The 71,904-nt window shown below is 32.4% G+C and overlaps 6 protein-coding genes, 1 long non-coding RNA gene and 1 other non-coding gene across 9 annotated transcripts; 5 read left to right on the top strand and 3 right to left on the bottom strand.

Annotated features, from left to right (window-relative positions):
- Window positions 1-32,692: 32,692 nt before the first annotated feature.
- Window positions 32,693-36,035, top strand: LOC107428897 (probable leucine-rich repeat receptor-like protein kinase At1g35710). Its single transcript, XM_016039496.4, has 11 exons — window positions 32,693-33,010; window positions 33,109-33,256; window positions 33,736-33,807; window positions 34,041-34,112; window positions 34,276-34,347; window positions 34,458-34,601; window positions 34,690-34,770; window positions 34,860-34,931; window positions 35,055-35,126; window positions 35,596-35,667; window positions 35,758-36,035. Exons 1-11 carry the CDS (start codon window positions 32,923-32,925, stop codon window positions 35,846-35,848), a joined length of 984 nt encoding a protein of 327 aa, XP_015894982.3. The 5' UTR covers window positions 32,693-32,922; the 3' UTR covers window positions 35,849-36,035.
- A 99-nt stretch (window positions 36,036-36,134) lies between these two features.
- On the bottom strand, window positions 36,135-37,968 carry LOC107428896 (pentatricopeptide repeat-containing protein At2g20540). The gene has a single exon (XM_016039495.4). The coding sequence runs from the start codon at window positions 37,935-37,937 to the stop codon at window positions 36,360-36,362; it is 1,578 nt and encodes a 525-aa protein (XP_015894981.3). The 5' UTR covers window positions 37,938-37,968; the 3' UTR covers window positions 36,135-36,359.
- Window positions 37,969-38,072: 104 nt separating this feature from the next.
- Window positions 38,073-38,146, top strand: TRNAT-AGU (transfer RNA threonine (anticodon AGU)). The gene has a single exon. It is a non-coding gene; the product is annotated as a tRNA-Thr (tRNA).
- A 623-nt stretch (window positions 38,147-38,769) lies between these two features.
- LOC125418725 (heparanase-like protein 1) lies at window positions 38,770-41,358 on the top strand. Its single transcript, XM_048463007.2, has 9 exons — window positions 38,770-39,041; window positions 39,149-39,185; window positions 39,308-39,500; window positions 39,594-39,748; window positions 39,834-40,067; window positions 40,173-40,362; window positions 40,444-40,569; window positions 40,653-40,752; window positions 40,880-41,358. The coding sequence occupies exons 1-9, from the start codon at window positions 38,841-38,843 to the stop codon at window positions 41,210-41,212; spliced, it is 1,569 nt and encodes a 522-aa protein (XP_048318964.2). The 5' UTR covers window positions 38,770-38,840; the 3' UTR covers window positions 41,213-41,358.
- Window positions 41,359-43,394: 2,036 nt separating this feature from the next.
- On the bottom strand, window positions 43,395-45,221 carry LOC125418662 (uncharacterized). Its single transcript, XR_007237612.2, has 2 exons — window positions 44,862-45,221; window positions 43,395-43,666 (listed from the first exon to the last, which is right to left on the bottom strand). It is a non-coding gene; the product is annotated as an uncharacterized LOC125418662 (long non-coding RNA).
- Window positions 45,222-52,593: 7,372 nt separating this feature from the next.
- Window positions 52,594-55,153, top strand: LOC107428875 (heparanase-like protein 1). The gene is made up of 9 exons (XM_048463031.2): window positions 52,594-52,822; window positions 52,923-52,959; window positions 53,148-53,337; window positions 53,436-53,590; window positions 53,679-53,912; window positions 54,002-54,191; window positions 54,282-54,407; window positions 54,506-54,605; window positions 54,691-55,153. The coding sequence occupies exons 1-9, from the start codon at window positions 52,622-52,624 to the stop codon at window positions 55,021-55,023; spliced, it is 1,566 nt and encodes a 521-aa protein (XP_048318988.1). The 5' UTR covers window positions 52,594-52,621; the 3' UTR covers window positions 55,024-55,153.
- Window positions 55,154-57,819: 2,666 nt separating this feature from the next.
- LOC107428889 (heparanase-like protein 1) lies at window positions 57,820-60,336 on the top strand. The gene is made up of 9 exons (XM_016039488.4): window positions 57,820-58,053; window positions 58,143-58,179; window positions 58,298-58,484; window positions 58,579-58,733; window positions 58,833-59,066; window positions 59,155-59,344; window positions 59,420-59,545; window positions 59,629-59,728; window positions 59,826-60,336. The coding sequence occupies exons 1-9, from the start codon at window positions 57,853-57,855 to the stop codon at window positions 60,156-60,158; spliced, it is 1,563 nt and encodes a 520-aa protein (XP_015894974.2). The 5' UTR covers window positions 57,820-57,852; the 3' UTR covers window positions 60,159-60,336.
- A 1,436-nt stretch (window positions 60,337-61,772) lies between these two features.
- LOC107428884 (uncharacterized) lies at window positions 61,773-64,332 on the bottom strand. 2 transcript variants are annotated; one of them, XM_016039479.4, is made up of 2 exons: window positions 64,178-64,332; window positions 61,773-63,188 (listed from the first exon to the last, which is right to left on the bottom strand). In XM_016039479.4, the coding sequence occupies exon 2, from the start codon at window positions 63,035-63,037 to the stop codon at window positions 62,249-62,251; it is 789 nt and encodes a 262-aa protein (XP_015894965.3). In that variant the 5' UTR covers window positions 63,038-63,188; window positions 64,178-64,332; the 3' UTR covers window positions 61,773-62,248. The 2 variants fall into 2 exon arrangements, with proteins under 2 accessions (XP_015894965.3, XP_015894966.3); XM_016039480.4 differs by having other exon boundaries at window positions 61,773-63,100; window positions 64,178-64,331.
- Between the last annotated feature and the right edge of the window lie 7,572 nt (window positions 64,333-71,904).

Genomic DNA, 71,904 nt, shown 5'->3' with positions numbered 1-71,904 from the left:
TGTAGGTGAACTCTGCCAAAGGTAGATACTCATTCCAATTTCTTTTGAATTGTAGCACTCATGACCTCAACATGTCCTCCAAGGTCTGAATAGTCCTCTCAAATTGTCTACCGGTCTGAGGGTGAAAAATGGTACTCAAATTTAACTTGACACCAAGTTCATTCATTAATCTCCGCCAAAAACTCAAAGTGAACCGTGTATCTCTGTAAGATATAATCGATATTAGCATTCCATGTAAGCTCACTATATGATTCAAAAAGAGTTCTGCTAACTTCTGAGGAGAAAACCTCTCACAAATAGGTAAGGAATGTGCAGACTTGGTGAGTCGATCCACTATCACCTAAATACCATCATGTCTCTAAACTGTAGGGGGAAGTTTGAATACAAAATCCATCGTGATGCGCTCCCATTTCCATTTTGGGATGGGTAAGGGCTATAGAAGTCCAGAAGGCTTTTGCCTCTTTGCCTTCACTTACTGGCAAATGAAACGCTTGGATATATATTCAGCAACTTCTCTCTTCATCCCTGCCCACCAATAATACTCTTTCAGGGTACGGTACATCTTAGTACTATCAGGGTGCATGACATAAGTAGAACTATGTGCTTCTTTCAAAGTTTGCCTTTTCAGCTTTTCATTAGCTGGAACACAAAGCCCAAAACCAATCACCAAGGCTCAATTGCCTCTATTAGCAAAATCTGACTTTCTCCCTTATTTAACTTTTCTTCTCGTGCTCATCAAGTAAGGGTTTTCAAATTGGGCTTTAAGAACACAATCCATAAGTATTGGTCATAGTTAAAAGCTAGCAAAAAGTGCTCCTGACGTATGCATCCACAAATTAACATCCAACTATCATAACTCAACCATCAAAGGAATAGTGCAATCCATATCCTTGAGCAACCTCATCCATCTCCTTTGCCGTAAGTTTAACTCATTCTGAGTAAACAAATACTTAAGGCTCTTATGATTAGTAAAGGTCCGACAAGCAACTCCATACAAGTAGTGTCTTCAAGCCTTCAATATAAAAATCATTGTAGCAAGCCCTAAATCATGAGTTTGATAATTCAACTCGTGCTTTTTCAACTGCCTAGAAGCATAAGTAACAACTCATAACTTTCTAAAAGAAATCCATCCATCAATTCAAAAAGAAAGTTTAGAACTTAAATCTAATTTCTTCTAACCAATACCAGTGCCATAAAGTTAAAACTGAGATTGTTGTTTTTGCCTTGGATTACGCTCCCAGTACTTGCAATTATAAAATCTATATTCCTCATTGATTATCCAGTTTTCTTAACCTCGATAAACATCTTTCTTTTAACCAACTTCTTCAAAGTCATAAACCAAAAATGTTCATTCTTGTTCTAATGAAGAGCCTTATATTGCTTATAAAGCCTAAAAGAAATCCTCAAGGATGTCAACACCAAAGAATATGAAACCAAAATATCAAGTCCAAGTCCTCCTATCACCTCAAATATTCATTCTTGAAGAAACCTCAAATTCTTCCAATTTTGAACAAACTCCAAGAGTGCATACCTCGAGCAATAAAGAAATTTAAATCTTAATTCTAATATCACAACCAAGTACTAAGAAATAGTTACTAGATCCTCAACCATGAGGAAATATTCATCTCTTTTTTATTTTCTACCTACGCTCCCAAAAATCATATTCCTTAGGAGATTAAGTTATCATCAAGAATATCAACCATCTTATATCCATAAAATATCGTCAATACAAAACCCCCCATCCCCAAGAAAACAAAATATCAAAACTAAGATCTAAAATCATCACCCAAAAGCAGATGCCACAAAGCCAACTTATGAAATTTACAGCTTAGCTCTCAACAAGTTGTCCCACATTAGATCACTGAAATACATTAGCCAAACTTTATCTATATCAGATTCTAATATTAAGGTCTTAATTTCCATGAAACGAAAATAATTACCCTCGAACATATGATTAGGTCAAATAAATCCTCCTGTGGATGTGGAAATTTCCAAGTGACATCCCAAAGGAAGTCTAGTCATCCCAACTTGATAAGAAGCTAAGACAACCTGTGCCTAAACCCATATCATATTAGCCCAGATCTAATTATGCTCAAGTTTTAATGGTCACCTTGACCCCTAACAAACCTATGATTAGAAACCTTAGTATATAATGAAGACGCCACAATAGATTATGGAAGGCCTATTGATAAGTCAAACTAAAACACTCATTCACTAATGGTGTTTTAGGTGTTCAAAAGAATAAAGAGAATTTAATCTCATAAATAATTTTCTGTATAAAATTCAAGCTTAATTTCTCATTGAAAATAAGCCTTTAAATAGGCTTTAAATGAACAAAATAAAACCCTAAAAGAATTAGGGAATTTTGACCAACATAGAATCCAATTAGGAAATTGCCTAATTTCACACCCTTTCCTAATCTAATTTGGATTAATTAATTTCCTTATTTTGAATTAGGAATTAATCATTTTACAATGATAATAATAAAATAATAACTTTCATAAACTTATTTGTCCAGCAAATAAATAAATAAAAACCAAAAGTAAAGGTAATTTCCTAAAACAAAAAGTAGAAATTAAATTAGGAAACTAGAATACTAGCTTTTTGACTAAGTTGACTTTAACCAATCTTTGACCAATTGAGCTCCAAATCAGGTTCTATATGTTTTTTAGGATGCCAAATAAGATTATTATGGAGTCCCACATGTTGCCCTTGCTTGGAGGAAAGAGAAAAAGCCAACTCAGTAAAATATAGTAAAGACAGCAAATAATACAGCAAAACCCAACCATTTTCTCTCTCATGCTTACACCTCTTAAATGACCAGAAAATTTTCGGTCTTGACCAGATCCCATGACTTTTTAGTGATATCAACTGAATTCAAGAAGATTTGAACCCATTTTCTGCTGCATGAAATCCATAAATGCACCAAAACCGCTATCTGGGTCAGTATCGACTTTCACCAATTGTATGCTCAAAACAGGCCTTGGATCTTCGGGTATGGACAATCCCTTTTGAAAATGAACCACCCCCTAGATAAAGGCAGCAAGGTTGTCATTAAACCTTTTAACTTGAGCCCTAGTGATCAACCTGGTCTTCATCCATATCAGGTCAGCACCCTAGTGGGTTGTCGATTGTGCCGGCTCGGGCGGATTCGTATCACAACTTGTGTAGCATATTCATGTAAAACAAAAGAGCGTATGGTCCTTGAGCCAAAAAAAGATGTCCATTACTACCAAGCATAGATAATGTATATGTCATAACATTGGGGTGACCTATGCCTCCTATTTGATCATAGCATATACCTTGCCTTGGTCGTCCTTCTAACCTCCATCTCTAGCTGTGAATGCAAACTGCTGTCCAGTGTTGGTAGAACCTCCTAAAGTTTGGCCTGTCTATGTATCCTATACTTTCTATCCACTAGTTTGCTGAAATTGTGTGCTTAATCTTAAGTCTCTAGCCTGACTATGTCCTCGATAGAGGCAATCTTTTTTTTTTTTTAAGTGTTTCGACTGTTTGTAATTAAATTATGATCCATCCCACTGGCATTATCCATCATAAAAATTGCCACATAAGCTAGCTCAGACTACAATCTCTGAAAAATGGATGCTATCGTTGTTCACTGTCCACTGTCCTGAACCCTGAGTGGGTCACTTCTCTAGGATCTGCTGTCCCTAGGCTATGTCTGCCTCCTCTAAATCCTTCACTATCCAATAATCTTGAACTAAAGCTGTTCTTTTTAGACGATCGCTAGCTATGGGTCTCCAAAGACATGCCATTATTTGATCGGTACTTAGACCTGTGCATTGTGGTATGCCAATCTACCTCCAAGACAACATCTGTCATAGATTGATATTTAAGGTGAATAACACCTGAGATACTCAGCATCATAGGCTTGATCATTTCATTAAGAATCTTCTTTTTCTTATTAACCTCATCGACAATCCAATTAAGGTAGAACTCTGATAGCTCCCTAAATCTCCTATCATACTCAGAAACTGGCATGCTATCCTAAGTGAGCGTCTCAAACTCTAGTCTTTTAGTCTTAACAAAGACTGGAAAGCAGAACTAAGCATGAAAAATAGTCTTGAATTGTGCCCAAGTGTGATGTTTCTTGGTCCTCTCATACATCCACCACTTTCTTGCATTACCTTTCAGCATAAAGCTAGCAATCCTGACTCTATTCTCGTCCAAATATTGCATATGATTTGTGCAGCCATCACAACCTCTTACCCCAAGTTTACGAGCCTAATTTATAGAATACCTAGTAAACTCACTCTTCTCGAGTAATCAAGTCAGGCGCTAGACAAGATGCTCCAAATAAGTGGACGAATATATAGTTGCAGCTCTAGCATGTTGGCAACCATGTTTACCTCCTTGCGACATCAAGAAAAAGTTTTATATGATAGAATTGATCAAAATATAATTAACACTAACAAAAGAATAGGTATGGAAGGTGAGATACAGGATGGGTCGTACAACAATGCACAACCTCAAGGAATTTAGAACCTAAAGCTTTGATAGTAAGCTGACAGGACCCGTCCCGGGAACCCTCTGAGGATCTCCTGGGTGGTCCCGCCTAGTGAAGTTCCACCGAACAATCCCTAGAGAATATCCAATGTAACCTCACGTTAAAATGTGGACAATGCACAACATGAATTAGCAATAATACCTCAATATATATATATACATAATAAATCCACAATAGCACAAAGTCCTTAACCGGCCTATGGTACCACAGCCCATAACTACACCCAAGTAATATAGGCTCTAGTGAGTCCAATATTTAAATCAGAGCATTCTAAGAGTGTTAACAAGGTTTAGAAGTACAAATAAAAAATAAACAATGTCCGAAAAGATAAAGGTAAGATAAAAAAGAAGAAGATAATACTCCTGCTATCGTGGAAGGAAAAAAGTGACAAGCGATGCGTAAGGTAGACTGCTACCAACTGTCTGGACCAAAGGGAATGAATTTTAAACAAATAAAACGTGAGATAAAGAAATCTCAGTGAGTGGCATAGTAAAATAGAAAAATAATAATTTATTTCCATAAGATCTTTCTCTCAAGATCTCTCAATTCACTCATTTAAAAAGTTTCCCATTTAAAAATCATTTCACAAAACTCAAACTCGTACCTCAATTTAGTATCATGAAATGGATGCTCAAAATGTATAAAGTGAACAATCAATATAATATTATAAAATGCCTTAATCAAGGTGTAAAAATTGAGCATAAATATTATAAACGCAGTTCCACAAAATAATTATGAAAGTGCAGTAATAACCACAATATTTGAAATTCATCAATGTACTTAAAACATATACAATGTACCATTCGATGTACCAAATTGTAAACCGTGGAATATACTCATCTCATGATCCTTAACATACGAAGGGCATCGTGGAAAATAATAAACCGTTAGGACGTACCCAACCTGACGATCCGTGGCAATAAATAACCTGTGAGATGAACCCAACCTCATGGCACCGTGGCAATAATAAACCATCGGATAAACCCTACCTCACGGTCTGTGGCAATAATAAACTATTGGGTGAAACTAACCTCACGGTACCATGGCAAACCCAGCGCATTACAATATAATACTACTGAACCGAAACTCTGGTATTATATAGTACATCAATTAAAAATAACCAATAAAGTATCGTGAAAACAATCTTGTAAGATCGTATATACTTTTCCAGCAATATTGTATCATAAATAATACTTTAATATTCAAATTCACCGCTTATTTAAATATTTCTAAAAAATTTCAAATCATCATTTTCTACTAAAATTGAAAATACCACAGTGAAATATATTCACCATAACCCAATTTTAAGCATTTAAAATTTTGAAATTTTTGAACATGCTTAAAATCATAAAGTTTACAATCTGCTTTCTCAAATAAATTATTTTCCAAAATGGTTTAAAATCTCAATTTTAATACCAGAATATATAACTAACGTAATTCACAAGCTCACTATGAACTCATCAAAGTTAGAAACCATTAAAATAGTATTAAAATCCACATAAAATTATAACACATACAAGTAAAAGCAGATAATATATATGCATAAAGCAAACATTTTAATCAATTGTTATATACGTAAAATATCCAAACCACGTATATATATTATTCTATATACCAAAAACATTTAAAAAATTATAACCACTCACAGTATTGCAGATGCTCACTCCTGCTCCCCTACAAGATCGCCTCCAAGCTCAACTTGAGTGCTTGTAATATAATAACATAATTCTCAGACTCCAATAACTAAATCAGAGACACTTGTGTGACCCAAATGTCTTAAAATGACTTGTACCACTATAAAATTACATAAATTAAATACCGAATGATCCAATTATACTTCTTGTCCTTAGGACCCAGTATCCACAATTGGGGATTTTCACCCGAAGATTAACCTTTCGAAATTGGACCTCCTAGTGGGGCCTAATAATATCCAATTTCACTAATTCAACTCCAATTTTTAACCAATTTGACCAATTTTATCCAAACACAATCCCAATTTATCCGATAATTAACTAATTGACCCAAAGAAGAAAAAATTATCAAACGACCACCAAAATTTACAAACTTTATATCAACGAAAAGCCCAAGAGACAAGGAACCCATGAGTATGCTCACCTCGGTCCAAAGGTTCCTCCGGTGGTTTGAAAACTTGATTGAAGCTTCGACGGAACTCCCCGTTATTGTATCTCTCAAACGATGAGAAATCTGGGCAAAATAACCATGGAAATGAGTTCAAAGGGTCTAAAAATGGTAGGAAAAGTCTATGAGTTAGCCTGAAACGACCGAAAAACATGAAAATCCGGCGACCCACCTCGTCGACCGCCATTGTCTTCTCCGGCAAGATCTGGGCGCGTCCAGCAGCCGTTTACCGTGAAATTTGACAGTCGACCTCGCCTCGATATGGGCTTCCTCCTTGACTAGCGCATGTAATCGGGTTGTGGCCGGGATGGACAAAAACGGTGATGACATTGTTCATCGTTAAACGGATTGAAAGCATCTAGTTCGGACCCATGGGTTTTGGAAAGAATTTCTTAAGTTTTGGGGATGAAATGGGTACTTGGGAAATTGGTTCTTATTTGGCACACTTGTCGAGGCTTATATAGAGCCTTGGTGATATGAACCTAGGACGACGTATGCCTAAACCCGTATTATATAAGCCCGGATCTAATTATGTTCAAGTTCTAATGGTCACCTCAACCACTAACGAACCTGTGATTAGAAACCTTGGAATAATGAAGACGCCACAATAGGTGATGGGAATCCTAATGATAAGTCAAACTAAAACACTCATTTACTAATGTTGTTTTAGGTGTTCAAAGATAACAAAGAGAATTCAATCTCATAAATAATTTTCTGTGTGATTAATGTATTGAATATTATTGATAAAACAAGCCTTTAAATAGGCTTTGAAAGGAACAAAATAAACCCTAATTACACTAGGTAAAACTGGCCATGCAATGCAGATTCCTTTCCTAATCTAATTTGGATTAATTAATTCATTTATTTTGAATTATAAATTAACTAATTTACAATAAAACTAATAAAAAAATAACTTTCCTAGGTTGATTTGTCCAGCAAATAAATAAATAGAAACTAAATACAAGACTAATTTCCTAAAACAAAAAGTCAAAATCAAATTAGGAAACGAGTTGACTAGTTTGAATACTAAGGTATCTTTGACCAATTTCCAGCTTGTTTGGGCTCTAAATCAGCTTCCATATGCCATGTAGATGCCAAAAATGATTAATAATGAGTCTCAAATGTTGCCTCTTGATTGGAATAAGTCAAATAAGGAGAAAAGTCAAAGTCAATGGCTAAACAGCACATTTTCTGCCAAATTGAGATGCTATCCGTACAAGTCATTTTTAGATGCTTTTGATTCTGCCTTGGCTAGGTTCCATGTCCTCTTAACAATATTTATTGAGTTCATGAAGGGTTGGAACCATTCCTTACTATCTAGAGTCCAAATTTGCACGAAAATAGCTACCCGGGTCCATATTGACTTCCACCACTTGGATGCTTAAAATGGGTGTTGTATCTTCAGATATTGTCAAGCCCTTTTGAGAATTAATTACTCCCTGTATAAAGGCAGCCAAGTTATCCTTAAATCTCTTAGCTTGAGCCTTAGTGATCAGCCTGATCTTCATTCGTATCGAGTCAGCACCCCAGCGGGTTGTCGATTGAGCGGGTTCGGGCGGATTCTCATTACTTGTGTCACTAACAGACAAAAACTGAGGACTAATTTGGACACTGATATAAAACTTATGCTTAAAATGTCTCAGAATCATAACTTTTTATCCATAACTCGGAATTTGGCATACCACCAGTCTTTGAACCGTATCAACGAGATCTACACAGTGGTACCTCAGTCAAACCAAAAATGTTGCCCATTGAAAAATCAACTTGGACCCACATATTGTTCACTTGGTCAAACTTTGTCAAACTTGTTAAAATATGTGTATTGGTGTTACACATTTGGTACTAGATGCCACATTCTAGGTTTGATTAGGAAATTTTCACTTGTTTTTTGCTGCTTAAGATCTATACATTGCCATTTGATGTTCTAGATTTTATTTACTCTCCATATTGGTTGGTCCACACCATTTTATGTTATATTATCATCTCAATTGACTTCTCAGCTACTTTTAGGAATCATGTTCATTGGATGAAGAATCACCATGCTCCATGCATAACATAGTGATTAACGTAATAACGAACTAAAACAATAGGATATTGCTTAAGAATTTAATCAAGACAGACCATGGCTAGACCTGATAAATGCATGTGTTAAGCTTCTGGCTTGTTGGGAATTATTATCGTTACTATATTCCTCTAAATCCTCTTTTTCTTTGGTATTATGAATCATAGCATACATACAAATATAAATGAATTCTTACTCTTTTAATTTTTCATTTGAAAAACCTAAATGGGACAAAATTCACAATTACAATTGGCTTTATATATACATTAATTCTATGTATGTGTGTATTTACATATTGTGAACTATTGGCAGGCTATGAGGGAGATATATGAGATTGTTCTGGCTCATGATTGGAAAAAAGAAAGAAAGTTGATGGGCAAGATAGAGTTCATAAGTTGAACTGCCCATGCTATGTTATTCTCAAATGAAGTTCTTTATCTCAGTTTATTTTTATTTTCCCTTTGAATTATTCATTTAGTTTCTATAAGTCAGAATCTAAAAGAAAATATCCGATACGAACCTAGGTCGACATGTGCCTAAACTCGTATTATATTAGCCCGGATCTCAATTAAGTTCAAATTTTAATGGAATGACCTCAACCCCTAACCAAACTGTGATTAGAAACCTTGGTATAATGAAGACACCATAATAGTTGATGGGTAACCTATTGATAAGTCAAAAATAAAACACTCACTCTCTAACGGTATTTTAGGTGTTCAAAGATAACAAAGAGAAATTCAATCTCAATTAATTTTCTCAAGAATATTCAAGCTATATTCTCATTGAAAAATAACCCTTAAATAGGGTCAAGACATGAAACAAAAAACCCTAAAAAGATAGGAAAAAATCGGCCACCAAAGAATAGGAAACCTAATGTTGGCCGATTCTTACTCCTTTCCTAATTCTAATTTGGATTAATTAATTCCTTTATTTTGAATTAGGAATTAATTAATTTACAATGAAAATGATAAAATAATAACTTTTCTAAGTTGATTTTTGCAGCAAATAAATAAATAGAAACCAAATAAAAAACTAAATTCCTAAAACGAAAAGTCAAAATCAAATTAGGAAACTAAATAACTATCTTTTTTACTAAGTTGTCGTTGACCAATTTTTAACCAATTTAAGCTCCAAATCAGCTTCCATATGCTTTTTAGGATTCCAAATAGGATTTTCATTGAGTCCCACAAGTTGGCATTGATTGGAACAAAGAGAAAATGCCAATTCAACAAAATATAGTTAAGTTAGCGACAAAATACAATAAAACCGGCCAAACTTCCTCCTATATGCACACCACCTGTTTGGATGCTTTAACTTCTCTCTTTCTTGATTCTATGACCTCTTAGAGATATTCATTGAATCCATGAAGTGTTGGAACCATTTTTTATTGCCCAGAGTCTATATTTGTACTAAAACAGCTTCCCGGGTCCGTATCGGCCTCCACCACTTGAATGCTTAAAATGGGTATTGTCAAACCCTTTCGAGAACTAATTACTCCCTATATAAAGATAGCTAGGTTGTCCTTAAATCTCTTAGCTTGAGCTCTAGTGATCGGCCCAGTCTTCATTCATATCGGATCAGCACCCCAACGGGTAGCTGGTTGTGCCGGCATGGGCGAATTCTCATCATTCCTCTCCTCTTGAAAAAAATTTACCCTCAAATCAAAACCATCACCTGCAGTAAAAGGAGACAAGTCAGCAACATTAAATGTATCACTAACATATACTCACCCAATAAATCAAGTTTGTAGACATTTTCATTTGATCTGCTCCAAAACTTGAAAAGGTCCATCTCCATGTGGCATAAGCTTGAACTTCCTTTGTTCGGGAAACCTCTCCTTCCTTTAGTGAAACCAAACCCAATCTCCAAGTTCAAAGACAACTTGTTTTAAACCTTAATTAGCACTCCTTGCATATTGCTCTATCCCCCTCTCAATATTTGCCTTCGTTTTCTCATGAATCTACTTTACAAAATCAGCTTTTTGTTTTCTTTCTAGATTAGCACATTCATTTAAAGGTAAAGATGTTAAATCTAATGAAGTCAAAGGATTAAAACCATAAACAATCTCAAATGGTGTATATTTAGTGGCTGAATGCAAGGACTATTATAAGCAAATTCGACATGTGGAAAACATTCTTCCCATGTTCTTAAGTTTCTACTAATTAAGGCCCGTAACAATGTAGACAAAGTCCTATTTACTACTTCAGTTTGTGGATGACAAGTAGTTGAAAAGAAAATTTTAGCTCCTAACTTAGCCCATAAAGTTTTCCAAAAATAACTTAAAAAGTTAGTATCCCTATCCGAAACAATTGTTCTAGGCGTACCACGCAACATAACAATTTCCTTAAAGAATAAGTTAGAAACATTAGATGCTTCATCAGTTTTATTACATGCAATACAATGGGCCATCTTAGAAAATCTATCCACAATAACAAATATTGAATCCTTACCTATCCTTCACTTTGGTAAACCAAGAATAAAATCCATAGATAAATCCACCCAAGGAAAGGAAGGAATCGGCAATGGAAGGTACAAAGCGTGCGGTTTCAACTTAGATTTGGCTTTTCAAAACTTCAAGCATCTTTCACATATTTTCTCTACATCTCCCCTCATGTTAGGCCAATAAAAGTGTTCTTGCAGCAAAGATAAAGTTTTTAAAACACCAAAATGTCCTATCAAACCACCACCATGACCTTCCCTCACTAGCAATTCCCTAATGCTACAATTAGGCACACAAAGTTGTTTTCCCTAAACAAAGACCACTCAAGTATGTAAAATTTATTAAAACCATGTTTTGAACAGGTCCTAAATATTTCTCCAAAGTCACTATCATGCTCATAAGGTTCTTTTAATTGTTCAAATTCAAGCAATCTAGCATCTAAGGTAGAAAAGAGTACATACTTTAGGGATAATGCATCGGCAACCATATTTTTCTTACCTTTTCTGTAGCGGATGGCATAAGGAAATGTTTCAATGAACTAAATCCACTTAGCATGCCTTTGGTTAAGCTTCCCCTGGCCTTTAATGTGCTTCAAAGATTCATGATTTTTATGAATCATAAATTCTTTTGGCATGAGGTAATGTTGCCACATTTTCAAAGCTTTCACCAAAGCATACATCTCTTTTCATAAGTCGGGTAGTTTAATGCAGCTCCATTTAATTTCTCACTAAAGTATGCTATGGGTCTTCCTTGTATTAAGACAATTCCAATACCTATACCCAAAGCATCACTTTCAATTTCAAAAATTTTGTCAAAGTTAGGCAAATCTAGTAAAGGTGTATCAGACAATTTTTCTTTCAACAAATTAAAAGATTTATCTTATGCTTCCCGCCATTTAAAGCCAACATTCTTCTTCATAAATTCCATCAAAGGCACTGCGATGGTGCCAAAATCCTTGACAAATCATTGATAGAAACTAGCTAAACCATGAAAGCTTCTCACTTGGGTAATGGAGGTGGGTTTCGGCCACTCTTGGATTGCTTGCACCTTAGATTGATCAACTTTTATACCTGCAGCACTTACTATAAGTCCTAAGAAAACCAACTCATCTTTACAAAAATCACACTTTTTCATATTAGCAAACAACATTTCCTTCCTAAGAATATTTAAAACTTGCCTAAGATGTTCTACATGCTCATCTAGATGTCTACTATATATAAGAATATCATCAAAATAAACAACAACAAATTTTCCAATGAATGGTCGCATAAAATGATTCATTAATCTTATGAAAGTACTAGGTGCGTTAGTTAAATCAAAAGGCATTACTAACCACTTATACAATCCATACTTAGTTTTAAATGCAGTTTTCCATTCATCACCCTCTTTCATTATAATTTGATGATACCCACTCCTAAGATCAATTTTAGTAAAAATGCATGCACCATGTAATTCATCTAACATATCATCGAACCTAGAAATTGATGCCTATATTTAATGGTAATATTATTTATAGCCCTAAAATCTACACACATATGCCATGAACCATCTTTCTTAGGTACTAACAAAATAGGGACAGCATATGGGCTCATACTCTCATGATGCAACCTTTGTCAAGCAACTCACTTACATGCCTTTGTAGCGCCTTTGTCTCCTCAGGATTACTTCTATATGCAGGCCTATTTGGAATTGTAGCTTTTGGCACAAAATCAATTTGATGTTCAATCCCTCGAATAGGTGATAAACCATTAGGAATTTCCTCCGTAAAGACATCATCAAATTCCTACAAAAAAGGAGAAATAGAACTTGGCAATTCAAGTTCTTCAGGATAAACTTGACCATTTAAAAATACACCTTTATAAAACATGACAGCAATGGTTTCTTAATCAAGATGGCTTTATTAATATCACCAAAGCTAAGATAAAATTTTTTTATTTTTCCTCTCTTTCCTTTCTTTTCCTTTCTCTCTCTCAGTCACCACATTTTGTCCTTCACGCTCGGGTTTCTCACCATACCTCTCAGCCTTCTCAATTTCTTTCTCACTCTCATATTGGCCTTGATTTTCCACTCAATTTAGGTTCTAGAAACCTTACCTGGTCAGTCTTGCATTTCTTGGACTCCTTGGATTGGTGTTGTTGCCGTGGGTGTCATGCTAGGTCTTTCCTTGAGCTTTTCGGCCTTCTTCCTTTGTTGTATTTGAAGTTGGTCTCTAAATATCTCTTTAGGAGTCAATAGTTCCAGCCTGATCTTTTTACCTTTAAATCTAAAAACAGTAGCATTCTCTCGACCATAATGTATAGTATTCTTATCAAATTGCCATGGTCTACCGAGTAAAATATGACCCGCATGCATAGGCACAACATCCATGCATTTATCAATGCTGAATTTTACTTTGACTTGTTTAGTTGCTTTCATCTCACCAATATCATTAAGCCATTGTAATCTATATGGTTTGGGATGTTTAATTATTGCTAAGCCTAATTTATCAACCACAATATCACTAATCACATTAGCACAACTTCCACTGTCAATTATTATACTACAAATCTTACCTTGGTATTCACATCGAGTATGGAAGATATTCTCTTTTTGAAGTTGCTCCTTATCTTTGTACACGGTCAAGACTTTCTTATTCACCAAGCTTAGTTCGACATGTGAAGCATTCAAGGTTTCGGTTCATCTTCAAATTCTCCTTTCTTGCTCAGTGTCACCTCCACTATCTTCACTTTCGGATTCTAGCTCACCATTACCTTTTAACATCATGATTCTTCTATTCGGGCATTGGCTAGTGATGTGACCTCCTCCATGGCACTTACAACACACAATATCATGAGTTCTAGAAGGTTTAGGATCAGATTTTCCTTCATTCTTTGGTGCTTGGATAGATTTGGCTCTGGACTCCCTTTTTGGCCGATTAGTGCTCTTTTCTTCAAGTTTCGGCTTTTGTCTTGCTTCAAAGGTGGGATTGCTTCTCCAAGTACTTGGATTTTTTCTTCCACTGCTTGAAACTCCTCCAATCCATGTACTTGTGCCCCTCCTCTTGAATTGATTTTCAAGTTTGATAGCCACATGCAACATCTCTTCAAATTCCATATATTGTTGCAAGTCCGATTGGTTAGCTATCTCATGATTCAATCCACTTAGAAATCATGCCATGGTTGCTTCTCTTTCTTCATTCATGATCAATCTCATTATCAGCATCTTCATCTCCTTGTAATAATCCTCCACGAACCTACTAGCTTGTGATAATGATTGTAACTTTTGATGCAGCAACCTATGGTAATGAGTCGGTACAAATCTCTTCCTCATGGCTTTTTTTATTTGTCGCCAAGTAGTAATCAATTCATCACTTACTCTCCTTCGGGTATTTTGTTCATTGGTCCACCATTGGAGGGCATAATTTTCAAATTCCATTACCACCACCTTAACTTTCTTAGCCTCCGAATAGTTGTGACAATAAAAGATCATCTCTATACGCTCGTCCCATTCCAAGTAAGCCTCCGAGTCACTTTTTCCCATGAAAGGTGGTATGTTGACCTTAATATTTCCAAGATCATCATCCTCATTCCTTGCTGGTCTCCCACAGATTGGCCTTCCTTGAGGTTCAAAAATTTCATTAAACCCCTCATCCAAGTCATCTCCAAAATTGTCTTCCCCGAATTCTTCTCTAAGTCGCCCTCGGCCTCCTCGATCTCGACCTCGGCATCCATAATCATCAAACCTTGTATTTGGCCCTCCTTGTGATGTTTTTAACTTGTCCATCATTTGATCTATGTGATCAAATCGAGCATTCATCCACTGTAATTGCTCCAAGACAACCCTCATGTCTGTGTGCTTATATCCACTCCCCGAAGCTCGGGAATCACCTTTGAATCCTACGGATTCTTCTTCATTAATTCTTAATGGTACATCTCCTTTTCTCACCTTTGAATCTTCCATGTTAGTATAAATAACACAAAAATAAAATAAAACCTCACTAAAATCACTCCCTTACGTGTTTCAATCAAACAAGGTCTCAACACTCGTGTTTGCACACAAGTCTCGGCTTTTAACCCTATTTGAAGCTCACACACTCTTGACTTTTTCCACTCAAAGTATTATCTCAAAGTTCTAATTAACACACCCAAAAAAATAGCAATTAGATCACAAGTATGTTTTAATTAAACTTATCAATAAATAGTAGCAAAAAGCAAGTAATACCAAGTGAATTAATGAAACCTAGTTCTCGACTTTTCTAAGTAAAAATAAGGCAAATTAACAAAGAAAATTTTGGAATCAATAAGAACTGGACCAAATGGTAAGAAATTAAGAATCCAAGAATAAAATTTAGGGAAAGAAATTCAAACACTAACAAGATCAAATTGAACAAAAAATAGAAAAGTTGTTGGTTGTTGTTCTTTGTAATTCAAGTTTTTGTATCAAATCCTTTAACTAATTTTTAATTGAATTAATTTAGCATCAAAAATTCAAATATCAGCAGCAAAAATAAATCTACAGCAACTCCAAATATTGAATAAATAGTCAACAACTCAGCAGTTCAAAGAAATTTCCAGCAAACAAATTTCAACATCAAATTCAACAAAATTGGCCCTTTTTTTTTTTTTAATATTCGGCTTCTCTTCTTTTCCTCTCTGTTTTTTTAACTCACAGAATATCATCTGAACTGCAGTAATAAGAATTAACAACCAACTTGCAATTCCAGCAACAAAAACTCACCAAACCCTTAGCCTCCAACAGCAGCAATACAAATTTGCAATTTTTTATAAATTTATATATGATGCCGTAATTCCTCTCTTTTTTTTTTTTTTTTTGAATAAATGAATGCAAATGTTTAAGATAAACAATGGAAAATAAAAATCAACAATAAACTAAATTACCAAGAACAATAATGAAAATCAACCAACAAACTAGGAAGCAAAAAAATACGATAAAACAAGGAAAACCTAATTTGACTAGGAATGAGATTTTTTTTTTTTAATATGCAAAATGTGTATGATGATAGAAGTAGCCTTAACCTAATGCTAAAATTGCAGATTAACACAACACAAAATAAAGTAAATAAGATAGATAGAACCTGAACAAAATTCGTCTCTGATACCAAATGATACGAATCTAGGTCAAGACGCCCCTAAACCTATATTATATTCACTCGAATCTCAATTAAGTTCATATTTGAATGGAATAACCTCAACCCCTAACCAACCTGTGATTAGAAACCTTGATATAATGAAAACACCACAATAGGTGATGGGTATCCCATTGAAAAATAACCCTTAAATAGGTTCAATACATGAAACAGAAAACCCTAAAAAGATAAGACAAAACCAACCACCAAAGAATAGGAAACCTAATGTTGGCCGATTCTCACTCCTTTCCTAATTCTAATTTGGATTAATTAATTTCTTTATTTTAAATTAGAAATTAATTAATTTACAATAAAAATAATAAAATAATAACTTCTCTAAGTTGATTTTTCCGGCAAATAAATAAATAGAAATCAAATAAAAGACTAATTTCCTAAAACAAAAAGTCAAAATCAAATTAGGAGACTAAATAACTATCTTTTTTACTAAGCTGTTGTTGACCAATCTTTAACCAATTTGAGCTCCAAATCAGCTTCCATATGCTTTTTAGGATGCCAAATAGGATTATCATTGAGTCCCACAAGTTTTCATTGATTGGAACAAAAAGAAAATGCCAACTCAGCAAAAACTTCCTCCTATGCGCACACCACCTGTTTGGATGCTTTAGCTTCTGCCTTGTCTTGATTCTATGACCTCTTCTAGGTATTCATTGAATCCATGAAGTGTTGGAGCCATTTCTTGCTGCCCGAAGTCCATATTTATACTAAAACAGCTACCTGGGTCTATATCGGCCTCTACCACTTGGATGCTTAAAATGGGTCTTATATCTTTAGGTATTGTCGAGCCCTTTTGAGAATTAATTACTCCCTATATAAAGGCATCCAAATTGTCCTTAAATCTCTTAGCTTGAGCTTGTATGATTGGCCCGGTCTTCATTTGTATCAGATAAGCACCCCAGCGGGTAGTCGGTTATGCGAGCATGAGCGGATTCTCATCAATATCCTTATAGATCCTTTAAGAGCTTGTGCAACTTGTAAAGTATTGCTGCTTGCAACTTATATTGTGGTTTTCTAAAAGATTGCGGACGACATGGTAGATTAAATACCTTGATTTCTTAAAAATTTGAGCATATCAATGACATTTGCTTGCTTAGGGTTCTCGTTTTGATATATTTTTTAGAGACTTAATGTGAACAAATTTGAAGATCAACTACTAGAATCTAAAATTTATTGCATTGGAACATTTTTTTGTTTCTTTTTTTTTTTTTTTGTGGGAACATTGTTGAACTATATATAGTATGATATAGATAGAGTGTAGGTTCATATGGAAAAACTGCGATAATATAGTTATAATTTTCTTTTGTTGAAAATGGAAAGTTCCAATATTTTTTAAGGCATCTTTTTGTTGAGTTATTGAAAATAGAGTGTAGTAAAGGAAGAAGAAAATTTAAGTGAGTAAAGCAAAGTATAGAGAGAGAGAGAGAGAGAGAGAGAGAGAGAAAGAACTAGCAATACCACAATTATTATTAACTAATTATATTAAGAAACATAATAAAAATATCAAATTAGGCAACATGCAAAGTGAATATTTAAGAACAAATTTGTTTTTCCTTAAATATAGTTTATGATATTTATGAGTAAATATTCTATCAATAATTCAGTAGATAAGCACATGTTTATCAGATCTTATAAGATTCTCTTTGTCAATCATCAAATCATGATCCATATCCATCCCCTAAAACTTGCATTATATTTACATAAAAACTTTCATAAGAGAAGTGATTGTAACAATCAGCATAAAAATGGGGTAACATCAGAAGATGTGATATAACTTATTATGTAAAGAGTATAATAGAATGCACACTTGCAATTAAAATCTCAATGTATGCACTATCTAAACCCACTTGAAATAGAGGTGGTTTAATTGTTCTATGAGGCAGTTTAATTCATTTGTTGTTATAAATCTTAGGTATGTTTCATTTACTACAACAAATTCATTCATGTGAGAAATATAAAGATGAGTATAAAGAACACTCTCCCCATAAAAACCTTACCTAGCAAGTTTGTGATTCAATTTTCCTTTAGATATCCTTCATATCTTTTGGAAACCTAATGACCATCGAACTTTATTTAAGCATTTTGGAATTTAAACAATATCAGTGTGAAAAATGGAAGATCAATGACATATAAACTTTTATAAACAAATGACACACTAGACAATACGAGAATGGAAAGCATTCCTTGAATCACCAAATTCATGGAATACTAAGGGCCTATATAGATGATAGTGAATCCTAAATAAATAATTGCATTGAATTTCTTTACTAAAGATAAAGAATAAATTTATAACAAAAAAAGGACAATCTGGTGTCAATGTTTCATGCTCCCCTCCTTCACAATAAATAGTAATCCTATACTATTTTCCAAGGAATTAGAGAACTTCACAACCAACTTGCACACCCAAGCTTAAAATACATTAGACGGAACAGTAGACAAAAGAAAAAACAATATAAAGTTGACATACTTGTTCAACTTATGCATATATAGTTGCAAAAAAAATCTATTTCTTTACCTAAATGCTTCATATGATCTAACCTTATGTCATCAACCTATACATTAAACCAAATTCCACCTCTTCAAAGTTATTCCAGAATGAAAAAATAAGAGCACACAATGGAAGAAAAGAGAATAACAAGTAAAAGAAAGATACCTTCTTATGAGATAAAATAGAAAGATAACTTCTTATAAGATAAAATAATTTTGATGTTGTTAACTACACTCACATTGCAAAATAAAAATTTTTATTTCTTGAAAAAGCAATGATTGATCATGTTTCCACAAATAGGCTAAAGGAACAACTGCTAACCTTGAACATACACTATTTACTTAAAATTTTTGACAGTCTAATGCAATAGCACTAGAAGATACTGTAGTGATGGAATGTGACTATCTTTTTACTTCATTTAACAAAATAAACATATTTTCAACTTCATCACCTTGAGTTGTGTTGTAGCTAAGTTTCTGACGAATAAATAATAAATAGAAACCATTAAAAGTGAAAATAATAATAAATAGAAACCACTAAAAGTGAAAATATCTAAGAAAGTATAGAGAATCATTTTCTTAAGAAGATAATCTTCAATCACAACATACGTTCAACCACTTATTCCTAGAACACTTATATAATAGAACCTTTAGAGCAAATATAACTGATATTTTTAACTTCTATCCCAGTGTGGAGTTGAAATTCACATGAACTAAGTAAATACCATTACTTGATGGTTCCAACAAAGTAAGGCTACAGAATTAGGACTAATGTTTATTCATAAACCATAGCATCTCTCTCCCTCTCTCCCTTCCCTCCTTTGCTCTCACTTTCTCTCACTTGCTCTTTCCCTCCCTCCCTCCCTCCCTCCCTCCCATCACTTATGTTTAGAACATTTATATAAAAGTACCTTTAGAGCAAATATAATATATATATATATATATATATTGTATGGACATACCATATTCATAACTCACTTACAGAGCTTATTTGTGTCATTAATAGGATTGACTTATTTACTAACTTATACAATAGAGCTTTTGGACACATATTCTTTATAATACTCTAGTTATCCCATTGGATTAAAAGATCAGCTCTCTTTACAGGTCCATTTAGCTTATCCATATTTTATTATTATTATTATATGTATTATTAAATTATTATTTTGGTGTGAGTTAAAAAAAATTATGGGTAAGACATATGATTTGTGCGTGACTTTAATCTTTAGAAGGTCGAGGATTTATTGATTGGGGTAAGTGAGTGAAATACATACGACATATTTTTTTTTCCCTAGGGTTTAGAGAGATCAATACTGATTCGTAAAAAAGAGAGGGTTAGTAAGCAGTGTGTTCATTTAGATACTGCTATCACGTGTTTTCTATTTTGCACATTACATATCAAGATTATCAATTATCAACGGCTTGTTTTAGAGGTTAGTGATTGATACTGATTTAGGTTGACTCGCTCTTAAACCCATAACAAATAAAATACAGATTGCTCTAAAATAAGTTTTAATGGAAACCTCAGCCCTTAATCAACCTATGACTAAGAACTTTGGTATAGTAATGATGCCACAATAAGGAATGGAAAACCTATTAATAAGTCTAGGATTTGAACGCTACAAGCAAAGCTTGATAAGTTCAATAGTTCTTAGGAGAACCAAAAGAATAACTTTCATAATTATGCTAAAAATTCTTAAACTATTTTATTTAACTAAAAGTTGTGCCTATTTATAGGCAAAGGCAAATTTAAATTAAGCTAGTTTCCTAAAACAAAAATTAACATTAAACCTAGCTTCCTAATCTCAATTTGACTAATCAACCTTCCTCTAATTGAAATTAGAAAAAGTGATTTAATTTAAACCTAGTTTTTTAATCTTAATTTGACTAATCAACCTTACTTTAATCGAAATTAGGAAAGGTGATTTAATTATATGAATAAGGCAAATTAGGAAACTAATTTGATACTTGTTCTAATATTAAATAAACATAAAAATAATTAAGATTTCTAATTACAGTTAGGAAACTAATTAATAATTAGGACACCAATAAAAGTCAAGTCTGCAAAAACGCCATATAGGACTCCATATAACACTGCCATATCATCATATGGTTGCCACATCACTATGCCACTTCAGCAATGTGCCACGTCATTGTGCCAAGTCAGCAAATGTTTCTCTTCATGAATTTGGCTATATAATCCTATATATTGAATCATCCTTGATTCACCTATAGTAGTGAATTCTCTTTGAGAGCTAAACACCTCTTAAATTAAACAATTTAGTATTTTTTTGAATCTTTTAACTCGAGCTCATGTTGTTGGTCTTGTTTTTAATTGTATAGGATCTTAGCTCCAGTTTATTGTGCTCCTAAGCATATCCTCATCAATGATTCTGCCATTAATTTATTTATTTTAGTGAAAATTATTGTGTACAATCTGTGGGATTTATAGTATTTGAATATTGTTTAAACTAACAATTCATATCAAAGCTATGCAAATATAATTTCATGACTGTTTATGTTTATGGTTATGGACTATATTATTATTATATAAAAGCTATATCTATCTTATATGTTCTTTATCATATGATCTGTGATATATATATTTATATATTGTTTTGATTTTTCTTCTCTAAGTTATATATATTTTGAGTTTTTGATTGTTTTTTATCTAATGTTTTGTTTTGGTTTTGTAAAAGCTGTTTCATAAACCCAATTTATGATTATAGTGACAAATTTGTTTTTCATTAAAACCATGACCTAGGTATTGTTAAATGGTGTTTTTGTGTAGAATGGAATGTATTTGAACCTTTAATCTTGATTTGAAACACATGAAACACCCAGTAAACTTTTGAAACCATTAAACTCCTAGGTATATCCAAGGTGATTGGGCATTGGTTTTGTATTAAAATTGGTCTAAGTCGGACTTGGTTTCCAATTGCCCATCTCAGACGATTTAATCGAAAAGCATTTTTTCCTTCGAGTCGAAACCAGGTTACGTGGCACATTTTGTAGTAAATGGTGAGTCAACCCACAAACTTGGCTGAGGCTAGAAGACATTCCAAACAATATTTCATTTAGACTATGCTGACATCATCATGTTGACATAAGCATGACATCAAATGACATGTCGTGAGTTCATGCTAACATCAACCTGCAAACATCAGTGCATTGCTAACACCAACATGACGATGTAAGCAGACTTTTTATTTTAAATTTTTTTGTTTGGGTGGTGATGTTAGCATGCGAACGTCAGCAATTTGTTTTTTTTTTTTTTTTAAGTTTTGGATTATTTATTTATTGTTATTTCTTTATTTATTTACTTCTTTACTTATTTGTAAAAATAAATAAATTAATAAATAATTTCATTCCCAATTTCTTTTTTTGGTTTTAAAATGCTCGTAGTTAAAATTGAATATATTTGGCTTTCCTTAAAAAGGCTTTATACCTAGTTGGTACAGTAATGTAGAATTTTAGGCCATGTTTGTTATGCCGGACTAGACAAGTCAGGATAAGGCACAGTCCCAGTCCGGTGTTTGGAAAGCAAATATGGAAGGGGGACAGATTTATCCCGTTGGTCATTTTATCTTAAATGAAGGGGATAGATTTAACCCATCTAGAGACTTGAGTCACTTTTGTCTGAGCGAGTTCTCTTCGAAGCATCTCTAGCCGTCCTATGATTGTTCCATCCCAGTTAACCCATCCCCCTCGAAGCATCTCCGATCAAAGCATCTCCAAGTTGACCATCCCCTATGAAGCATCTTTGGCCGGTGAGTTCTTCTTCTTCTTCTGCATTCTTCTTCTTCTTCTGCTTCATCGATCTTCCATCATCATCATATTCTTCTTTTTCATTTTTTTACATCATTTTTTTACCTGAAAAATTATGAAATTTTATTTGTTTCATGTCATTTTTTATCTGAAAAATTAGCTTTGATCTATAAAGTTAGGGCTTAATTTGATATTCAGGAGGAAAAATGCTTGATTTTCGAGCTTAAACTAAAGTTAAGGCATAGTGTTCTGTTTTTACTTATTGTTGATGAACTTTTTACTTTCTGGCACTCTAAAAGATCAAATTGAAGCCCATGTAGATGGCGTGGACACTGGTGGATTGGCGGTCATCGGGGTTGCCAGACCAATCGACATCTGAAAAACCAAGGAGATTGAAAGATGCGGAAGGTTTGATGTGTAGGCCAAGATTAATGGTGCCTTGTATGTAATAGAGTAGTCGTTTGCAAGCTTGATAATGTAGTAGGCGTGGTTGATGAAGAAACTAACTAAGGCGATTGACCAAATATGATATTTCTAGGTGAATGAGAGTTAGATACTACAATGCACCCACAGTGCTGCGGTAAAAAGCTGGGTTGTCAAGTAGAGTACCTTCATGGTTGGAGAGAACACCAGAGGTGCTAATTGGTGTGTTACAACTCTTGGATGTGGCCATTTTGGTTTTTCTAAGAAGATCAGTAGCATATTTTGATTGAGAGAGATATATGCCTGATGAGTCTCTATATACTTTGATACCCATAAAATAATTCAATTCTCCAAGTCAGCAAAGGTGGAGTGTAGATCATTTTGCAATTGTTGAAGAGCACGTACGGAGTTGCCAGTGAGTAATATGTCATCGACATATACCAGCACTAAAATATACAGGCCATTGGAATTATGGAGATAAAACAATGATTTATCTGCTCGTGAATTAGTGAAGCCCCATTTGAGGAGGAATTGTCATAACTTGTCGAACCAAGCTCTCAGTGCTTGTCGAAGGCCGTATAGAGCTTTATGTAACATACAAATGTGATCTGGCCATTGTGGATCAATGAACCTTTCTGGCTGTTACATAAAAATAAGCTGAGAAATTGTGTCGTTAAGAAATGCGTTATTCACATCTATTTGAAGGAATTGGCCAATTCTTGCACATAATAAGAGAGATCACAACTCGGATTGTAGAATTTTTAACTATGGGGCTAAAGATGTTGTCAAAATCCAATCCTGGTGTTTGATGAAAGCCTTCGCAACTAATGCGCTTTGTATCTTTCAATTGAGCCATTGGGTCTTTTCTTAACTTTGAAAATCCATTTATTTCCTATCACATTCATACCTGGAGAATATGGAACCAATTTCTAGGTATAGTTAAGTAACAAAGCTTTATACTCTGAATTCATAGCTTGTTTCCAAAGAGGATGGGCCAGAGCATCAGCAACAGTTTTCGGTTCATAATCAGATTTTTTGTGAACAACAGTGAAAGCTTTTGGTTTAAAGATTCCAAGTTTGGTCCGTGTAACCATGGGATGAATGGATACAGTTAGTGGTATAGGTGCATGGACTTCTAGATGAATGGGTGGAGAGGGTGGTTCAGTGATTTAAAGGACAGAGATGGGGCTATGGACGGACGTCGTTGGAGAATAATTTGTAGGAGTGGGAGATTGTATAGTAGGAGTCCTCTGCTTAGTAACTTGATCCTTGAACTTCAATCTCATTAAGTGATGAAATTTGTTTGGTGCATGGAATAACAGGCAGTGGCTATGTGAATAGAACCTGTGTTGTAGGGTGGGAAGGTGCTTTATTATCATGAGGAAACAAAGATGTGTAGGGAAATTCTTCCTTATTGAAAGTGACATGTCGTGTGATATAGATTTTGCCTAAAGCACTAAGACATTTGTACCCTTTATATATATCACTATAATCAATAAAAATGCATTTTTCAGTGTGGAAATTGAATTTAGTAGGACTATATGGTCTAGTGTGTGTAAAACATGCAAACCTAAAAACACAGAAAGATTTATAATCTAGTTTGATGTTGAATAATTTTTGAACTGGTGATTTTTAATTGAGCGTGGGAGTAGAGAGTCTATAAATAAGGAATACGGCTATATGAAATGCTTCCCACCAGAAGGATAAGGGTAGAGTGGCATGAGCTAATTACTAAACAGAGACCCATTTAAGTTATGTGCCTATGTTTACGTTCAGCTTTACTGTTTTGCTCATGAATGTGTGGGCAAGAGTGGCAAAATTGAATTCCAAATTGTTGGATAATTGAATTCCGATTGAAGTGTTTTGATTTTATATCCTATCAAGTTTTTAGAGAGAGTTTTAAATTGAAGGAAAAATTTTAGGACCTCAGATCGTAAACGAAAGGGAAAAATCCAGATATATCTACTAAATTTATCAATAAAATGCACGTAATATTTATAGCCTTTTTTTGATGGAATGGTCCCCATACATCGGTATAGACTAGCTTCAATGGACGTGACGCACAATTCAGTAAGGATTTGAAAGGAAGTTTTCTATTTTTGCCAAATTCAAAAGAGGTGCAGAATTGAACATGAGAATCTGAGGAAATTTTTATTTTATCTAATTGAATAACCTTTTGTAACACAAGAGTAGATGGATGACCCAATTTACTATGCAAGATGTTTACATTCAATTTTGAACCAAATTGACTACTAGTAGTGTTGGAAACTAAAGCTGTAGGTGGATGCCATCTGTGACTATACTTATTTAGATATGAAGATGAAGTGGATTTCAAGTTGCTAAGCTGATAAAGTCCTCTACAAAGTCTCCCTTCTAGTGGAGGATTCCCTAACTTGTCTTTCACAACATAAGAAGATGCATTAAAAGTTATGGTCACATCATTATCAGAGGTAAGCTTAGTTACACTAATTAGATTCCTTTTTATTTGAGGAACAACAAAAAAATTTCAAAGAGACAGAGGATTGTGAACAATATTAGATGGAATCAATTTTTCACTAATATGGATTATTTTCATATCATGGCCATTAGCAACTATCACCTTGCCATGTCCCTTGTAATTAATGAGGTTGGATGGATTTTCCAACTCAGATGTGATGTGATGGGTGGCTCCTGAGTCCACATACCATGAGGGATCGCAGACATCCGTTGGTGATGCCATGAAAGCATTGGGTTCTTGACCAGATGTTAGACATCTAGCTGGTCCAGATGTTGGACATTGGCCTTGTGGATTGGACTCAAAGCAGTAGAAACAGTTTACAGCAGTATGTCCAGGAGTGCTACAAATTTGACATATTGGTCTTTAATTGTATCTGCCAAAGCGACCACGTCCCCTACCTCGAGAAGGTGAGTTGGCACGATGGAACAGAAACCTGTCATTGGTTTTATTGTAAGACCTTTGTTGAGATATTCCTCCCATACTAAGGTTTACTGTAGCAGATGAGATATCATTGATGAGGCCATTATGCTATTGCTCAATTCTCTATTCTTGGTTCATGAGAAGAAACTAGATTTCTTCAAAGGATATTAGGTCCTGTCTTACAGTGATAGTGATAGTGACAGAATCATATTCAGGACCAAGGCCAGGTAGTATGTAAAGTATCATATCTTCTTCTGAGATAGGGTGACCAGTTGTGGATAGGGTATCAGCTATATTTTTCATCAATAGTAAATAATCAGCTATGGCAGTGTTACCTTTTCGAGTGGTTTGCAATCGTGACCTGAGCTGCATTACTCGAGCTCTAGATTGGGATGAGAATAGTTTTTCTAATGCTCTCCAAACATCATGTGAGGTTGTATGGCTCACAATATGACCAAGCACACTCTCAATCATTGAAGAGAGAAGCCAACTAAGTAAGAGTTAGTCCTGCTTTTCCCAAGCAACATACTCTGGGTTGATTATTTTTACTGTTGAGCCTTCATTAGTATCTTTGATAAACTCTAGTGGGCATTCTGTTATGTCAAGAATGAAATCTGCAAGTCCGTGACTGCGAATGGCAGGAATAACTTGCGACTTCCAAAGTGTATAGTTGGAGCGGTCAAGCTTCAAGGGAAGGCTGGAGTTAAATGCTCCAAGGAACATTGCAGTGCGATGAGTATTTGAACTCTGTGATGAAGAAGCCATGGATCTAATACCATAAAATGTTGAAAACAACTTTGAAAATATATTAAGATATTAAAAACAACCTTGAAAATAAAGAAAAGTATTTTGCGCCGCAATGAATGAAATGGATGTCTTTTTCACCACTATTCATTCCTTTAAAATACATATTTATATTACAGCTCCTAGCTCCTAAGGATTCTACCAGTAATTGATAAAATAATAAAATGCATAAAAAGAAGGAAACTTGAAGTAGATATGGATAAGAATTATACATAGAAAATTATGTGCACGTTCTTCTAGATAGTTCCTTATGTTGTTAGAGTATTGCGCTTTGCCTTTTTATTATTTGGGCTTTTGTTATCTTAGCTAACATGTTGCTTATGATGCGTTGGCTAGATTAATTATGTTTGTGATGTTGATTTGAGAATTAGAACTAATTTGGGTAATGTTTGTGTGCAAAGAATTAGAATTAGTTGATGGTGATAGTCGGGTAATAGTCGTGTGTTTGCTTCAGATTCTGGAGCAACCTATATAAAGCTGAATCCTACTGATCTTGTCAAAGAGGGCTTTGAGTTGGGATGTTGATAAGAAAGAGTCTTCCGTTTTTGAAGCAACAAATATTTATTAAAAAAAAAAAACTCATCAGAATCCATACACATAGATAAACAAAGTGGAAGATTAAAAAACATATAAGAAAGAAAGGTTGACCTTGTTCTTTCCTAGTTATGGAATTGAGAAATGATGAAACTTCTTCCTCTCTTTCCTTCAGCTTGTCCTCTTTAGCTTGGTAATCCTCTATATAAACAATGTATTTTGCAAATCAACAATTATAGAGGCTGCCAAATTAGTTGTACTCTCAAACTGTTTGCTCATGTCTCAAACTTTTTTGGTAGCAAGTAGCAACATTTTCACTTCTTTAAGATATTTGCTGCCACTAAAATGTATCCAATCAAAATTAGATTTTAGACAATAATAGCAATATTGTTTCAATCGTGAATTTTATTGATACATATTAGTGAATACACACACACATACTCTCTCTCTCTTTGTCTCTCTCTCTCTCTTTTTCTTTTTTCAATATTTTTAATAGTGAATATAATATCCACATGCACACATACACCGCAGCACACACACAACCTAAAAGCCCTTGACATGTTCATCCAAGAAGTAGAAATATCTTACCCAAATTGTTTTTACCTTCAAACTACAGTTCTTTAGTTTTCAGGTCATATTGTGCATAAAGCTCAACCTATCATATATGATGGGTTTATTTCCTTGTTTCTATTGGACTAAGCTAGCTAACATGAGATTGATTGTTCCTGGTTGAGTTGGTAAAAATTGGTGAAGGTGGTTGGAAATATTTTAATTTTTAAAATATTTGTTTGTTGTAACTATTAGAAATATTTTATTTTTTAAAATGCATAATTGAGTATGTGAGCATATTTTGTTTGTTTATATTTTAATTTCTTAACTTATTATTCTTTGCATGCAAAGTCAAATGAGAAGTTAATTAAGCACGACTAATGCTCTTTTGCTTTCTTTGTTAGGCTTGTGAATCCTTTTCTTCACTTTAGAAGAACTGTTATGTTGGTCAAATTAGTGCTAGATTGTCTTTTGGCAAACTCGGATGCAAGTAATCAAGTATGCAATGTCAAGAATGTGGGAAAACAGGATTTGCATATGGATTTGGACATGGTTACATGATTTTGCAAGAAGAAGCAAAGTTGACATTTTGATCTCTATTTAGTTTCCTGGAATGAATTGCTATATTTGGCTTGCTGAATTTTCTATTTCAATTGCCTGCTTTCCTGTTGGACAATCAATATTTTGTTTTGCATTATCTTTAAAGAAAGTGTTATCATATTCCATGCTTTTAAATATTTAATTCTTTACTTGTTTTCTATTCTTTCATACCCAATATATTTTTTTCAAACAATCAGGTAATTTTTAGAAATTCAATACCCAATATTGTCTTTCAAGACTGTCCTTTTTGCTGCAAATCTTGAAGATGAAATTGTAAAATATAAAGTACATGTTTTTTTGATTGTCAAGAATGGATGAAATTGCCAATTTATTATATATTCTTCTTCTTCTATAATTTTTATACCTAATCTTTAGCACGCAATAAAAACTATAATATTGTGGGTTTAAAAAAAATAAAATTTTGCACAAAAACACGCAATATAACTTTACAACTTTAATTAAATATAATATATTTTTTTAAAATATAAATATAATTTTTAAAATTTTCATTTAAAAAAAAATAAAACTATAATTACAAAATAATCTAATCCAGTCCAATCCTGCACCAAACATTTGACAACTAGTCCACCATTCAGTCTAGAACTATACTAAACACAATACTACACGATTCTATCTTGTCCGATCCGGACCTGTCCTATCTAATCCAATCCGATTCGAATTTATCCTGCATACTAAACGCCACCTTAGGTATTTAACTATTGTAGAACTTATATTTTTACATTATACATACCAATAAAATGTATCTTGATATGGTTAGTGAAATTTAGACTCTTATCTGTTGTATTGGTTTATGGGTGTCAAAATAATATTGGTATAGTAGATAGGATGCTTTGGTATTTACTTATTTTATGAAATTGTCAATATATTTATGTTCTCCCTTTTGTGAACTAGGATCTATATAGATTATTAGGTTATCCAGTCAGTAATTTTGGTTATTTTGTAGGACGCTTAAAATGGTAGTAGAAGTTGATTAAATATCATGAATCGCAGGTTTTAAGTTGCCATGTCGGTGTCTTAGTTCAATGCGTTAAATTGTGATTTGATTAACTATCCCTTATCCGTGTATGAGTACCTTTAATGCAACAAAAACCCTAGTGATATTTATGTTCCACGTTTTACATTGAGAGAGTGGAAAATAGTAATTGCATTGTTTTATATTTTAAATGCTTTATTAGGTTTGCTATTTTTACAGCTGTAGCATTTCAAATGTTCTGCCAACAACTGCCATGATAAAATTAGATGGGATGAATTACTAAAAATGGAATTGAACTCTGGTTATGAATATGATATTTATGAAGTTGGATATCATTTTGGAAATGGATCCACCGAAGTTGGATATGAAGTTGTTATGTTTCCATTCTACTGCACTTTGATGAATCTAAACCACCATATATTGGTACTATCTTGCAATTTGGAGTTGATTGTTTATGGGGCAAAATGAAATCATGGTTTTAGGCATTGGCCTCCAATTTTTTTTTTAACAATATTCAATTTCCATACTACCTAAACTAGATCATATAGATATATGTTGATGTCTCCAAGTCTATTAAGGACTTTCGACAGTGGATAGAGTGCATGGCTTAGGAAATCATGTGTAGTTTATAACAAAACTGTTTTACAAACTTTTGCTGATGATTTCTAGTTAGTATTCCTCCTACCTAATTTTTTTAACAAAATTTAAATGCAAATGAATTGATATAAAACATGGAGACTAACTTGAAGTAGGAATTAGGTATTTCAACCAACTTGGCATGACATCAATCTTCAACCATAAAGTTTTCTGCACATAAACTTTAACTGGAGGGAACTATGATATGCTTAAGAAAGAATTATTCATGCCTAACTTGGATTATTGTGGTTAAGAATCTCAAACTCTAAGTTTTCCTAAACCTAGTTAAAGTTATTGATTCGCCTTAAGATCCTACTTTTCCAATGAATGCACTTTTGTGGCATCACCTAATGGGGAAAAAAATGTTCTTTACCAATAGAATGGCTCTCCATAATTAGGGTTTTGTTCTCATTGTTCAAGGAAACATGTAAGTTCCATCCTTTATAACTTGAACTTGCGAAGTTTCATTGTAGTGTTTAAAATAGGAGATGAAATTCTCAAATTGAAAAACTTGTTAACCAATTTAAAACTCTATTTTCCAGTATGGGGTTACTTTAATTGTCATTAACTTGTCAAACTCTACTTATTTCAATGTCTAATTTCGATCTGTATACCGATCAAGTTTGGGGTTCAATATATAATTTTAGACAACAAAGAGGAGAGTACCACTTAAGTACAAAAGATGGTAATATTCAAAGTGGATGTAGTTCTACTGAATAGAAACACCTCGGAAGCTAACTAATTCACTGCTCATCATAATTTGGAGCTAGTCTTACGGATAGTTCATCCTTATTGAGTATTGTGCCTAATTCTTTTGTCTTTGTAGTTCTCAGGCTTCTACTTTTGCTTAGAATTTTTATGGTTTATACTCTTCTATGTATCTTTATAATATATCCAAGAACAATTGTAACATGTACTTCATTTTTTTGCTACTTCATTTTTTTGCCTCTTTCTTCTTATTTTTTTTAATTTAATTTTTTTCTTATCATGGATGTTAGAAATCCCAGATTTAAATTAAATTTATTTTAGCAAATAGTCAGGAATTTTTGTTTAAGAACTTCTTGTTAATTCTAGAGTGGAAGATTATTTTCTGAAGTAGTTTTCTACACACTAGACGACAATAACCCCATTCGTAGCAAATTCATTTTTTTGCATCAAAATGGTTAATTTGCTATCACAACTCTAAAAATTATTTACTCTTTTGTTAAATTGGGCACACAAAGAGCTAGGAAATGAAGAGGATTTAAATGAAAAATGAGAATGAAATTTGGAATTCAATATAAATACTACTGAAGGAAGAAAAATAACCAATACATATTTCCATATTTTGTTTACCCTAGCATGGTGAAAATAAATTTACCAAAAAAAATAGCATGGTGAAAATAAAATAACTACGTAAAGTACATTAGTTTGGATATCAAATAACGTGGTATTTTATCTTACTAGGTTAACTTCTTATGATTTTAGATTACATTAAATTGTCAATCAATAGAAAAAAGTGCCATATTATCTTTTTGATTTTTTTGGTGAATACCATATTATCTATTTGATGGACATGAGAGTTTCTTTCAAAAATAGAGGGATTACAACCATTGATATCATCATGCTTAATTAAGAATAGATAGAAAATCTAAACGTACAAAAGATTTTCATCCTAAGGTGAGAGCTCCCCTCTTCTTAGCGCTTTTGGCAGTAGTAGCATTACTCCACAAAATAACACATGTCCCCACATTGCTTCAAGCATTGCAGTATTATTATTATTATTATTATTATTATTATTATTTTATATTGTAGTTTAGACAATTTGGGCATCATGACATTCACAATGATGCTTTTAGACTAAATAGATGGAGAAAAACCAGTCTTTCTGGAATCTGTTATTTAATCACTAACAAATAGTCTAATGCATAACAGTCTAAATAAAGCTACTGGGATTTCATGCATTAGACCTAACCACCAGCTACCAACATTTTGAATTTACTAACTCACCCCAAAAAAAAAAAAAAAATGAATTCAATAAAAATATAAATTAAAAAAAAAAAATCTTTGGATGACAACGCAGGCTTCGTATCAGTTGCTATTTACTAGTTGGGTGTTTCAATTTATTTACTTTTGCCAAGGGTTAAAAGAAATTTTAGAAAATTAAAGAACCAAAAGAAGAAATGAGATGGAAATTAGGAACTTGAGATAAATAGTTTTTGTTTTTTTTTTTTTTTTTGGGTGTTAGGTAAGAAATTTGAGAAGAATAAAAAGTTGAATTAACTTTTAGAGGAAAAAAGAAAAAAGAAAAACTTAAAATTTATCAATTTTTTTTTTACCAATTAGTGTAAAAATATGTGGCAGTATTTTATTTTGTTTTGGGTTTTGCTGCTCCATTAAAAATTTTATATATCCATATTCAGTATTATTATTATTTTTTTATACATTAATAACCAAACTAGTCTTGTAAATATTTTATTTTATTGAATACAAATCAGTCTTGTAAATATTACTCATAAATATAGAATGGTTTCATTTCATCAAAGGCCAAACAATTTGTTATTAATAAATATAATGGTTTTTCTCTCCAGAAAGACTTATTAATTATTAATAATTGAATTATTATTATTATTTTTTTAAATCACCGACACAATTCCCCTCTGGGCAAAAATTTAAAAATAGTTAAAAAATATAAACGAAAAACAAAAGCTAAGGTCCCAAATCCCAAAGAAGAAACTGAAAACTGAAGTCGTAAAAGTGATATACGCGTTTGGTGAAGACGACAGTGTCTCTCATCTTTCTCTCTCATACATACACTATGCAGATCTAGTCAATGCAAGCAAAACCCTCCTCCTGGAAAATCCAATTCCAGATCTTTATCTCATCTTCCGGGGCCATAGAGATCTGTACCCGCCACCAAATATGGCGTTTTTACGTTTTCCGTTTATTGCCCTGTGTGTGATCCTCACGCTTCCTCTGATTCTTAACGCTAAAACCCTTAAACGAGACGGTTTGTTTCCTCAGATCTTACTTGGGTAGTTCTTATTTTTCTTTATCTTTAAGTATTTTTCTTATATATATATATATATATATATAATATTTTTCCAGTGAAAGCATTGAACGAGATAAAGGCTTCTCTTGGGTGGAGAGTGGTCTATGCTTGGGTCGGAGATGACCCGTGTGGCGATGGTGATCTTCCAGCGTGGTCTGGGGTCACCTGCTCAACTCAGGGAGATTACAGAGTTGTCACTGAATTGTAAGCTTTTTTGAAAACTTTTCTACAGCCAAACCCAATTTCTCGTTTTCCCTTCAATTCTATGTTGGATTTGTTCTAATGGGCTGAAGTAGGTTGGTTAGATATTATAGATATTCAGCATTTAGAATCACTGAATTATAAGCTATTTAAAGTTTTTCTTAAGCTTGACCCAATTTCTCGTTTTTCTTTCAATTCCATGTTGGATTTATTCTAAAGGGATGAAGTAGGATGTTTGGAATATTATAAATCTTCAGCATTTTGAATGACTGAATTATTAGATATTTCAAGTTTCTAAGCTCAACCCAATTTCTCTTCTTTTTTATTTATTTATTTATTTATTTTCAATTTTATATGTTTTGTTCTAAAGGACTGATGATGTAGGATTTTGGGGATATTTTAGATATTCAGCATTTAGAAAAGGTTCGTGGTTGAGAAATTGAGGAAAATGATTAAATTGGGTATATTTTGTTTACTTGCAGGGAAGTTTATGCTGTGTCGATTGTCGGGCCTTTTCCTACCGCTGTCACTAATCTACTGGATCTCACTAGGCTGTAAGGCTGCTTCCATTATCTGGTTTCTTCTGCTGTTTTGTTTATAATTATGCCTGAGATTTATTATCACATCCTAAAGACAATAAACTCCTGGGTTAGAAAGCTTTTGATATGATAAGTAGCTGTTTCTTCAATAGTATCAAAAGCTCATTTTAAAATGAAATGCTTTTAGAGAGAGAAAGAAAACTTCCATCTTTGCAAAATTTTCACAAGTGAAGGTGTCCATATGACAGAGATCTTCACAACAACAAGTTGACGGGGCCTATTCCTCCACAAATTGGACGCTTGAAGCGTCTCAAGATACTGTACATCCCTTTTCCCTTCTTATTATTAGAATTTAGCTTGTTTATATTCGTTTTGATTTCAGTTGTGTGCATAGCATGTCCTGGATAATATCTGTTTGATTCAACATGTCTTAATTGTTATATCGAATCTTTGCAACTTTACTTATTTTTGTTTGTATTCCAGAAATTTGAGGTGGAATAAGCTACAAGATTCCATCCCTCCCGAAATTGGTGAGCTGAAGAGTTTAACCCATTTGTGAGTAATTTCACTTTTCTCATGATAAAATGATCTTTTTTGTATAGTCTTTTCTTCTATGGGGCCTACCTTTTTACTGTAATGATATGATGTTTTAAAAAATTCTTCAGATACCTGAGCTTCAATAATTTCAAAGGAGAAATACCTAGGGAGCTTGCTAATCTTCCTGAGCTTCGCTATCTCTATCTGCATGAAAATCGATTTACTGGGAGAATTCCTCCGGAACTGGGCACCCTGCAAAATCTTCGTCATTTGTAAACTTCCAACCTTCAGTGCATCTTGTTATCCATTAAGCGTTTTTCAGGTTACTAACATGTCTCAATATGATGCCATATGTTTTAGGGATGTTGGTAACAATCACTTGGTGGGTACTATAAGAGAACTTATACGAATTGAGGGGTGTTTTCCTGCTCTGCGTAACCTGTAGGTTTTTTGAGTTGGTGAATTTTAATGATTAGTTAATTATATTTTTCATAAATAAATGTATATTAATAGCTTATTGTGATGTGCAGTTATTTAAATAACAATTACTTTACTGGAGGAATCCCTACCCAGATTGCAAACTTGACCAATTTGGAAATTTTGTAAGTTATTCTCTTTCTTGCCTTTCTCCCCGTCTTTTTTGGAGAAAAGTAACTTATTCGTAAGAAATATTTCTTTCTTAATGTAAGCTTCTGAAAGTTTGGGAAATGATGCTTTTGTTTCAGGTACCTATCCTACAACAAGATGTCTGGAATAATACCATTTGGTGTTGCTCATATTCCCAAATTAACTTATCTGTGAGTTTCTTTCTTCTGCTGTTATGTTCCCTGAGGCTGTCATATTGTTAAACTGGCTTCACGGCAATTAGAGGCCAGCCAATTTGGTACTTTATTGGAATGAGGAAAGATTGCTATTGAAAATAGATTGGAGGATCAGTAGATTCAAACTTCTATATTACCATAAATTCTTGGTCATCTAATATTTTTCCATCTACATTTTATATTTGTCAACCTTTAAATTGGATTATGGATATGACTAACTTTGTAGTTTCTCCAGCTACTGATTATGATTGTTGGCCTTTTATATTGCTATCCATCAGTAGTGAGCATATTTGGTTGTGGTATGGTCCAATGGTTTTTCCTGCTTGAGGATTCACACCAAAGACTTGGCCTTGGAGAGTAGTGGATTGGTTTTATTCTTCTGTGTGTATATATAATATTGTTACAGGTTAGTGAAGAACACGATGTTTTCTTAATTTGATTTCAGGTACCTGGATCACAACCAATTTTCAGGGAGGATTCCTGATGCCTTGTATAAGCTCCCATTCTTGAAAGAAATGTGAGTTCCCTTAGACACTGATTCTCAATAGTTCCTAAAATTGTGCTGTGACTTGAGATATTTATTGCTTGTCTGAATGCTTTGTCACAGGTACATTGAAGGAAATGCATTCCGGCCAGGTGTAAGACCAATAGGGGTACACCAAGTTCTTGAAGTTTCAGACACAGATTTTCTTGTTTAGCTAAGAAATCAGCCTATTCTTTCTTCATTTAGGATAAAATTTTACGTGTTGCCCACAAGGGTTCATGTTGCTCAATGAAATATAAAATCAATTTATGTACCAGAAGAGGGTATATAAAATCTAATTTTTGTCCATCTCCAATTATATCATTAATGACGTCAATCCGAGGTTTATCATTGATACAGTATTTTGTGTTGCTATGGTTTTTACTTATGTTGTAAATAGATTAACACTCCTAAAGTATCATAATTAATTGGAATCGCATGTATGTTGATTCATTATATCCGAATGAACTGGGCCTTGTAACAATTATTGTAATGGCCGTGACTGGAAAAAAGTTCCACTTTTAACATTATTTTGCCCTGTTCTATGGAAGGCACCAACTTTGCATGTTCCTAATGTTAACAAGTGCTTCTCTAAGGAACTCTTGCCTATTTTACAATGAAGAATAATCTTCCTATGTGAAAATTTCTCAGTGCTATAGAACTGCCTTCGTGTCTATCCAAAACAATCATGGGTTGTTCCCTGAATAATATAAGTGAGTGTTTATCTTCTCCAAAATGGAGTGAATTTCTTCCATCTGGGGGTGTGTCTTCTGCCCCGCAATGAACTCGTGAACTGATCTATCAATCTCAATCAAACTGCAACCCGGTTCTTTCTCAACTCCTCTGTTTTTCATTAGTTTTCTTACTCTTCTGGCATCGTCATGTTTCCCAGCAGCTGTATACAAGTTTGAGAGTAGAACATAGGCCCCACTATGTCGTTCCAATTCAAAGAGCTTTTCAGCTGCAATCTCAGCCAGTTGGGTTTGCCCATGATTGCAGCATGCACTGAGAAATGCTCTCCAAGCTACTGCATCTGTGGAAGTTTTACTTGAACTGGTTATTCTTTTGATTATTTCTTTTGCTTCTTCAAAGAGTCCGGCACGGCTAAGAAGATCAACAATACAGCCATAGTGCTCACTTTTGGGATCAATCTGGTATACCCTGTACATTCTATCAAACATTCTCACACCTTCATATGCCATGCCTGAATAACTACAGGCAGTAAAAATGGAAATGAAGGTGATATCATCTGGCAGAACCCCAGCCACTTCCATCTCCATAAACAGCTCCATTGCACCCTCTCCGTCTCCATACATTGCCAGTCCTGAAATCATAGCATTCCAGCAAATGGTATCCTTTTGTGGCATCCCATCAAATATCCTTTTCGCTAAATCCAAATTCCCACATTTAGCATACATGTCTACAAGACTAGTGCTCATACGAACAGTCAGAGGCAATCCAAGATGATTCAAATACCTGTGAATCCAAATCCCAATATGTAGAGCTCCCAAATGAGCACAAGCACACAGAACGCTCACAAAAATGGCTTCATCAGGCTCTGTATCGGTCAACTGCATCGAACGAAACATGTACAGACCTTCCTTGAAACAAGAATTCTGTACATACCCAGATATCATGGCACCCCATATTCCCTTATCTCTCACAGGCGCCAAATCGAAAAACAGTCTTGCTGTCTCAACATTACCAACCTTTGCATACCCAGAAATCATGACTGTCCATGAAACTGCACTTAACTTAGGAATTTCATCGAATATGTATCTTGCAGCTTTCATATCATCAAAAGCACAGTACATTACAATCAAAGAGTTACCCACAATGATATCAAGCATGAGACCTACTTTTAAACTATACCCATGGACTAATTCTCCAAGACAAGAGCTTTCCAGCTTAGCACAAGCCTTCAACACATAAGGAATGGTATAGTTATCAGGTGGCTTGCTCTTTTCTAACATGTCAGTAAATGTATGTATAGTTTGCATGATTTCACCATTGAGCAAGAAAGCTTTCAACATGGTGTTCCAGATGCAAATTGTAGGTTGTTGAATGTGTTGGAAGAGTTTCCATGCATGGGAAAGGCTTCCATTATGTGGGTCTGAGCTCAAGGCCAAGACTCTGCTTAAAGCAAAGCTACTATTGGCAAGGCCATTAGTGACAACCAATGCATGGGCTTGCTTCAAGTGTTTCATGTTCTTACATTTCTCCAATAGTTGGAGGCATCTCCTCTTTGCATTATATGATGACATGGGTACCCACTTTTCTTTGCCAGAAACATATATATACATATAGTTATAAACCATATCATAAACATCGAATTAATGTCATAAAGGCAATCTTAATGCTAAGATACAAAATATGCCTAAAAGAAGTCTCATTGCTCAGCTTTCGTAGCTCAGTTGGTTAGAGCACCCGTTTAGTAAGCGGGAGGTCTTGAGTTCGACTCTCAACGAAAGCAATTTCTTTGTCATAATTTATTTATTTTTTCTTCTTTTACGATGTAACCATAATTTATTTATTTTTTGAAGGGTAAAGATTCTTTAAATTTGGAGAGCTGAATACTATGTAGAAATCCAGTACAGAAAATTTATGGATTATTGTACAATTTAATCTAATATATATGTCCCGCTATCTTTGGAAATTTTGAATTATGTAAAAGATTTTAAGAATTGTGTTTTTTTAAATTTCATACTTTATCTCCTTCAGCATTTATCTCTTTTTTTAAATGAGTATGTTTATCTGTATGGCATGAGAAAGGATAAATAAATTGTTAAAATATGTTTTACCTTTTAAAAAAATTATTATTTTTTAATCTTATATATATGATTCAAAATTACTCAAAATAACACGATTAATTTATTAGATTAAATTGTAAAAGAATAGATAGTTTTTCAAAATTGAACTAGACATCTACATAATGTTCCCTATCCAAAATTTAAAAGACACAATCGTTTAATCTTTTTACACTTTAGAAATTTAAAACAGATATATTTAAATTAAATTAAATTATAGAATAATACATAGTTTTCTCAAGCATAACCTCTATATAAAGTTGACTTCTCCAAGTCATTTTGCACAACATAACTTTGTGAAAACTAATACAGTTTCGGAGAACATATAGTTTTTGTGGAGTTACAGAGAGCTTTGAGAATATGGAGATGAAAATACTATTTTCTTGTTTATTTGTTTTATTTTCATTGTGTTTGGCCGATAACATTGATGTTTCAATCAATGGAGAAACAGCACAAGCTATCACAGATGAGAATTTCATATGTGCAACTTTAGATTGGTGGCCTGACACTGAATGTAACTTTGGCTACTGTTCTTGGATCAAGTCTAGTGTTCTCAATATTGTAAGTTTTATTTATTTTTCTTTTTATTTTTTATTTTCAACTTTTATGCTTTTGCTTTAATGAATTCCAAATTAACGTTTTTTGTGGTAATTTTATAAATTTTGCAGGATTTGAACAATGAGCTTATGATAAATGCTATCAAGGGTAATTTTCTGAACATGTACAAGTTGTCCATTTTTTTGGTTCTTAGGTGGTTTTTTTTTTGTTTTTTTTTTTCAATTAAAAAGCAGTGTGCTAATTACAAATGGTAAAAAATTTTCTTACAGCATTTGGAAATCTGAGAATCAGAATAGGAGGTTCATTGCAAGATCAGGTTGTTTATGATATGGGATATTCACTTAACCAAGTGCAATGCCCTGCTATGTTCACCCTGGGCAGTGGTGGTCTATTTGGATATACTCCAGGTTGTCTTACCCAACAGAGATGGGATGATTTAAATGCATTGTTCCAGAAAACAGGGTATATAAATTGTAACCTTGTTATTATTATTATTTTCAATGTCAAACTTCTCAAATTTTGAAAGAATTTTTTTTTTTTAAATATTTTTTGCAGAGCTAAATTGACATTCGGATTGAATGCCCTTGCCGGGAAGGAACATTCTTCAACAGACAATGCCCTTTGGGTTGGTAATTGGGACCAAAGAAATGCTCGTGACCTTATGGAATACTCTATATCAAAAGGATACCAGATTGATTCCTATGAACTTGGTAAGAAATTGTTTGCACTTTGTATGTTCAATTATATACTCATTTTTAATAATGGACCAAACAATCCAAATATATTTGTTATTAGGAAATGAATTGTCTGGTTCCGGGGTTGGTGCAAGAATTGACAGTGATCAATATGCTAAGGACATGATTCAGCTCAAGAAGTTAGTGACAGAATTGTACCCTGATCCTACCACAAGGCCCAAAATTATTGGCCCTGGCGGATTTTATGACAAAGCTTGGTATGATAACTTTCTTCAGAAATCAGGACCCAATGTGGTGGATGGTCTTTCCCATCACATCTACAACCTTGGTGCAGGTAGGAATTTATGTCTGCACTATATGAGTTTGGTTTTTGATTATTGATTTATTATTATTATTATTTGCTTGGGTGATAATATAAAAATAAATTTTTGATTTTCAGGGGGTGATCCAAATCTTATCTTTAGGGTTCAAGATCCAATCTACCTGGATAACATTGCTCAGACATTTCAAGATGCAGAGGATTCTGTAAAGGAGTTTGCTCCATGGTCAGGAGCATGGATTTCTGAAGCCGGTGGAGCTTATCAGAGTGGTGGCAGAGATGTTTCACATACTTTTGTTGATGGCTTTTGGTTAGTACTTCTCTACCATATATTTTACGTACTCAAAAACATTATGACAAACAAGGGACTAAATTGGAAGAAACTTTACAGGTATTTGGACCAACTTGGCATGTCATCCACTTTCAATCATAAGGTTTACTGCAGACAAGCTTTGCTTGGAGGAAACTATGCTCTACTTAATGAACAATCAATGTTCCCAAATCCTGACTATTATGGGTAACATAAATCTCAAATTGTAAATTATGATTCACCATCTTCAAAGATATAAATTTTTTTAATTTATTTCTCTTTCCCAACAGCGCTTTGCTGTGGAATAATCTGATGGGCAACAAAGTGCTTGCTACCAAACACAGTGGATCTCCTTATCTCCGGGCTTATGCTCATTGCTCAAAGGACCAGGTAAACCAACCATTTTTACCTTTTTTATATTCTATATCTGTTTGTTATAGTATTAGTATCCCATTTTACAGCACTCAAGTTCGGCAAAATTCAGAACTGTGAATATTTTTTTTTTTTTTTTCTGCAGCCTGGTGTTAGTGTCCTTTTGATCAACATGTCCAACTCTACCATCTTTGATGTGTCGGTCATCAATGACTTCAATCTGTATCCCGATCAACTTGCAACGAGGAAAAATGGTCCAAAATCACAGAGAGAAGAGTACCATTTGACAGCAGAAGATGGTTATATTCAGAGTGATGTTGTGCTACTGAATGGAGTAACTTTGAGGCCAACAGATGGATTCCAAATCCCACCATTGACGCCAAATGTAGTGGATAATACTGGTCCAATTAGTGTTGCACCAGATTCTATTGTATTTGTTGTTTTCAAGGATTTTAAGGCTTCTGTCTGCAGTGCTTAATTAGGTGATTGTTTTAAGTCAACTATAGATTGGTAGGACAAGTGAGTGAGTAGTTACACATGTAGGACCTTTTGTTTTATTTTTCCGAGTTGGTTGGTTGTTATTAATTTCTCATTAATAATAATAATAAAAGTTAATTCTCAAAGTTAATTTCACTTTTAATATTGATAATTTCCAGTTCCAATATTGATATTCTGTAATAAAATATTTCAATATCAATAAACTATAAATTTAAATAAATATTTCAATATGAGTAAACTATAAATTTAAAGATTTATTTTAAATAATAAATATTTTTTATATTAATAAATTATGAATTTAAATAATATTTTAAATGATAAATATTTCAATATTAATAAATTATAAATTTAAATAAATATTTCAAAAAATTTGAATTAGAGATTAATTAGATAGACAAATTAAAAAAACAAAAGAAACATTACCATAAACAAAGAGGACACAAACATCAACTTATCTTACATGTAGCTTTTGATAATTTTATGGGTATAATATAATATCTCTATACTATTTATGAAAAGTGCAATTACAAATTATAACAAAAAATAAAATGTCAGATTAATAATTTAATTAATTTAAGTTTTGAGAAGGATTTGGTAAACTAGGTAACCAACGAACTCAGCCTTCCACGGCCTCTACTTTTGGCTATTTGGGTCGATTTCCATTTGCCAATTAATTACTTGACTCAGTTATTAAGGGGTTGAAAATGAAATGAAGGAGAATCCTTTATTTTATATATATATATATATATATATATATATACGAGTAAAGAATCATTCTGTACCTAGAAACCAAAACCCAGTAGAGCAAGGTGCATTCAGACAAAATAAATAAATAAATAGATAATAAAAAATTAACATACAAACCTTAACAACACCAAAAGATCATAACCTTACCTCCCAAAAATGGGTGTTACGGTTAAGCTTAAGGGAATACGAGATACCCAAATTTTACTTTCCCATTTCAAATCTCTTGACCTCCATGAACGGCTACACAAAGGAAGAACAGGTTCATTCTTCGAATGAAGAAAAAAATAAAAATAAAGGGGATTTTGAGGATGTTTCGAGGCCATATAAGGATGTTTTGAGACTAAATGGATTTCAAAGAAGGTCTTCTTCGTAGAGATGGTCGTATTCCTCAGTGACACAGAGTCATACAGAAAAGGGATGGACATGGTTCGCTCAGTGAAGAGGTAAGGGAGAGAAAAGGGACAGGCATGGGAGGAAGTATGGCGTCCCTGCTACCTCTGTTCCAAAAGGACGACATTATCCTCATCTCTTCAACAACATCAGAGGGTGGATGAGACATTAAAACATTACTGGATCAGAAACTCAAGTGCATCCGTTTTTTAGTCCAAATTTTCAAGCAGAACCTTGCATGTCGTATAGAAAGTTATTGATCACAATCATTAACTGGTTATGGAATCAAATTATTAAAAGCAGCGTCCCTCTTCTTAATTCGAACCTATTATATAGTGATTAAGCTCAGGAGCCTTTATCTTTATAGAGTTTGTTGCTTGCAGCCTAAGAATTAAGCTGATCCCTTTTCTTGGCTATTGCTTGAACATACAACTCGCATGAATTTTGTTTTCTCATTCCTCTGGCTTTATAGTTTAGAAGTTATAGGATTCTATGTAATGCTTTTGTTGAATTTTTTATCCTTTTTACTTATAAAATAATTTAATTATACATGTTTAATTATCATAGGAAAAAAGATGTGCTAAATTTATTTTGGCAAAATAAGAGAAGTTAAACCTTACAAAATGGATATATAATTACACAAATTCATCATTTATTTTGGTAAATTGAAAGATCATATAGTACTCTTGAAGCAATCTACGAGAACATTAATTATATGTATCATTCAGTTTCGTTAACTTTTTTGGTAAAAGTTTCGCTTTGTTAACTAGTTATATACGGTTTTGTCTGGCTACTTGTAAAAAACCAAATCCATGTGATTATGGGTGAATTTATATATGTATAAGCTATTAGTCTTTTGTTAAAATTTTGGTTTTCATGATGTTGGTACAAGTTACTGATCACGCTAATTGAGCCTTAATGGATACAATTATATTTGCATGCAATCTGTAGGAGAGATGGAGCTTTATTTAAATATAGAAGCATATTTACAAGTGCTTTCCTGATTCATTTCAGAATGCAGAACATCAAAATTGATATCTTATAAAAATTATCATACATTCAAAATACAATATAAGTGCACATAGAACAAGGGCCATATGATGTTGATTCAAGTGGAACTAGGGCAACGTAATTTACATCCAACTCAATCTTCATGGTAAAAAGCTACATAAAAATCTGGGAATATCACATAGTATCCAGCTCATGGTTCACCCTTTTCTTTTTCTTCTTGTTGTGCATAACATCAATCCAAACTCCAGCCGAATTGCTTCGCATCATGAGCTCTGCTTTTTCATGCCTGAAAGAAGTAATCAACTCTCATCGTCACGAAATATCTTAATGAGAAAATAAGAAAGGGAAAAAGAAGCACTACATTGCGAGCATAGTTTATCATAAACGAGCAACAAAAAGAAAATACTATCACAAGGGAAAGCAAACAAAAAACTACAACAATTCTTTTTATACGTAAAAAGTGACAGAACAGATGTGTAACAAATAATTAACACATTATTTGTTAATTATTGATCCTAGACTAGACGCACCATCATTATATGGTTTTCAAATACTTGTTCTATCATCACCTCTAAAAACATGTCCACATAAACATATAACATGAACTTAGATGTAGGAGAGAATGCACAAATACATATATACCAAGTTTATCAAACATAACAAATACAAAAGAGGCCACTAAATAAATCCATTTTATAAGCATGCCCACGTAATGAGAATGAAATCTGACAAAAATGACTATGCTCTTCAAAGCAAGCTCCAAATGAGAAGAATTTATTTTAACTTTATCCGAGTAATCTTTTCCAATGTAACATTATTTCTGTGATAGGTTTCCTCTGGCTGCCTAGCATAGCAAGAGACTAAACCAGCCTAGCTTCACAGAACTCCTAGCCACTTTTAATATCCTAGACTCCTTACAAGCTCTAGCAAACATTTTGCCAAACTTCTGCTCTAGATTGATTTCCACAAGAAGTATGTGCCAATACAATCATTTAAATCTGCTACGCTGAATTAATATATTCATTTAGCACCTATCAGGAACAAAACTCATTACAAGAAAATGAGTTTTTACGGAACAGCAATATTAGAGCTTAAATCGGTTTCAAAATTGTTGTGCACAACTTAGAAAGTCAAATATAGTTTAAAAAAGAGCACTCCAGGAACGACAACAACAACAACAAATACTCTTGTCAAATTTCAAAACAGAATCTGAGCTGATAGATTCCTCATCTAGCCTAATCAAAATAACTAATTATGTTCAGTCCAACATTTGACCAGGGAAGTCAAATTCAGTCCAATAACAAACATCACCACGGAAGCAAACACAGGGTTTTTTTTGGAACCTGCAAGTTGACAGAACATGACCCAAGAAACACTAAATTTGTGAAAATTACGCAATATTTCACAACACAAAAAGAAAATCGAAGCATATAATAAGTTTGCCAGCTATATGCGAGAGAGAGAGAGAGAGAGAGATATACCTGAAATGGCAGAATCAAGGGCAAGAGTGATGGAAACCCAGATGAGCAACAAACCCCTCTTGTCTTTAGCAATGCGGGAAGGAAACCAAGATGAGAATCTGACGAGATTGACCGCTGCCTGTCTATGCTTCTTCTCCGTCGGTGGACGCCATGTTATCAATCGCCGATTTTCATCTTAGAGAGGCTCCGGATAGATGTCGTGGATTTACCGTCGAAAGCTCCATTTGGGGTTAACTGGGGAGGCTTTTATCTCAGCCGTTGGTTTAATCGAATGACCAGATATAGAGCCCTTTTAAAAAGCACGTTTTTATTCGGATGGGATACCAGCTGAACCTCTCTCTCTCTCTCTCTCTCTCTCTCTCTCTCCATATACATATATATATATATATATATACACACACATATATGTACACTAGACGTGGCGAGGTGGGATGCACGTGGATTAATATTTTATAAAGTTTTTGTACCATTATAACTATGGTGGATTTTTTAATTAATAAAATAAAATTGGATAAATAAATTATCTATATATTATAAAGTTAAAAGTAATTTTTATCTCTAAACTATATAATGATTTCATTTTGCATTTTAATCTTTAAAAATTTTGATATTGCAATTTAAATAAATTATTATTTAGTATAATTGTTTTAAATTTTCTAAAATTTGAATGAAAAAATTCACATAATTTCTTTTGAAGAAAAAAAAGAAAAAGAGAAAGAACAACTCGAAGACAAATGAAGAGAAAAAAAAATGATAAGAAAAAATATTTTTATTAATTCATAATATTGAAAAGTTATATTAAAGAAGATCCTATAAATTAAGATGATAAAAGTTAAAACTATAAACTTCTACCGAGCAATGATAAAAAAAATAAATAAATAACAATTTAAAAAGTCCTTTCTAATAGAAGACAATGATTTATAATAATAAAAAATCAATTTAAGAAAAAAATAATAAAAAATAATAATGAAAGCAATTTAAAAAGTCCTTCCTTATTTTTTTTCTTCTTTCATGTATATTAAAAGTAATGATTCACCAAAATATATATATATATATATATATATATATTAAAAAGTAAGGGATAATTTTATAATTTGGTATAAAGCAATTAGATATCTAAACTGTCCTTTTTTACTTCTAGCGCATATTTATTATAGAACAATTGACTATTTTGTAATTTTAAGAGTCTAAAAATTGGACAACTTAATAGATTAAATTTACCTTAATACCCTCTCTATTCATTGAAAATCAAATAAAGAAGAACTTTAATGGCATGTTAAATCTTTTAAAAGCAAGGGTATTTAAATAATAAAACTAACATAAAAAACTGTTTTGTAATTTTGGAACTGAAAATTGTACAAATTAATAGACCGAATTTACTTTAATACTCTTAATGTATATTGAAAATTAAATAAAGAAAAACTTTAACGCATGTCAAATTCTCTAAAAGCAGGAGCATATATAAAATAAAGCAAAACTAGTGGTTTGGTGAAAAACAGGGTTGTTGAGGGTTGTAACCAACTTTTGACACGATGAAAAATAAATTAGCAAAACGCATGGTGAAGTGCCATTTTTTAATCAAGATAAATGCTCAAGGATATATTTGATATAAATGATAAAATAAAACTTTAGTATATAGAGATTTGTATAATAGATCTTTTTGAAAAAAAAATTTATTAAAAAATTAATAAATATTTAGTTGTAAATCAAAAAAATATATTAATTGTTCAATGAATTTCTATATAAGCTAAAAAAACGGTATTAAATACTTATTGAGTTTTTATATAAGCTAAAAAAAAATTTTTTTTTTTTTAAAAATAGACTTCTTTTAAATAATTTTAAAAAATTATTTTTTTGGACAACAAGTGCTTGTTGATTTTTGTCAAACGTTTTTATTTTTTAACAAAAAAATTTTTGATCTTCAAATAGTGCTTTTGATCTAAAAAAAAATTCTACTAAACAGGCATTAGAAAGGACCAAAAATCACTCATCTTTGCACTAATAGTATAGAAAAAGGCTATATTATACACATGATGAATTTTCAATTAGCACTTCACTTATCCAATTTTAGATTTTTTTTTAAAGACTAAAATTGAAAAAGATATTTAAAATTTATATTCACTTTGTCATCAAAATTTTAATATTTTACTAAACTATTTAAGTCTTTGAAAAGATCTAAAAGCTAATAAGTAAGCTTCTAATGAAAAATTCATTAAAATATTCTGAAAAAAAATTAACTATATATATATATATATATATATATATATCACTTGTTATTTCAGCATTATATACCCCAACTGCATGCAAAACTGTAAGAGATAATGTCACACAAAGTTCCTAAACTATGTGGATTGTATTAGTTAGGCCCTTAAACTATTTTTTTGTGACAATCAAGTCTTTAAATTAATTAAAACTGTGCATTATAAGGATAAAATTACAATTTCATCAAATTCCATCCAAATGCTAACAGAACGTGCATGTGAAAATCAAGTGGCTATTTTAATAAGGATATTGATGGTCATTTGCACCTATCATTTTCACGTTCCTTCAAATGTCCTAAAAACTCTTCAACACTGATACATTCAATGCCCCTTCAATATCTTTTATAGAACTGGAAAGTGGTGATATATCAAAGAACTCTGATTCCACTCCTTTGCTGAACCTAGAAGCTGTAAAATGCCACCTAAGTTTAGAAAGCCATTAATTTCGACCTCCTTTAAACCATCCACACTTTTCTCCTTTTTTACATCAATAGCTTCCATCCTATTTGAAATTCGATGAACTTTAACCCGATGACCATTCATATTCAATTTTATATTGTGTTTTTTAATTGACCTGATGTTCTTATGTTATGAGTAAAAGATTGTTTACAATAGTTAAGAATCTGATAGATCCGCATGTTGTTGATGTTCTTAGGTTTTGTAGCAGAGCCAATCCATAATTGTACCTCAACCATTCCCAATAGGATGGAGGGAAAAAAAAAATTAGAAAGAGTTAGAAGAAGAATAAAAAGCACAGCTCAATCTTGCACGCCTGACGTCCAAAAAGGGGAAAAAAAAAAAAAATTTCTTAGCAAAAACTAATTGTGAAATAAAGGGTGACTATTGGAATCTGAAATTGGATGTTATAAAACATTCATCTGACAACATTTTGCTAAACACAAAGAGTATTTGAATTGGCCAACTCTTCTATATTCAAAATATCAAATTATTTGTATAAGAAAAACCACCATTTTCATAGATTGGTAGAAAAATTAGTCTCATCCACTTCTACGATAACCGAGAAAAGGGTCACAAGAAACGAGCTTTCTTTCTTCTTCTTTTTTCCCTAAGAAAAAGGCATTCTTTAATTCTTTTTCTTTTCCCCTCTTTTTGAATAATTGCAGTGAGGAAGGTTATGTAGGATACATTTGTAACTCTTACTAGTATTAGTTCCCAATTCTGTGAAAAATCTTGAAGAGGGCTTTTTTTATGGGGTAAAAATAAGTACATTAAGCAACCAAGACAACACCGAATGGGGATTACAATGAAGCCAAAGTCTCTGCCTCGTCAACTGTCAAAATATTGAAGATCTCTTGAGGAAGCTTAATTACAAGATAGGTATCAAAGAACATTATCTTTTTTGTAAATTGAAAGAAAATTTAGCCATATTATTTGCCGCCAACTTGTTAGCTTCCGAAGCATGCCAATCTAACTTCTAGTCCCGTACTCTAAGGAGTGCTTTGAATGTATAAGTGTTGGAGAGTTATAGGGATTTGGAGCGTGACAATGATGGATGCAAATGACCCTCAATACCCTTGTTAAATGGCCACCTGACTTTCATTTGCATATTCTGTTAATCAATTGGATGGAAAGTTAATTTTGTCTTATGGTGTAGAGTTTGAACGGATTTAGGAGCTAAATTGTTACAAAAAAAAAAAAAAAAATAGTTTGAGGACTTAATTGATTCAATTCATATAGTTCAGGGATCTGGTATGAGATTATCCCAAATTGTAATGCTTTATTAGAGCATCTTCAATCCATTGTACAAAAATGATGCAAATTTTGCACAAAAATAGTGCGAAAATCATATCAAATTGGAATTTCTTTCTAACCCATTATACTATTTCTAACACCAAAAAAGAATATATTTTTTTATATTCCTTTTTTTATCTACTTTTTATATTATTATTTTTTAATTCCTAGCTTATCTATTTGATCAATTACCCCACATAAAATTTTATATTATTTACATATTAATTTTATTCCATATAAAAGTTAAAAATATTAATAAAAAATATGGGATAAATGGAAGATTATTATTATTTTGTACCAAAAACAAATGATTTTGTTAAAAATATGCAATTGGGGTTAAAATTTATAAAATTGTTATGAGGGTTGTTTTGTAAATTTTAAAAATTTAAATAAAAAAAGGATATGTACAGTGAATTGGTGAGTGAACAATGCAATAAATTTGTTGCCAAAATGGTGCACAATTGGAGATGCTCTTATGCCTAATAATCCAATAGCTAATGGAGTGAAACTCCTTAGAAGCAGTTTAGATAATGCAGCTTATTAATTTTCCACTACTATTTCGAATCAAATAACCAATACCACTCACCCCATGTCCCATATAACCCCATCTGTATTACGTTTAAATTGACAAAGCAGAAGTATATATTTTAACCTTTATAAATAAATATTCATGAAACTATTTAAAATTATCTATTTATTAATAAGTGAATATTTATTAATTTTAATTGAACATTATATTATTTATGTGAAATAATTTAACCAACTATGTAATATACATTAATAAAAGGAAAACATCAATCAAGCTTGATCAAATCTAAAATTATGGAATTATCGCAACTTAATTAACAAATAAAAAAGAAAGAATTAATAGGGAATTTCACCATATAGAGAAGTCTACTAATTAAAAGAATCCCATTAATAAATGCAAAAAAGACTATTATTCAATTAGCTAATTAATTGACTTCTGCATATGGAAAATTGTGGATCAATTAATCAATTTTACTTCAAAGTTTATTTTCTTTTCTTATACATCTTGAAAAAAAAAACTTTATTTGCATATTTTGGAATAAATAAATAAAAGCTAAATTGAAAAAAAAAATTTATTAAGTAAAAATTTCTTAATATTTTATATATATTATTTATCTTTTACAAGTTAATCAATTATTAATTTATATATTCAATGGGTCCTAAAGGATTTCAAAAAAAAAAAATATTATTTTATGCATTTAGAATTTATTCATTTAGTATGCAGATCTGAATTATTGACTGAATAATTTTATTTCAAAGCTTATTTCCTTTTCTTGTACGTATTGGAAAAAAGACTTCATATGCATATTTTGAAAAAATAAATAAGTAAATAAAAGCTAAATTGAAAAAAAAAAGCTATTAAGTAAAATTTTTTTATTATGTACTGTAATTTTTTATATATATTATTTATCTTTTACAAGTTTGATCAATTATTAATTTATGTATTCAGAGGGTTTTAAAGGATTTCAAAAAAAAAAAATAATAATAATAATAATTTTATGCATTTAGAGAAATTATTCATTTTGCAGTTTATAAATTTTGAGCGTTGATGCATAAAATATTTTGCTCCTTTAATATAGTCATGAGGAATATAAAAAGTAATATATATATATATATATATATATATGCAGCAATTAATTTTTTTTCTTACTAAACACTTAAATATTGATTTAGAAACATATAGCAATTATGAAATAATAATTTATTAAATATTGATTCTCTCTATAACTGTTATTTTATTTTTAGCAAAATTGCTAAATCTGATTCCCCTAGAAGCTACAACAATATCAAAATAAGTTTAACTAAATATAAGCATAATAATGCTATAGGTACTTAAAAAAAAAAAAACTACTAAGATATTTATGCTAAGTGTCATTTGTCAATATTTTATTAATTAACATATTAAAATAAATGTTTGCCTTAATTGTTGTATCATTTATACTCACACCTATGATGTTTTAAGTTTGAAATTCCATACCCCCTCCATTTTAGATTAGAAATTGTTGTAATAACTTAGTTATGAATAATTAAGTTTTTAAAAAGATAAATATAACTAAATATAAATCAATTAAATATTGATATATAATAGTGACATACATCTTAGTAAATTTATTTAGTAGATTTAAATTTGCAGATATCCTAAAAAAATTTGTATATATTTTTATATCTTTTGCAAGTATTTCGAAATCTTAAAATGAATTTATTTAATTAGTATATACTAATAAAATAATTATGTGTTAAGACCTAAGTGACTAGTATTCTTGTTTTTAAAGCTTAATAACTATTTTAGTTTGTTTTTACTAAAACTTTTGATAATTATTTTTTTATTAGTTATGAATAATTATTAGTCGAAGTTAAATATTAAATAACAATTTAAATAATTATCATTAAATGATTTATTTTTAATATTTTAGAATAAATAATAATAAAACTAAATATCTTAATTAATTTTTTTCATATAAAATGATAATTTTCATCATTGATAGCAAATATATATATTTTTTTCATAATAGTGAAGTTTTTGTCTTGACTCTACTTATTGTGTTTTAATATTTGATTTTAAAAGGTATCTTTCATTTAACTAAAGTAAATACATCCTAAAACAGTATCATTTGGACTTTAATGATCCTTCCAAAATAAAGGTTTGTGAATTGTAATGTCCAAGAAAAAAATAAGTAAATAAAAAAACCCATTTCCCATCTAAATGCATTTTTTTCCCCTCCTTTTTTCTCCCTAAAGATTCATATAAACTTGCCGTAAAAATTCAAATTAACAATTCTTTTATTTTGTTAAGTAGATAATATATATTAATAAATATGTTGGGTAAATTTTGGTTTTTAAAAGCATAAATGTAAATGGTTAGGATAAAAGGGTGAGATATGGCTCACACAATTTTAAATATATAAGGATATGTTTTACCACTAGATTAATCTCTCAAAATTCATGACTTAGACTCTATTTATAGCATATGACTCCTTTATAATCATTATTGGCTCCGCCACTAATCATATTCGTCACTAACTCATTAGCATCATTAAGAATAAAGAGCTGCATTGCTACACATTTGACCAACAACAATAATAATAATATTAATAATAAAACCCATCAACAAAGTGGATCCCGTCCTGCATATATTTTAAATCCAGCAACATTTTTATGTAAGAAATTACTACAAAATGAGAGAGCAAAAAATCAAAAGTGCTAAAATCTTTCTTCTTTTTAACAAAAAGAAATCTTTCTGAAATTTAAAATGAAATCTTGCAGTAGATAGCAAATCTTTTACTCTTTTTTTCTTTTTAATTTTTTTTAAAAAAATAAAACTTTCATAACATAACAAAACAATAACATTAGAAAATTATAGTTAATTTTCAAATACAGTTGTTTTGTTTTTTAATTTCATTTTTTTTAGAAAAGATCATTTTAGAAAATAACAGAAACATTAAATACATTTTGAAAATTATATATATATGGAAAACCCAAAAAAAAAGAAAAAGAAAAATATATATGTGTATGTATATATATATATATATATGAAAATCAAATTTATTCTTCTCAAACTAATTTTTAAAAACAACATAAGATAAACCTCCTGAAATTGAATTTTGAAACCAATACATAATTTTCTAACCACCACACATCTATGTATAAATATATGCTCATGCTTTACATTTTTCTTCATCGAATTAAAAAGTTTTGTGTAAAACTAAATCTTTGTGAGAAATGGAATTGAAGGTTATATTTTGTTGTTTATTTGTGCTCTTTTCCTTGTGCTTAGCTGATGATGTGGAGGTCTCCATTAACGGAGAAACCGAAAAAGCTATAACAGATGAGAACTTTATATGTGCAACTTTAGATTGGTGGCCTGATACAGAATGTAACAATGGCTACTGTTCATGGATTAAGTCTAGCATTCTCAATATGGTAATCTTTTTCTTTTTTGGCATTTTCATTTTTAACTCTTTGCAAGGTTGAATGAATTTTAAGCTAACTACCTTTTATGGGAATTTGCTCCATTTTGCAGGATTTGAACAATGAGATGATGATAAATGCTATGAAGGGTAATTTTCTGAATAATCTTTTATGTTCATATTTGATTTTGTTTTTCTGTACTTTGTACCTCCTAATAAATTCTGAAAGTAGAAAATTTCCAAGCTTCCTTAACCAAGTTAATGATGTTTGCTTCTATGTTTTTTCCTTTTTTGGGTTCTTTTTATTTTTACTGTGCTAAAACTGGTAAAATTTTCAGCATTTGACAATCTGAGAATCAGAATCGGAGGTGCATTGCAAGATCAGGTTGTTTACAATATGGGATATTCACTTAACCAAGTGCAATGCCCTGCTATGTTCACACCAGGCAGTGGCCTATTTGGGTACAGTGGAGGTTGTCTCACCCAACAAAGATGGGATGATTTAAATGCATTGTTCCAAAAAACAGGGTACAAAGCATACACATAACCACCAATACTGTCACAATTTCTTATCAAATTAAGAGTTAGTGAATTTTATTTTAAACTCTTTTTTTTTTTGGTTGCAGAGCTAAATTGACATTCGGATTGAATGCCCTTGTTGGGAAGGAACACTCTTCAACAGACAATGCCCTTTGGGTTGGTAATTGGGACCAAAGAAATGCCCGTGACCTAATGGAATATTCTATATCAAAAGGATACCAGATTGATTCCTATGAACTTGGTAAGAAATTGTTTGCACTTTGTAGTTTAATTATATGGTCATTTTTAATAATACACCTTACAATCTAAATAAAAATATATGTTATCAGGAAATGATCTATGTGGTTCCGGGGTTGAAGCAAGAGTGGATAGTGATCAATATGCAAAAGATATGATTCAGCTCAAGAAGTTGGTGACAGAATTGTACCCCGATGCCTCCACAAGGCCAAAGGTGTTAGGCCCTGGTGGCTTTTATGATCAAGCTTGGTATGATAACTTTCTGCAGAAAACCGGACCCAATGTCGTGGATGGTCTGTCCCATCACATCTATAACCTTGGTCCAGGTATGCATGTGTGCACTAAATCTGATGATATTCTTAGTTTTGATCTGCTATTTTGGTTAAGGACAGATAAAGAAATTTGTGGCTTTCAGGGGGCAATCCTAACCTTATCAACTTGGTTCAAGATCCAATCTACTTGGACAATATTGCTCAGACATTTGAGGATGCAGAGAATTCTGCAAGGGAGTTTGGTGCATGGTCAGGACCATGGATTACCGAAGCCGGTGGAGCTTCTGAGAGTGGTGGTAGAGATGTTTCTCATACTTTTGTTGATGGTTTCTGGTTAGTACTATTCCTCCATTTTTTTTACGTACTCGGAAACATATTAACAAACACAAGGAGAGTAATTAACTTGAAAAGAAAAATTTACAGGTACTTGGACCAACTAGGTATGTCATCAAACTACAATCACAAGGTTTATTGCAGACAATCTTTGATTGGAGGAAACTATGCCCTTCTCAATGAACAATCTATGTTTCCCAATCCAGACTATTATGGGTTAGTATCTAGCCCAGAGCTTAATATTTAGATTCAATATCTTCAACATTCAATTTTTTTTTTTTTTTTTTATTGAATGTTTTTAATTGGTTCACTAGTGCACTTCTTTGGAATCAACTAATGGGAAACAAAGTGCTTGCTACCAAACACAGTGGGTCTCCTTTCCTAAGGGCTTATGCTCATTGCTCAAAGAATCAGGTATAGCATTTCTATATAGTATTTCTATATATATATATATAATCAACCTAAAACAAATTCATAAAACATTTTTTTTTTTTGGCAGCCTGGTGTTAGTGTGCTTCTGATCAACATGTCCAACTCTACCGCCTTTGATGTGACTGTTACCGACGACTTCAATCTGTATCCTGATCAGCTCGCTACAAGGAAAAATGGTCCCAGATCACAGAGACAAGAGTACCACTTGACTGCAGAAGATGGTTACATTCAGAGTGATGTTGTGCTATTGAATGGAGTAACTTTGAGGCCTACAATTGGATTCCAAATCCCAGAAATGGCTCCAATGATAGTCGATAATACTGCTCCAATTAATGTTGCTCCTGATTCTATCGTTTTTGCAGTTTTTCAGGATTTTAAGGCTTCTGCTTGCAGTGCTTAGGGAGATTTTTTTAGTTAATATTGATCCATTTCCTATGATTCGTAGGAAAAGTAGCACTTTTGTTGAGCTTTTTTTTTTTTTTTTTCCCCTTCTTTTTTCTTTTTTTTCCCTGTTTTGTTTGTCCTTGTTATGAATTTTCCTGGTATTAAAAAAATCTTCTCGATTTTATGATATGTATTATTGTTGATACCATTTTTGATTTTTTTTTTTTAAATTGTTATTATGATCTCTTCAATATAGATTTTATCTGCATATCAACGAGTTCAAAAAATAAATATAAAAAGAAAAAAAAAAAGTTGGTCATGATAAAAAGAAAAGAAAAAAGGTTAGTTATAAAAAGTAAGATGCCATTTTTACTACTCAGGCATACTAAAAAAAAAAAAAGATTTTAACGTAAAAACAGATTTAATATACACAAAAAAATTCTACCTCGGAAAATTTAGACACAAATCTCACTCCCTAATTTTGTTATATATATATATATATATATATATATATATATATATATATATATATATATATATATATATATATATATTTATTTATCTTAGTTTTGTTAAAATATATATATATGTATATATGTATATTTATATATATGATACCCAAAAAAACTAATAATGATAATAAACCAAAATATAGATTTTGTTGAATAGAAAGCGGGATGTACATTTGAATATTATGTATATATTTTTTAAATCTTATCATTCTGGATGATAAAAATGGAGGAATAAATTTAAAAAAAAGTCTTAGACTTTTGAACAATAAAAATAACTAACAGCAATTCCCAAATGCAGAAAAATCCTACCTCAGAAAATTTAGGCACAATTCTCACTCCTTAGTTTTGTTCAATTTAAAAATATAATACTAAAAAAATAATAATAATAAACAAAAGTATAGATTTTGTTGGACAAAAGCGGGATGTACACATTGTATATCATATATATATATATATATATATATATATATATATATATATATATATATATTTTAAATCTTTTCATCCTCTGGCAATGATCAAAAGTGGAGGAATTAAATTTTAAAAGAACAGATAATTATCTTAAGTAGAATTTTTATATAATAATATTGATTCTCTAAATCTATCTTCACAATTTATAGATTGTAAAACTAACTATAAAAATATATCAATCAGTTTAGTTGTAAGATGTATACATATATCCATTTTGCCAATATGGAATGCTATTTGGTCCATACATATTCCAGCCCACTATATCATATAGTAATATAATTTAGTGCCTTTTAGTTATATAATCATACTAATATGCAACTCATAACCCATTACATAATATAGAATATATGTTATAGGTTAGATATTTAGCTTGGCAAAATTTTCGGTCAAAATATGTGTCAATGAAAAAAAAGATAAAATTAATTATTACTTTATAATTCGTAGAGTTGCCATTTTGCTTGAATTCAAATTATTGCAACTAATTGATACGGGAATTTCTTTTCACTATATTATCCACTTTTTTAAAATTGAAATTGATATCCATATCTTTTTTTTTAAATAAATTGAAATCACTTTAGCAGTAAATCTTGGCCAAGTGAATAATAATAAGAATATATTAATGGACTAAACCTGCATTTTTTATTATTATTATTATTATTTTTTTTTGTGGACAATAACGTGGTTTAGTATGAAAATGGAGGCAAGACACATGGATCTCAATTGTTCATTTGGAGGCTGCCATGTGACTAATAGTGTATAATTCCAGATATTTTGGGTTCTGACACGTGACTATTTTTTTTTTTTCTAAATTACCAAAAAAAAGATAGACATTATTATTATTATTATTATTATGGACATAATATTAAATTTGTCTTTTGAAAGATTCTGTTGATTATTTAAGATCTTACAAAGATGATTGTTTAAAGTGCTAGCTCGATAACTTTCCCCTTTTCCTTATCTGATGTGCCACAGATGTATTTGGAGGCTATAAATCCAAAAGTAAATGAAAAAATAAATATAAAAGAGAAATATATATATATATATATATATATATATATATATATATATATAATTGAAAATAAAATGTACCGATATATATAATAAGATTTTTTCTTTTTTTTTATGCAATGCAAATGAAAGCTAAAATACATTCTACCTGATGCTAAAACATTAAAGAGCATGATATATATAATTTGTTTGTATTAAAGTATGATCATCAAGCAGATAAATAATTTCTTTTTAAAATAATAAAAAAAAAAACACATTTAAACAGAGTATTTATCTTTTATTTTCAAATACAAAATTATTATTCTGCTGGTTAAAAACTCATTTTCAAAAAATGAAAATTTATAAAATCAAATAGCATCATTTTTTCAAAAAATAAAGATAAGTAACTGTTTCTTAAAAAAAATCATTTTTTAAAAATGTTAAATCAAATCTTACTTTTTTAAACCAATTACCTGTACTACTTATGTTTATCATCAAAAAGCATTTAAAAAAAAAAATTATCAACAATGCAGTAAATTCTAACTACCTTATATTCAAAAACAAATTCTACTTCTAATTTAAAAAAAAAAGAAAAAAGAAATGAAATCAAAAGCAAGACAAATAAATACATTTGAAAAGATATATATTTAAATATTTCAAATTAAATATGTATATAGAAATTTGAAATGAAGTTGGTTGTTTGTTTATCTAAAACTATCAACCAATATTGGGATTTAAATTTTGAAAAAAAAAATAAAAATGCATAAACTTTGAAGCCACCGTACCTATAAATAGTATTCATTCTCTCAAATCTTTTGTATCACAAGCATTTGTATTAATACAAAGGAGTTTAGGAGTTTGAGTTTCTAAAAAAAATGGAGTTGAAAGTATTATTCTGCTGTTTGTTTGTGTTCTTTTCGTTGAGTTTAGCTGATAACGTCGACGTTTCAATTAATGGAGAAACTGAAAGTGCCACAACTGATGAAAACTATATATGCGCAACTTTAGACTGGTGGCCTGATACTGAATGCAACAATGGCTATTGCTCTTGGATCAAGTCTAGTGTTCTGAATATGGTACTGTTTTTGTTTTTTTTTTCTGTTTTTGTTTTTTGTTTTCTCTGTTTTCGAGCTAACCTTTTGAGGGAATTTGCTAACTTTTGTAGGATCTGACAAACAAGCTTATGATCAATGCTATGAAGGGTAAGTCTCTAAATAAGCAGTTAACTATGTTTTTTTTAAGAATTTATTAGAAAATTTAAATACCCTTCTACTTATTTTATGTAATTTTGCTATTTTTTTTCATTTTTTTTTTTTTCAGCATTTGGCAATCTGAGAATTAGAATTGGAGGTTCACTGCAAGATCAAGTCGTATATGATGTAGGGTATTCTCAGCAAGCGGGTTGCCCTGATACATTCTCACAAGACGGTGGTCGATATGGATATGGCCAGGGTTGCCTTTCCCAGCAGAGATGGGATGATCTCAATGCATTGTTCCAAGAAACAGGGTATAAAAATTGTGTAAATATAAATTATATATAATGTCATTATATTTTACCTCAAACATTTCAACTTAACAATTAAATTTACACTTCATTGCAGAGTTAAATTGACATTTGGGTTGAATGCTCTGGCTGGGAAGCATCAATCTACAGATGATAAACTTCTTTGGGTTGGTAATTGGGACCAAAGAAATGCTCGTGATCTTATGGAGTATTCTATATCAAAAGGATACCATATTGACTCCTATGAACTTGGTAAGAATATGGTTTTCTTGCATGTCAAATTATGTAGCTTTTTTTCTTTTTTTTTTTCTTTACTTGATCATGAACCTCACATTACAAATGTACTATCAGGAGATGAATTATCCGGGACCGGAGTTGAAGCAAGAGTGGACAGTGATCAATATGCTAGAGACATGATTCAGCTTAAGAAGTTAGTGACAGATTTGTACCCTGATCCTGCCACAAGGCCAAAGGTTATAGCCCCCGGCGGCTTTTACGACAAAGCTTGGTACGATAACTTCCTGCAGAAATCCGGACCCAATGTGGTGGATGGTATGTCCCATCACATCTACAACCTTGGTCTAGGTATGAATCTGTACTCTGAATTTGATTTTGCATCAGTTTTAATCTGCAATTTGGTTGCTAACAGATAAAAGAAATTTATGGTTTTCAGGGGGTGATCCTAACCTTATCAACTTGGTTCAAGATCCAATCTACTTGGACAATATTGCTCAAACATTCGAAGATGCAGAGAATTCTGTGAGGGAGTTTGCTCCATGGGCTGAAGCATGGATTACCGAAGCCGGTGGTGCTCTTCAGAGTGGTGGCCGGGATGTTTCTCATACTTTTGTTGATGGTTTCTGGTTAGTACTTTTACCTACATAAAAAATATCATAACAAACATATGGAAAGCACTAAGTCGGTAGAGAAATTTACAGGTATTTGGACCAACTTGGCATGGCATCGACCTACAATCATAAGGTTTACTGCAGACAAGCTTTCCTTGGAGGCAACTACGCTCTTCTCAATGAACAATCATTTTTCCCCAATCCCGACTATTATGGGTTTGTGTTCTAAAGCTTAAATTTAGATCCTCTAGATTTAATATGGTATTTTTATTGATTTTTTTTTTTTCTTGATCCAACAGTGCACTTCTGTGGAATAATCTGATGGGAAGTAAAGTTCTTGCTACCAAACACAGTGGCCCTCCTTTCCTGAGAGCTTATGCTCATTGCTCAAAGAATCAGGTAATCCAACCATCATACCTATGTTTTTGGTGGATTTTCTTTTGTATTTCTATTATACAGCTGAGCTGAGCAAAATCAATAAACTGGTGTTTTGCAGCCTGGTGTTTCACTCCTATTGATCAATATGTCCAACACTACCGCCTATGATGTCTCGGTCATCGACGACTTCAATCTGTATCCTGATCAACTTGCAACACGCAAAAACGGTCCAGTATCACAAAGAGAAGAGTACCATTTGACAGCAGAAGATGGCTATATTCAGAGTGATGTGGTGCTACTAAATGGAGTAACTCTGAGTCCAACAGATCAATTTGAAATCCCAACCATGACTCCAAATCTTGTGGATAATACTGCTCCAATTTCAGTTGCACCTGATTCCATTGTGTTTGTCCGTTTCAGTGATTTCCAGGCTTCTGCCTGCAGTGCTTAGGAGATTGTATTGTGTTTTCTTCATTTCTTTTAGAGTCCTACAGTTCGTAGGATGAAGACCAAGATCAAGTAGTTATCATAGGACTTCTTATTTTTCTTTTATTGTTAGTCTTTGTTATAAATTTTTCAAACATAATAAAAAAGAATCTATATATCTTCTCGATATATAGAATTTATTATTTTCTCTATTTTGTTGTTATATTTCTATTTCTGAAGTCGAACTTCTTGAGTTATGATACTGGTTATGATACTGGAATCAATCAAAGATTAGTAAAAGATAGCTAGGTCCAGTTTTATACAATTGCAAGGAAATTTTCCATTTTAGACCGGAGAGAGTTTTTGCCTGAAATTTTTCTATTATGAAATTTCTTAATTTTCAGAGTTAAACCAACTGGCCAATTTTTCATACACATAAATATGTATATTCAATGCTTCATAATTCCAAACTTTGCCCAGCTTTTTCACTTTTTATAGTCTTCTTCTAGCAGTGTCAAGGATCGAAGTATACACCCATCTCAAAATAAAACACAATCTTTGAAATGTGTTAAATCCTAATTATTTTATGAAAACGAAATGCCTCAAACAATGGTAAACAAAGGCAATGGCAACCTAGTCCCAGAAACTGAACTTTAGACAAATGACTCCAAGACTAACATAGTTTGAAGGAGATGGCAACTTCAGCATGTTCGAGCCCCTTCAGTGAAAAAAGGACCTCTGAGTTTTGTTAAAAAGCCATCGAACAATAAACTAAAAGTAGAGTTCTCATAGCCCTGCAATGGGCAAAATAATAGATGAAGAAACTGGAGTCGGCTAAATCAAAGAAATGTATTAATTTTGAGAAGGTTTCTTATACCATAAAATATCAAACATAAGTCAACGCTATCTAAATAACCTCTACTCGTTTTTTGTTGGACTGCAATGGATTAAACCGGCACTAAGTTTAACACAAGAAAAATTTAAAATAGTTTATCCAAGCTACTAGAAAATACATTTTTTTCCAAGTGTCCATTCAGTAACTATGCCAACTAACAACGAAACAGATCCTCGTATCAATTGGGAAATTGACAGAAAAAGAAAGCTCTAGAGCTTTCAACAGGTACTCATATTATTTTTAACAATAAAATTTTGAAGCTATAAACCGCAATACTTTCTTGAGATAATGAGAAGAAGATGAAAGCCAGGGACCAATGGGATAGAACAGAGGTTTTGGTACTTTATTCGTAAAGCATAATCGGCATTAAGAACCGGGACTAACAGAGAACTCACTGAAACTGCAGAAAGCAAAAGGATAAAAAGCCTTGGAAAATTACAACACTGAGATGAAATAAATTGATCAGGTTGCAGAAGGAGAAAGTGCACTGGCATAAGAAAAGCAGAGGACTGAAATGTAAAAGGCAAAAGAAATGACAAAAGACAAATAGGTCCTAACAACATATTCTTATGCAATTGTTTTTTTCATAGACAACTTATATAAGACTAGTAGGATCATAGCAAAATGAAGATCCATTGCAAAGTTTGTGAACTATTTAGATAATCAAATAATGCAAAAATACAAACTTTCATAGAAATTTATAAATTATTAAAGCAACATTGATGTAGATGAATAAGATGCGAATTTTAGCAAGGAAAAAGAACAAATTAGAATAATCAGCTGTTGGATGAATTACAACTACAGTAAAATGGCAAAGGACATATAAAACTGATGCCATTATCCCTTTCACAAAAACAGGAGAAAATTGCAAAACCAATAACCAAACTTTTAATATCACCAGCAAAGCCACTTGACCAATGTCTTTGTTCTATCTTATGCTGGTACATGGGTAATCAGCCACTTTACAAAAGAAGAAAAAAAATAGCTAAATCAACCATGCTTCCTGCAACTTAAACTTAGTAATGACTCAAAAAGATGCTTCTTCTCTGATGAAAACCATATGAAAGAAGTTTCTGAATATTAAAACATAAATCTGTGAGGAAGTAGATGGACCTCCGATGAAAAACAACAGGTTGAAAATAGAGGCAGAAAAGAAAGTTTAAGATTTAGTAAATGCAGGAAAAAATTCTTGGGTATTTTGGAATGAAGAATCAACGGTCTCATGATGTGATTTCTCTCACAAGCCTCTCCAACATGGGGTATGCAAAATACAATACCAAGAACGATGGGATAGCAAAAAGAACTGTGATTAGCAAGTAAAGTGCCAAGATCACAGCACTTCCAGGTATAGCAAAGAAGATAAGTAAAAGAAATATCACGATCAATGGAAACTTGGATGTAAAATGAATGAAAAAGTCCAGAGATTTGTGAAGGGATAAAAACTGTCTATCAACATAGCTTCTGCCATCATTACCATCATATCTTGACAGCTCAGGACAACTAGAAAATGAGGCCCTCCTGCGGTTACCATGGCTGGCTGGATTTCCAATAGTTAAACCGCCCCTTGGAGGCAAAATTTGTTGATTTTCGCTTCCCAGAGAGGAACCAAACTTCATCCTATCACCATTCAAGCTCTCAACCATCCAGAGAAGAAAGAAATTCTTGCGGGGAAACTTTAGACTTCCCCTATGAACCAAACGCAATGATAGCAAGTGACACCAAGGGCAGGAAACAAGAAATGGAATCTTAATTTGTTGAGCAGGTAGTTTCAATATAGCCCATTGAAGCCCCAAGACACAATTTTTACAGAGAGTGTGGCCGCACCATAGAACATATGGCACATTCTCAACAATGTTGAAAGATTCACAGCATATAGGGCATTCTAGTCCTTCTTCTCTGCTAGCATTTGAACAGACATCATCATCCGAGCACTCTGAACAAGCTTCACTCTTACTAGAGCTTTTCTTCATTCCAAAGCTTGAAATGGCATTTGAACCAAAACCCCACATTATGGAGTACAGTTATCATACAACCAAAGTAACTGCTAAATCTGTGGTGTTTGAGCCATCCACCTATAGAATACACCAGTTAGCCATGAAACTGAGCCTTAGAAGATTTCATAGCATACGCTGTCAATAGCTTTTGCTCCTCAAATCAAACCTAAATATATAGCAGGCAAAATTAAACATCTTAATATTCAATGTGATCATGCAAACAATCAAGGACCAAATAACATTACACTAATAACAATATACATTCATATGCAGATATATACATATATCCATATATACTAATTACAATATACATCCATATGCAGATATATACATATATCCATATATATAGCCCTTCGCTCATCGAGACTCTCTGTCTAGAGTTCATCCAGGACAGCACCTATCCTTAAATGTAAAAGTTTTTATTTGGGTATCCATTTAAGGATACGTGTTGTTGTGGACACATTGTCCTGGATGAGTAAAAAATTCTGTTATATACATATATATAAAATGTACAGAAAAATAATTCCTTTCACAGCTAAATTAGAGAACCGACCAAATAAGACCCTGCTAGCTTTCATGTTTGACCAGTGCAATCTGCAATACCAGCATGATGGTATTTTCCTATGAAGTAAACTGTTGTCTAGAGATATTAAATCTATTCAAATTCTCAAACATAGTATATTCAATAGTAAGATTCTTAAAATTTAAAGTTCTACCAATTTCTAAGATCCCTTATAACTAAAACAAATAATCATAACAAAAATCAAAATCAATTTTATTTCCCAGTTATGCTCTAGCAATTGAAAACCATAGTTAACCACTACCTAACAATAAACAATGCATTAAAAAAAAAAAAATCCAATTTTGGTGAAAATTTTTGAATTTATGCATATTTAAAAAATAAAGAGCTAATCCAATAAAAACAAAAAAAAAAACAAAAACACTATGATCAAACATATATATATATATATATATATATATATATCGTAAAAGCGAAGATAATTAAGCGAAAAGGGTTTGGCACGAATAAGCATTAGGACTGTGAGGGAAATTAAAAACTTGTTCGAGAAGAATACGTAATTCAAAATTTGGTCTATACCGCAAGTTAATCAAAAATTAATAAATAATTGAAAGGGAATTTAAGATGAATTTTACCTATTCCTCATCTTTGCAGACATTTCGAACAAGAATCTTGAAAGAGGAGACGTTGAGCAGCGATCGAAGAGGAAGATCAGCTCGCTCGCTCGCTCGCTCGCTCTCTCTCTCTCTCTCTCTCTCTCCTCCCTCTCTGTTTCTGAGAAATGAGTCGCTATGGTAATATTAAGATATTTTTACCGCAAGGAAAAATGCAAAATATTTGCCACACGCCGTCGTTTTTGTTTCTTCCTTTTTTGGGAGTTAAAAGTGCTGTTTGGTTAAATTATGGGAAAAGTCACTAATGATTTTGTACCACAAAAACATATAAAAAGAAGCATTTAAAAGTTTAAGAATCTCTACCGTAAAATGGGAAGCTAAAATTTTTTTATCTTTTGTAAAAAGCTAGATCTCCTTTCCTTTTTCTTTCTTTCTTTCGCTTTTTTTTTTCTCATACAAAAAATTAAACATTTTTTTTAAATAAATGAAATTTCATTAAAATTGAACAAAACAAGAAATATCTTTTTGTAATGTAAAAAGTAATATTTTTTGAACTTCTTTCATCCAAAATTGAGACTCACCTAAGGATAATGCATATCATGAAAGCAAATGAACTATACAATTAGCATCATTAGAAATGAAAAAAAAAATAAAAACTATCATTTAGAAATAACAATCTCCTAATATTTTCAACCAAAAACGCATACAGACCAATACAAACTTGATTATTGGCAATTAAATTTATGTCAACTTGAGTATCACTGGCCAATTTTCCTGGTAATAAACCCGACTCCAAACCAAAATTAAGATCCTCTTGAATTCCCAACAATTCTATTGTTAAAGGAAAGCACATCCGTCGAAATGTAATATGAGCAGCAACTCCCATCACAAGATCATGGTAATCCCAAATAATAATATGTACACCCATCATATTAGACGATAAGCATCATCTACAATTATCATAAACTAACCTTGATTCGGTGGAACCAAGTGAATATCACCCTACAAAGGTTTTAATGTCACAGCCTTAATATTTGCTTCATGAAATTTAAGATGCAAAACAGTCAAACCATCCGATAATAAACTGTCAGATTTAACAAAACCATTATGCAAATATATATTCCTTCTTTGCCATAAACCTTAATATACAAAAGCAAACATCTCCGTATGAAAATCACTCAATACAAAAGAAAGCCAAAAGCATAATTCCTTAAAAGGTGATGCATTCTTCGCACATAATGCCACATAAAATTCCTCCTCCTTCTAAACCCGCTTAACATGAGAACAAAGCCTTAAAGCATGCAAAGTGAACTTCACCTTGTCATGACAAATAAAACAAAACTCATACGCTTGAATGGCTACTGACTGTTGGAAACAATCCAACTCAAATGAACAAGCCTGTCACATAGAATTTTTTTCTTATTTGGAATCTCTAATTAATACAAAATTCTTCAGACTTTGATAGCTTCAACAAAGCTTGTACCACCAATTCGAGCAACACCACTTAATTGACCATCCACCCAATAACCAGATTGGACAAAATAAGACTCAGGATATTAAAAGTGCCACTCCAAGCAGTCTTTACAATCCAAACCTCCAATAGAAGTATTTAAAATGATATTTGCCTTATCATTGCATGTTGTTTCTCACTCTCTAAAAATCCTAGCCTTTAGAATCCATGATTAGAACTAAAACTATCGAATCCATCGGCAATAAATTAGAAGATAAAACCTATCTTAAACCAGAATAAGTAAGCTAACATTTTGAATAAATATTTATCTTGTGACCATTGCCCAATTTCCATATACATCTTATGCGAATCCGCCTGTGTCCACACAACTGACAACCCGTTGGGGTGTCGACCCGATACGGATGAAGACCGGACCGATCATTAAGGCTCAAGCTAAGTGGTGTGGGGAAAATCTTACTGCCTTTATTCAACGAGTAATTCATTCTCAAGAGGGCTTGTCCATACCCAAAGATCCAAGATCTATTTTGAGCATCCAAGTGGTGGATGCCAATATGGGCTCGGGTAGTGGTTTTGGTACATTTTTGGAGTCTGGGCAGCATGAATTGGTTCAAACTCTTTATGGATTCAATAAATATCACTAAGAGGTCATGGAAACAAGTCAAGGCAAAAGTAAAACCGACTTGTACGGACTTATACGAACAGCTTCAAAATTTGGCTGAAAATTATTGTAATTTATGCTAACTTTATTTTATTTTGTTAAGTTGGCTTTTTCTCTTTCCTCCAAGCAAGGGCAATGTGTGGGCTCCATAATAAGCTTAGTTGGCATCCTAAAAATCATATTGAAGCTGATTTGGAGCTCAAATTGATCAAAAATAGGTCAAAGTCATCTTAGTCAAAAAGCTAGTATTTTAGTTTTTGATTTTACTTTTTGTTTTAGGAAATTACTATTATTTTTTAGATTTTATTTATTTATTTGCTGAAAAAATAAGTTTAGGAAAGTTATTAGTTTAATATTTTAATTGTAAATTAATTAATTTCTAATTCAAAATAAAGGAATTAATTAATCAAAATTATATTAGGAAAGGAGTGAGAAATTCGGCCACTATAGGAAACCACATGTATGGCTGGTTTTTCCTTTTTTGTTTAGGGTTTTATTTTATTTTCTTTTAGCCTCTAAAAGGGCTTGTTTTTTAAGGAAGAACACACCATTAATAATATTCAAAATTTATTCTTTTAGCCTCTAAAAGGGCTTGTTTTTTAAGGAAGAACACACCATTAATAATATTCAAAATTTATTTTGTGAGATTGAATTTCTCGTTATTCTTTTGAACACCTAAAATACCATTAGTAAATGAGTATTTTAGTTTGACTTATCAATAGGCCTTCCATCACCTATTGTGGCGTCTTCATTATATACCAAAGTTTCTAATCACAGGTTGATTAGGGGTCAAGGTGGCCATTAGAACTCGAACATAATTAGATCCAGGCTAATATAATACGGGGTTAGACGCAGGTCGTCATAGGTTCGTATTATTTGGTATCACAGCCAAATTTTGTTCAGGTTTAATCTATCTTTATTTGTTTTATTTTGTTTTGTATTACTGCAATTTTAGCATTAGGTTAAGGTTGCATCTATCTCATACACGTTCAGAATCTTATAAATAAAAAAAAATCATTCCTAGTTAAATTAGGATTTCATAGTTTTGTCTTATTTTTTGTTTCCTAGTTTGTTGGTTGTTTTTCATCATAGTTCTTGTTAATTTTCATTTTTTCAAAAAAAAAAAAAAAAAAAAAGGAGAGAGTTTTGAAAGCATATTGCATTAAAACCTAAAATTTGTGGAGTTGTGTTGTTGAAGGCCACGGGTTTGGTGAGATTTTACTATTGGAATTGCTATTTGGTTGCTAAATTTTTTTTAATGGAGTTGTGTTTGATATTCAATGAAGAAAAAACCGAATGAAAAAAATTTTCGGTTTGTTGAATTTGGTGTTGAAATTTATTGCTGGAAATTTCTTGGAGCTGTTGTTTTGTTGATTATTTATTCAATATTTGGAGTTGCTGGAGAGTTATTTTTGTTACTGGATATTTGAATTTTGGGTGCTTAAATTATTTGGATTAAAATTAGTTAAAGGAATTGATATAAAACTTGAATTACAAGAACAACAACCAACACTATTCTATATTTTTGTTCAATTTGATTCTTGTTTGTATTTGAAATTCTTTTTCTATATTTTTATTCTTGAACCTTTAATTTCCTATCATCTGGTCCAGTTCTTCTTAATTCCAAAATTTTCTTGTTAATTTGCCTTATTTTGCCTAGAAAATCCAAAAATTAGGTTTTGTTAATTCATTCGGTACTGCTTACTTTTTGCTACTGTTTTGTTGATAAGTTTAATTTAAACATACTTGTGTTCTAATTGCTGTTTTTGAGGTGTTTTAATTAAAAATTTGAGATAATTCATTGAGTGGAAAAATGCAAGAGTGTGTGAGCTTAAAAGAGGGTAAAAGCCAAAACTAGTGTACAAACACGAGTGTCGAGTCCTTATTTGAGTGAAACATGTGAGGGAATGAATTAGGTAATGCCTTATTTTATTTTTGTGATATTCATACTAATATGGCAGATTCAAGGGTGAGAAGAGGAGATCCACCTTTGAGAATTAATGAAGAGGAGTCCGTAGGATTTAAAGGCGATTCCCGAGCTACGGGGAGTGGTGAGCAAACGGACATGAGAGCTATATTGGAGCAATTACAGCGGATGAATGCCCGATTTGACAACATAGATCAAAGCATGGACAGGATAGAAACATCACAAGGAGGGCCAAATATAAGGTTAGATGCTCATGGAGGTCGAGAATTCCGAGGGCGACCAAGAGAGAAATTTGGGGGAAGTAATTTTGGAGATAACTTGGATGAGGGGTTTGATGAAATTTTTGAATCTCAAGAAAGGCCAATCCATGGGAGACCAGCAAGGAATAAAGATGATGATCTAGGGAATATCAAGGTAAACATTCCACCTTTCTTGGGAAAAAGTGATATGGAGGCATATTTGGAATGGGAGGAGAGAATGGAGATGATTTTTTATTGTCATAATTATTCAGAGGCCAAGAAGATGAAGTTGGCCGCAATGGAGTTTGGTCATTATGCACTTTAACGGTGGACAATGAGAAAAATACATGAAGAAGAGTTGGTGATGACTTGATCACTACATGGTGACAAATGAAAGGAGCCATGAGGAAGCAATTCGTACCATCACAACATCATAGGTTGCTACATCAAAAACTTCAATTTTTATCTCAAGGTAGTAGGTCTGTGGAGGATTATTATAAGGAGATGGAGATGCTTATGATGAGGTTAAACATGAATGAGGATAGAGAAGCAATCATGGCAAGGTTCCTTGGTGGTTTGAATCGTGAGATAGCCAATCAATTAGAATTGCAACAATATGTGGAATTGGAGGAGATGCTACATGTGGCTATTAAATTGGAGCATCAATTCAAGAGGAGGGGTATAGGTTCACGTTTTGGGGGTGTTTCCAACAGTGGAAGATCAATTCTAAGTGACTGGAGAAACAATCCTACCTATAAAAGCAAGCCAAAGCCGAAGGTGGGAGAAGAAAGTATCGATCAACCAAAAAGGGATCTTAAAGCCGAATCTGTCCAAACACATAAAAATGAGATAAAATCTGATCCTAAACCTTTAAAATCAAGAGAAATTATTTTTTTAAGTGCCAGGGATGAGGGCACATTGCTAGCCAATGCCCGAATAGAAGGATCATGGTGTTGAAGGGTAATAGTGAGCTAGAATCGGGAAGTGAGGAAAATGGTGATGAAATCGAGCAAGAGAAGGAGAAAAAGCTTGAAGGTGAGACCGAAACTTTAAATGCTTCCCATGCTGAATTAAGCTTGGTTTCTAGGAGAGTGTTGGCTGCATATAAAGATGAGGATGAAATTCAAAGAGAGAACATCTTCCACACCCGATATGAAATCCAAGATAAGATTTGTAATATGATTATTGATAGTGGGAGTTGTACCAATGTAATTAATAACATTATGGTTAATAAATTAGACTTAACAACTATTAAACATCCAGAACTATGGCTTAATGATAGTGGTGAGATGAAAGTTAATAAACAAGCCAAAGGAAAATTCAGCATTGATAAATATGTGGATGTGGTTTTATGTGATGTTGTGCCTATGTGTACGGGACATATTTTACTTGGTAGGCCATGGAAATTTGATAAAGATGCTACTCATTATGGTCGAGAGAATTGTATTTTTTTTAGATTTAAAGGTAAAAAGGTCAAGTTGGAGCCATTGAACCCGAAGGAAATTTTTAGGGACCAATTACAAATGCAACAAAGGAGGGAAGCCGAGAAGCTCAAAAAGAAGACTAGTATGGCACCAACGATTTCACCATCCATTCAAGAGGGAAAAGGTGAGCTTGCTGTCCAAGATAAGTCCTCTAAAACCCAGGTTGAGTGGTAAAATTTTAACAAACCCGAGAGTGAGAAACTTGGAGAAAAAGCCGAGAGTGATGCAAAATTCAATGAAACCGTGAGTGAGAAAGGAGAAGAAAGAAAAGAAAGGAAAAATAAACATTTTTATTTGAGTTTTGGGGATGTTAAAAAAGCCATCTTGAGTAAGAAACCATTGCTGGTCATGAATCATAAATATGCTTATTTAAAGATATTTTTTTTGTATAGAACTTTATCTGCATTGTTGAGAGCTTTATTTTGTGGAAATTTACAAATTTGGAAAAGATTATTTGCTAACTTTTAAAAAGTGTAATTTTTGACATGATAAGCATGTATTTCTAGATTTTGTTGTGATAGTGTTTGACCCAGGAGATTTAGTTTGGTTGCACTTATGAAATGAGAGGTTTCCAAAACAAAGAAAGTCCAAACTTATACCACATGTGAATGGACTTTTTCAAGTTTTGGAGCAGATTAATGCCTGCAAACTTGATTTAGTAGGTGAGTATAATGTTATTGCCACATTTAATGTTGCTGATTTATCTCCTTTTGTTGCAGGTGATGACTTTGATTTGAGGGCAAATCCTTTTCAAGAGGAGGGGAATGATGCGAATCCGCCTGTGCCTGCACAACCGACAACCCGTTAGGGTGCCGACCTAATACGGATGAAGACCGGGTCGATCACTAAGGCTCAAGCTAAGTGGTGTAGGGAAAACCTTGATACCTTTATCTAGGGAGTAATTCATTCTTAAGAGGGCTTGTCCATACTCGAATATCTAAGACCTATTTTGAGCATATAAATGGTGGAAGCCGATATGGGCCCGAGTAGCGGTTTTGGTACATTTTCTGAGTCTGGGCAACATGAATTGGTTCCAACTCTTTATGGATTCAATAAATATCATTAATAGGTCATGGAAACAAGTCAAGGAAGAAGTAAAACCAACTTCTACGGACAACTTCAAAATTTGGCCAAAAATTACTGTATTTTGTGCTGACTTTACTGTATTTTGCTGAGTTGGCTTTTTCTCTTTCTTCCAAGCAAAGGAAACGTGTGGGACTTCATAATAAGCTTATTTGGCATCCTAAAAAGCATATTGAAGCTGATTTAGAGCTCAAATTGGTCAAAGATTGGTCAAAGTCATCTTAGTCGAAAAGCTAGTATTTTAGTTTCTTAATTTGATTCTACTTTTTGTTTTAAGAAATTACCATTAATTTTTAGATTTTATTTATTTATTTGCTGAAAAAATAAGTTTAGGAAATTTATTATTTTAATATTTTCATTGTAAATTAGTTAATTCCTAATTCAAAATAAAGGAATTAATTAATCAAAATTAGATTAGGAAAGGAGTGATAAATTTAGCCACTATAGGAAACCACATGCATGACCGGTTTTTTCTTTTTTGTTTTAGGGTTTTATTTTGTTTTCTTTTAGCCTATAAAATGGCTTGTTTTTTAAGGAAGAACACACCATTAATAATATTCAGAATTTATTTTGTGAGATTGAATTTATCTTTGTTCTTTTGAATACCTAAAACACCATTAGTGAATGAGTGTTTTAGTTTGACTTATCAATAGGCCTTCTATCACCTATTGTGGCATCCTCATTATATACCAAGGTTTCTAATCACAGATTGGTTAGGGGTCAGGGTGACCATTAGAACTTGAACATAATTAGATCCGGGCTAATATAATATGGGTTTAGGCGCAAGTCATCCTAGGTTCATATCAACATCCATGTTCTAACACACCACAATCCTAAATAAGACTTATACGTAAAGACAAAGGCTTTCTACCTGATACAAACCTAG

This window comes from Ziziphus jujuba, chromosome 12, assembly GCF_031755915.1.
Source record: "Ziziphus jujuba cultivar Dongzao chromosome 12, ASM3175591v1".
In the NCBI taxonomy this organism is placed as follows: domain Eukaryota; kingdom Viridiplantae; phylum Streptophyta; class Magnoliopsida; order Rosales; family Rhamnaceae; genus Ziziphus; species Ziziphus jujuba.
The sequence above is the reverse complement of the archived record's forward strand: the minus strand, read 5'-3'. Positions and strand labels throughout refer to the sequence as shown.

Bases quoted from the DNA above. Each gene is read 5' to 3' on its own strand.
- LOC107428897 (XM_016039496.4), top strand. From the start codon at position 32,923: ATGGCGTTTTTACGTTTTCCGTTTATTGCCCTGTGTGTGATCCTCACG. The intron at 33,257-33,735 runs GTAAGCTTTTTT...GTTTACTTGCAG, and splicing joins TACAGAGTTGTCACTGAATT to GGAAGTTTATGCTGTGTCGA. The intron at 34,113-34,275 runs GTACATCCCTTT...TTTGTATTCCAG, and splicing joins TTGAAGCGTCTCAAGATACT to AAATTTGAGGTGGAATAAGC.
- LOC107428896 (XM_016039495.4), bottom strand. From the start codon at position 37,937: ATGTCATCATATAATGCAAAGAGGAGATGCCTCCAACTATTGGAGAAA.
- LOC125418725 (XM_048463007.2), top strand. From the start codon at position 38,841: ATGGAGATGAAAATACTATTTTCTTGTTTATTTGTTTTATTTTCATTG. The intron at 39,501-39,593 runs GTATATAAATTG...TATTTTTTGCAG, and splicing joins GCATTGTTCCAGAAAACAGG to AGCTAAATTGACATTCGGAT. The intron at 40,068-40,172 runs GTAGGAATTTAT...TTTGATTTTCAG, and splicing joins CATCTACAACCTTGGTGCAG to GGGGTGATCCAAATCTTATC.
- LOC107428875 (XM_048463031.2), top strand. From the start codon at position 52,622: ATGGAATTGAAGGTTATATTTTGTTGTTTATTTGTGCTCTTTTCCTTG. The intron at 53,591-53,678 runs GTAAGAAATTGT...ATATGTTATCAG, and splicing joins GATTGATTCCTATGAACTTG to GAAATGATCTATGTGGTTCC. The intron at 54,192-54,281 runs GTTAGTACTATT...AAAAATTTACAG, and splicing joins ACTTTTGTTGATGGTTTCTG to GTACTTGGACCAACTAGGTA.
- LOC107428889 (XM_016039488.4), top strand. From the start codon at position 57,853: ATGGAGTTGAAAGTATTATTCTGCTGTTTGTTTGTGTTCTTTTCGTTG. The intron at 58,054-58,142 runs GTACTGTTTTTG...TAACTTTTGTAG, and splicing joins AGTCTAGTGTTCTGAATATG to GATCTGACAAACAAGCTTAT. The intron at 59,067-59,154 runs GTATGAATCTGT...TATGGTTTTCAG, and splicing joins CATCTACAACCTTGGTCTAG to GGGGTGATCCTAACCTTATC.
- LOC107428884 (XM_016039479.4), bottom strand. From the start codon at position 63,037: ATGTGGGGTTTTGGTTCAAATGCCATTTCAAGCTTTGGAATGAAGAAA.